This window comes from Vigna umbellata, chromosome 11, assembly GCF_029865625.1.
Source record: "Vigna umbellata cultivar VRB3 chromosome 11, Vumbellata_1.0, whole genome shotgun sequence".
Classification (NCBI taxonomy): Eukaryota; Viridiplantae; Streptophyta; class Magnoliopsida; order Fabales; family Fabaceae; genus Vigna; species Vigna umbellata.
Window position 1 is genome coordinate 3,349,677 of NC_142175.1, and position 72,089 is coordinate 3,421,765.

Consider the following 72,089-nt stretch of genomic DNA (forward strand, 5'->3'; position numbering starts at 1 on the left):
AACTTTGAGATTACATCCACAAATGTTGCTCAGCTATGCTGTGTTTCTGATTACCTTGAAATGACTGAAGACTTTTCAAAAGACAACCTTGGCTCGCGTGCTGAGGAATACCTTGAGAGTATAGTTTGCAAGAATCTCGAAATGTGTGTTGAAGTCTTGCAACAATGTGAGAACCTGCTGCCTCTTGCTGATGAGCTAAAAGTAGTTAGCCGCTGCATTGATGCAATAGCTTCAAAAGCATGTGCAGAACAAATAGCGTCTAGTTTCTCAAGATTAGAGTATAGCAGCTCAGGAAGGTTACACATGAGTAGGCAAGCCAAATGCGATGGTGACTGGTGGATTGAAGATCTTTCTGTTCTGAGAATTGATATGTATCAAAGAGTCATAACGGCCATGAAATGCCGTGGGGTTCGGCCAGAGAGTATTGGTGCTTCCCTTGTGAATTATGCACAGAAAGAACTGACAAAGAAATCCAGCCTGTGGAATCCATCTAGCCAGACTAAGATTGATTCAAATTCCACATTACATGAAAAGCTTGTGGTTGAGACCATTGTTAGCCTTTTGCCTGTGGAGAAACTTGCTGTTCCAATCAATTTCCTTTTCGGGCTTCTGCGAAGTGCAGTGATGCTGGATTGTACAATTGCTTCTAGACTTGACTTGGAAAGAAGGATTGGATCACAGATAGATGTTGCCACACTTGATGATATCTTGATTCCATCTTTCAGGCATGCAGGTGATACCTTGTTTGATGTTGACACGGTTCATAGAATTTTGGTAAATTTCTTTCAGCAGGATGATAGTGAAGAAGATCCAGAAGATGCATTTGTTTTTGAATCTGACAGCCCTCGTTCACCCTCCCAAACTGCATTAGTCAAAGTGTCAAAACTAGTGGATAACTACCTCGCTGAAATAGCCCCCGATGCAAACCTGAAACTTTCCAAGTTTTTGGTCATTGCAGAAACCTTGCCTGCACATGCCCGCACAGTTCATGATGGTTTATATCGCGCAATTGATATTTACTTAAAAGTATGTTTTATTGTTTCTGCTTCATTATATGTGTACAACAGTTTTCTACTTGCAGTGAACAAGTTTAACCTGGAAACGGAGTAACATGTTATTCCTGAATATAATCTAAAGAATATTCACCTTAATGTCTCTTATTCTTAAGTATTCTCTAAGGCATGAAGGGGAATTTTCTTATATATATATATCACTTGTAAAATTGACATTTTTGTTCTAAGCTGATACCTTATGAAATTTCAGGCACACCAAGGTTTGTCAGATTTGGACAAGAAAAAGTTATGCAGATTGATTGACTTTCAAAAGCTTTCTCAAGAAGCTGGAGCACACGCTGCTCAAAATGAGCGTCTTCCTCTTCAATCAATAGTGCAAGTTCTGTATTTTGAACAGCTAAGACTTAGAAATTCTTTGTCCTGCTCCTACGGGGAAGATGACCCCAAGCCAATACACCAGTCATGGCGCATAAGCAGTGGTGCACTAAGTGCCGCAATGTCTCCACGAGACAACTATGCATCACTGAGACGCGAAAACCGTGAGCTTAAACTTGAATTGGCTCGTCTAAGAATGAGACTAAACGATCTGGAGAGGGAGCATGCGTGCATGAAGAGGGACATGGCTAAGTCCGGATCGCGTAAATTTATGAGTTCTTTCTCCAAAAAAATTGGTAAGCTCAGTCTTTTTGGGCATAGTTCTTCTAGAGGATCAACTTCTCCATCCAGGAATTCTCATAGAACAGATTCAAAGGTGATTGAGAGAACCTGTGCCAGCACAGAGTAGGCAAAAAACTGTGTAGCTATCATTTTCTTAAGCATGCGGCAATTGTAAGTTATGCTCATGGTCACATATTCACCACTTTTTGTTTACTTTTCTTCCTTTTTTGCTCACCTTTATGTCAGTACAACCAGAAGTTACTCTTGCTTGCAGGTTCACTTTTACGGGGATTGCGCCACTAGCTTTGCTTTCTTGTTTGACTAGATATATTATGTATATATAAAGTGCTCACGCTTACTGAAGTATATGTGAGCAAATTTTCGGAATAAAGAAAAAAAGAAACTAGATTAAAAGAAAAGAACTATTTTGAGAGAATATACGGTAATAATTTTTTTAACATGACACACTTATACACATATATAAAGCTTCCACATACAAATATATATATACTAATTTTATTTATTTATGGAAAAGGACAGGTTATTTAGATTTTTATTTGTTTATTATTATAATTATAATATAATAAATAAAGTTTTATTTATATAAGGAATAAATGTAATGTGCAAGTATCATCAGTAAATCAATAAATATATAATAAGTATAATCAATAAGCATATATTAATATAGTACATTAATATATGATTATTAATTGTGCAAACATTGTATTAAAATTGAACACTTGAACTTTCTTATTGAACATGCCCTGAAAGAATATATTCATGTAGTTTTGAAATTATTAGATTTCAAAATTCTAAAAACAATAAATCATATAGAATTGCCAATATGAGTGAGGTCAATGGACCAACCTATAACATGAGTTCAATCTTTATTATAGTTTTCATTAACCTTTGAACATTTATGATTGTCATTCTTGTGTCATTGAACTACTAAACAACTCAAAAACTTAACTTTGATAAATGTTCTCGATGTTTATTTTCAAAGACGTTCGAAGATTTTTTTGTACACAATATATATTTTTGGTTGTGGTACTAATATTTTCTCTATTGTTTAGAATGAGGATTTTTAATTTTCTTTTTTAACTCTAGAAACAACTATAACAAGTTATATATGTGTGAAAATTGGATGTTGGAGATAAAGTTCAACTCTGGCAAGAGATTGCTGATTGCTGTTATTGATTTTCGTTACAAAACAAATCGATACTGAGAATTGTCCTCTTTAAAATTTAAAAGGCAATCCGGAATCATAAATCACTAAATTCATTATTAGCATAAATATTTTTTGACCAATGTTTTTTTTTTCTGTGATCACATTAGTAAAAGTATCATTTTTCTTAACTCATTAACTTATAACTTTGTTTGTAAGACTTGAAAAAATTAGATATATAAAAATTTAAAATAATTAAAAAAATATACAAATGTTGCTAACTATTTAAACAAAAAGATAAAATAATTTGTTCTTTTTATGATTTATTTTATTTTAAAAGATGTTTTAAAATTATCTACACTGGTAAAATATTCGTTTTTTAACTCGCCCAATAGGCTTCGGTTTATAGAAAATCGAAGCCTATCAAAACGTGGTGGCATTGTTGTAATTAAGCCGAACTTATACGCATCGGTTCCCATTGACCCAAGACATAAATGTGTTATGATCTTGGTTAACAAGACACCCGAAGCCTAAAATGTACACATGTCCACTTGCAGCAGAAGCTTTTTGGTTGTCAACATCATCAAAGGGAGATACTACCTCGGTTTCTCCTTTAACCGGTGCCATATTGGGATATTGCCTCGGGTTTTAAATAACCGAGTTAGTATCTCTTCTTAAGTTTCTAAACTTAACCTACTGACTGTTCATTTGCGTCGCCCAACAGCTTCTTCTTCCTCGCGCTCTCCCCTTCTTCCTCTGCAGCTTCGTCCATCACTTTCTATTTCTTGCAGGTTGTCATGGATAGCGGTGTGATTCTGGAGAATGTCGTTGGAGAAGAAGACTTCGCGGGGTGGTCTGTGGTGGTCCGGTAAAGGTGGCACGGTTGTTGGGTGGTGGTCCGATGTAAGAATGAAGTGTTGAAGATTGGTGGGGACCTTTCTTGAGAGTGAAGATGCCAAAGTGCTACCTTGCTTACTAATCCACTAGGAGAACTCGAACAACTTGAGAAACAACTTTTCACAAACAAAAGCAAAAAAAAAAACCACTCTACTACTTCGGTTCTACTGCTTCGGTTACCTGTGAACCGAGGCAAAATCCTACCCCGAGGCCAAAAGCCTACCTCTTTTTACCTCGTATGTATATGCCTCGGTTCAAGAACCGCTATGGACAAAAATAACTGCTGTCATTTCCCTGGACTGCACTAGTGCTAGGAAGATGATCGATTATCCTTTCATCGTTGTACATGTTGAATATAATGAAAATGATATATAGAAAATATACACATAAGGTCCTCTATTTATAATAAAAAAAATTGGCTAAGCCCAAAATACAAATAATAACAAACTAACTAAAGATAAAAGATAAATATAAAATAAATATAATATATCTAACATTCCCCCTTAAGTTGATGCATACAAATCGTATGTACCAAGCTTATTACTAATATAATCCATAAAGACTTAGTGAAAATATCTACTTCAGCTCTCGAGTGAGACCAAATTGCTAATGATTTGCAAGACGACATAAAGACGAAATACCAACCCAAAAGATTTTCCTAAGCAACAAATTTTGGAGGTTGCTCTATGCAAATCTCTTCTTGCAAATCGCCATTGAGGAATGCCATCAGTGGATAAAGAGGTAATTGTTGAAGAGCCACCATGGCTATAAATAAACTAACAAAAAATATTATTTCCATGAGAAAAAATCATATATGGACGGATCAAACGCAATGATGACAAAAAATGAGGTCAGAAGAGACACCAACGGAAGAAGGCATGGATGAACAAGAGAGAGAAACCATAAAAAATCCAAACTTCTCCAATCAAGGCACCTGAAAAAGAAAAAGAGCAACCTCGATGCTTTGAATAACCGCTTGAGATGAGACATGCGCAGTAGAAGTGTGGTGGGCCTATAACCCACAGGTCCCTGGATCGGAATCAGGCTTTGATCCCATGTTGAATATAATGAAAATTATATATGGGATTAATCTTTTTTATGTTAAATATACACATATGGTCCTCTATTTATAATAGAAAAAATATGGGCTAAGCCCAAAATATAAATAATAACAAACTAACTAAAGATAAAAGATAAAGATAAAAGATAAATATAAAATAAAGATAATATATCTAACAATACATATGGGAAATTAGTGTGTTGAACCTCTTTAGAATAATTGATTATCGTTAGTGATAATCGATATCCCAATACATTTTTACTAGAAAAGTGCAAATGAGGGCTAAGCTTCAAAAGCTACAAAACATGATGTTGAGTTGGGAATGAAGCTAGTTGGTATGTTTAGGGTTAAGTTGGACTCTTTATTGACGATGATGCATAAATGTGGGATGGAATGCACAAAGGTGTGTGATTGATAAATCAGCATGAGACGTGAAAGACGTGTTTGCTTGTTGTACCTAGTAAATCCTGATATGGGATAAAGGCTCTCTTTAGCCTTGTGTGCGAAAAGGAAGTGGTGTTCGAGTGTTGAACCTTCTTTGTATGGGGGAATGTTGTTTTTCCTAGTCTTCGGCTAGTTGCTGAGTATAGTGCCCGATGCGCGATGTGCCAATGTTTTTACTCGTAAGTCCTTGCAGAGTAGGGAAACAAGTCTTCTAATCGCGAAGGCGGGACGAATCTTCTAATCGCGAAGGCGGGACGAATCCAGCGGGCTTGTTTAGTATAATAATGTATATGTGAGGTTGGGTAGAAGAGTGTGATTGAGTCTTTCATGGTGAGGTTCATGGTGATGTGGATGCTCATGGAGATGATTGTGATGAGGATATTTATGAGGGCGAACATGCTAATGGTTATCATGTGGTGTACTTAGCATAAGTACCAAGGATGGGATAGACCGAGGGTCTACATTCATGATAATCGTGATGCCATCGAGGTTCAAGGAATTGTTATTGATTTGCATTGACGATGGAATTAATTATTAATTGTCTTGATAGTGATAAAGATGGAGTTGCTTATTAATGTTATGTCATATTATTATTAATCATATATTGTATGATTATGGTTTGTTTTTAATGGTAACTTAATTATCACATATTTGTTTGTGTTCGTGTTTGTGATTGATATTATCAACGATGATTGTATAATGGATTATACGTGAACATATGATGTTGCAGATGTTCTAAAAGTATGATAGATTCACGAGATGATGGGGAAAGATTTGTTGATCATTCAAGCCTTATATTTGTATAAGTTAAGAGTGACTTGTCAGTAGAATGCCTAGTTAACCTAGAAGTGGCTTATTGAAAAAATACTTGAACGAAGTAGTTAGGACTGGCTTGGAGCCAAAAGAATACTCATGTTAAGACAATATTTACTTAGTAAAAAATACTTCATTGATCCAAAAGTGATTTGAGAAAGAATACTTGTTTGAGGAAGAAGTCACTTGAAAAATAATATTATTTGTTCTTTTGAAGCATGAGTTTGCCTAGTGGAACTTGATTGGTTGGTCAAGAATTCACTAAGGCAAAAAGGCTTATAATGTTGTTAGTTTCACGTCACATAACCAAAAGTTTGACATTAAGGTTGTCGACAATTGCGTGATGGCATCTTTGTAAATATTTCGTCGAAATTGTCAACAAACCTCATCACAACAAAAGTCAAATTGGAAACTGACGTCAGCCTTAGGCCAATAGACGTTAAATAATGTTCGACTATCCTTGTTTTGACACCAATTTCCAATTTTACGTTTATTGTGAGGGAGTCCAACATTAATTTGTGTTTTAAAATTTTAGAAACAGTACTACCAGTGCCCTCACCTTTCTCTTTCTCGTTAACCTACCACGAAGTTCAGCAACGATGATGTCAAACTCCTATGAGGAAGTTCTTCAACCCATTTCACTTCATTTTGACATTGTGGTGCTTGTTTGGGCTCAAGTTTTCATGCTCCCTGATTACATTTCACATTAAGGTTGATGTTTAGCCATTGTTGTGTGCCCTAAAGGTTTTTCTTCTACATTTTTTAGGTTAACTCTCATTTTGTAAATTCACTAAAAATAGCTAGAAAATTGTTTTTGACTCAAATTGTTTTGTTGGAACTTCTATTAGATCGTATCTAAATATAAAGTTTTCAAATATGAGATTTTGGTTACTGGTTCAATGTTGTGAAGATTTGGTGGTGAAAAACTTCAAATGATCATAACTTTTGCTACAAATGTCGAATGAGGATGCTCTTAAAACAAAAGTTGTTGGAAATGGAGCGACGCTCATGTTGGCCAATTCTCGAAGGGGATTAAGGTTCCGGAATTTTCAACAATTCATCGTTTAAGGTATGTTTTCTATTTTCTTAGTATTTTTCACCAATTTTTCAGTACTTTACCGCTGTGCTTGAAATACTCATACCTACATAGAAAATTCTAGAAATTGTTATGATATATTCTTGATTTGTATATTGATTTTTTATGATTTCAGTAGACGAAAATATTGATTATTTTTTTAAAATACGTTACAAATTTACGTCTGTTGTCCTTGCAACATATGTTAATTAATGTTTGTTATAAATGTAATAGACGTTAATTGACGTATGTTGAAAGACAACAAATGTTAATTTGATGTCTCTCACTATAATGTTGAATTTTCAACCGATGTTAAATATCCAAAATAATAACAAAAGTTAAATATTTTTTTTTATTAGTAATTTAACATAATTTATGTGATAAGACAAATAAGTATAAAAGTATGAATATCCCTTCTTTCCTTTAACCTTTCATATTTCATGTTACAATTGCTTAGCTAATTGAAGAGGAAAGGATAAATCAAACAACTAAACTTGGAAAAATCTCTTTTGTTAAACAAGTAACATACTCTTATATAATTTGATTACTCTCACACAAATGGTTAAAAGCAGAAAACAAATAAAATTTTTAAAACCCAATTCAACCATTTTTCTTCTTGTTGTTTCCTTTTTGCTTTTTCCTATTTTCCACCAGGTGACCAGAGAGGTCAACATTGACCCAAGCCTTCAATAATGCACCATTTTTTTTAAGTGTTTTAAATGACACCAATTTGACGGAGCCGAGTTACAGTTCTGTCTGGTCTAAAAGGTACCTTCCTTATCGAAAAATTTGGGTAAGTTACAGAAAATCGAAATGATGCAAAAAAACTCATGAGAAATGGGTAATTCCATACAGGACCCTGCACCACATACGTGATTAATTACATGGAATGATATATGACACCTCCACCACAGTTTACTATGGATGATATAAACCACAATCATTTGCGTTTTCATAATTTCATATCAAATTTATATGCAGCAAATATTAGAACACATGTACCTATATGTAATTACCTTACTATGAGAATTTTCATAACCAAGCTAACACTTCCTCAACCACCTATCCAAATAACAATGCATACAATTATATGCATAATTGAAATCTATGATACTTTTTTATGTAGGTGTCCAACAACCCATAAAAACAACCAAAATGAAAAAAAAAAAAAACATCAAATACATAACAAATGTCATTCTTGTTGTAGTACTAAACACCACACTATAACTAATATAAATTATATCTATCACAATTAAATTTATTACCCGTTGTATTGCTTAAAAATTATTTTAAATATGACGATATTAGTTTCATAACACCTAAATATTTATTTAGTAGATAATCCAATATATATAAATATATAATTATATTATCTAAAATTTGTTTAATTATATTATTCTTTCTTATAAAAGTTCCATTTTGGTGTAGTATATTTATTTTCATATTCTATTAATTAGTTTCATACATGCAATGATTTTATTAATTATTTAAATTTTTTTAATTAATTTCATTATTTAAAACTCTCTACAATATTTCATCATGAATTATTATTTAATAGATTTTAAATTATTTTATTTTAACGTTATTATTTCAATGAATTAAAAATGTAATGTATCATTTAAATATCAAACTATCCATACACATCAATAAAGTTTTCAAATTATTTAATAAAAACATACACCGTAATTCATAATGTAACATGATTTCTCTTTCCCTATCTTTTGTCTATTTTACTAAATATTTATAGATTTTTTTTATTAAATAATCATAAACAATTTATTATTCAAAACCAAAAACAATAATATTTTGTTTATTTTAAATAATTTTAATGTTTGTTTATATTATTTTTATTTATTATATTATTTAAAAACTCTAAAAGAAAATCGTATTACATGTACGTCATTATTTTTTCTAATTTTTACTATATTTTTTTTCTTATCTAATCTTGTCCTTAAATTTTGAAAAAGAATGAAAAATGTGTTTGAATACTACTTTCTAACAACCGAGTTCCAACCTATCTTTCTATATCGGGACATTATTCATGGTTCAGAATTTTTGCTGTAAACATTAAACGAGTTTATTTGAGTAAATAAAATATTGGAGTTGTTTTTAGTTTTTTTAATGAGTTTGTTTGGAAAAACAATTTCGAAGACATACTATGAATTTGAAGGATTAAAAATAAGTGCTTAAAAGACCGTTTTTTATTTGCTTTAAAGATCACTGTGAAAATAGAAAATAAAATTCTAATGTAAAATTCACAATTTTTATAAGCAAATTTGACCCAAATTGACTTAGAATGTTTTTATAATTCAACAAAGTTTACCTAATTTTTTTTCGACCACAGTATTGAAAAGTGTCTGGGTTTGGTTGGTTTGAAGAAACCTTCCACCCTCACCAACCCATTACTATAGTGTGCCAACCAACCAACAACATTTTACAATTCATTTCTCACCAACCACGTTTTTCAATTCACTTCTCACCAACTACCTCTTATTCAAATCCTCTCAACTCTACCTTTAGGATTTGCTGAGAGAATTAACATCGAGAGCTGCTATTTTCTGCTCAACAATGGGAGGGGAGAGCAACAAGGTCTTCACTTTGGCTGAGGTTTCTCAGCACAATAATGCCAAAGATTGTTGGCTTGTCATTCATGGCAAGGTATTTTGCCTTCTGCTTTGTGGGTTTCGATTTTAGATTCTGTTGGGTTGGTTGATGCTGTTTTCAAACATTTACTTTTCCAGCTATCTTTTATTTGTCCAATCTAACTGGAGGAATAGGATCTGTTAGATCTGTCAAAGGGCTGAGATTTGTTTCGATTTGAAGCATGTAAAGTGTTTCGTGTAATTTTTTTTAATAAAGAAACCTTTAAATTGTATCTGACTCTGGTAGTGATTGACGAGATTAACTGTCTTTTAAGGATATACTTGTGTTTTTGAAGTTCAGCTTCTGAAATTCTGTTGGTATTTCACTATATAAATTGTATCTGACTCTGATAAGAAACCTATAAATTCTCTCTGACTCTGGTAGTGATTGATGACATTAATTTTCTTAAGGATATACTTGTGTTCTTGAAGTTCAGTTTCTGAAATTCTGTTGGTATTTCACTATATATTCAGGTTGTGCATTTCTTGTTCTGGATCACGATTGGATGATGGATTGTTGGGAGTTTTTTGTTATGATTAATGGTGCTTTTAGTCCAATCTCTAAATTTTGGTTTTAGTTCCCTAATTTTTGAAACATTGGTTGTACAGGGAAAAAAGTGATAGCTCTAGTGACTGTAGTTTGTAGTTTTAAAAAAATACAAGGACAAAAACTATTGGTTTTAAAGTAAGGGAGTAAACGTAAAACCAAGATCCGGTAATTTTCGAGGATCTAAAATTACCATTAACCATTATACTGAAAATGAACTGAATTTGGATGGAATATCTGGCAAATGGAGTGTCATTCGTAATTAGGTAGTAGGTTACTTATGCCATGTTGTGTTTCTTTAAGGCTATGTTTGTGAGTATAAAGTTGTTTTGAAATAGTATGAAAGTTCATCTCGGCTTTTATTCCTTCGTGGTTGACTTGTAAACTCTGGAAATAAGAAAGTTCCTTCATGTTTTTTGTAAGTTTTGCATTCTGTCCATCCTACACCGAGAAAAAGCTTTGGAATTTTTATTGAGTTCTACTGACATTGTCTTTGTGCATGTCTCCCTATATCCATTTTTACTGTCTTTGTCCATTGAAATACACAGTAATAATATCTAGGAATGATTTGGATTCAATTCCACATTCTCGTAGATCATAAAAATTTCTAATAATTTTGTGATGCTAGGGAGTACTGAGTCATGTGCCTGTTAGGTTTAAGAAAATAGTCAGAATGAAATTGCGTCATTTGTAAACTTGTTAGGGTAGAGATTTAAGTTCAGATTATATCAAGTTCTCTACAAGTACTTGGAAGAAGAAAAGAGAGGTCAAATAAATCACACTTTTCATATGTTAAAACCAAGTTTAATCTAAAAGAATACTAAAGTTTGAGTATCGGACAAGTAGCTTATCTTGTATATAAGACTCCTACCTAACATTTTAAGATTCCTTTTAAGGGCTGATATCCAGGGAAGTTTTCCACTCCGTAGTCACTCTCAACAAAAATATCAATTGTTAGCACTTAAGTACAAAAGGAGAGCTTAACCCGCTAATCCATTAGGTGCGAGAACTTCACAGTTGAAGTATCTCATCACATCAAGTAGCTTATATCCTACTCAAAATGGGATTCCTAACATAGTATTTGAAAGTTAAGGTGCTCAAATTATTGTAACTTCTACTTGAGATAAATTCTATTCATTTTATGATTTAATATAAGGTTATAAGGTTGACTTAATGATAAAAGTGGAAGGGAGGGTAGGAGAGCTATGGGTTCAACTCTTTCACTAACACTTAGGAATTACAAGGTTGGTTTTGGTGGGTTTGGAAAGAAAGGTGAGAGAGGTTCTGGGTTCAACTCTCCTGATAGGCAAAGACTAACAACTAGCATTACCGATCTAAAAAGAAAAATTATGATTTACTATACTTTTTTTCTAACTCAAAGTGTTTATTAAAAAGCTTATCCAACTGGGCATTGGTGGATGGAATTAGATCTAAAAGCTTTCCATGTAATATGTGCTAGTTGATTAGGAATCTTATGTTTTAGTGGCCATTGTTGCTCTCCCTCACCATATCTTTGTGAAACAGGTTTATAATGTGACGAAGTTCTTGGAGGACCACCCTGGTGGTGATGATGTCCTCTTGTCTTCCACAGGTATCAAACCTTGTCTCTTAATGCATTTAATTATTCATCATTCCTCATGATCGCAGTGAGGGGAGATTTCTGCAAATGGCTTATATCCAAATGACACTTGTTTTGCAGGGAAGGATGCAAGTAATGATTTTGATGATATTGGTCACAGCACCAGTGCCGTAGCCATGATGGATGAGTTCTATGTTGGAGACATTGATACATCATCCATCCCCAGCAAGGTGGCACTCCTCCAAAAAAAACCAAACTATAACCAGGACAAGACACCAGAGTTCATCATCAGGATCCTCCAGTTTCTAGTTCCCTTGCTTATCTTGGGTTTGGCAGTTGGTATTCATTTCTACACCAAATCAAAATAATCATCCATCAATGCCTTTGCAATAATGTGTTTCTGCAGCAATGACGAGGGGATGTGGGATATCAATTGTGCTGGTTTCCCTTTTCAATGTAATCCGTTGTTAAATACCCACCGTCTTTCTGTCATTAGTTTTCTAAAGGAGTATTGTATGTTCAGCCATTCAAACTTCTAAATTTTTTGGTGATTCTCAAACTTGCTTTTTGAAGAAAAAAAATGTTATAATTAAGTTCCATTTTCATCATAAACTAGTGGCCGTAATGAAAGTACGAATCTTCTTTTCTATGTCATTTTAGTGAACAATTCCATTGGCATGCTCTATGCATGCATTTGCTAATACTGATGGCTAGTTATATTAAGAATCACCTAAAAAAGGTTTCGATCCTATTTCAATCTCGATACTCTCGCAGAGATATTGTTTAACCATCCTTTCGCTAGGTCTTTAGAAAGAGCAAAAATGAAACAAAGTTAAGCACATGTATTTTGTTTACCAAGAAAAGCCAAATGATGTGTGTAATATCCTACCCATAATTATCCTTATTACATACTCTATATCTTTTAAATCATAGGATTTTCAATATATCCCCTCGTGTCAATAGTTTTAGTGTCAATAGTTTTAGTGAAGTCTTAGTAAATGTAAGTGGTCCAATAGATTGATATTATGATATGGCGATCAAACCTTATTACAATATATTGTATTTTTGTTATATATTTCTATAAATATGGAATCTCTAACTTTCGGTGTCTTACATCTAATAGTCTCACATCATTTATATTTCTACCATTTTCAATAGTTTCACATCGCTTAAAAATTGATTTCTAAAGCAATTTAATTTTTTTTTCTTCTACCCTCTAAAGTACTTTTTAAAGAAAAAATCGTGACGAAATTTCAAATATTTAAAACAAGTGAAAATAACATAACAACATCAAGAAAGGAAAATCAAAACGAACTACGGAAACTTACAAACTGTGCTTTTTCGTTTTCAATGGTGGTTTTCACCAACGAACAGCGGAAAGCTTCAAAATCCACGTCAATGGTGGTTCCAGCGCTCAACGGTGCTTCAAAACAGCGATACGTTTGGTCCGAACAGCGACGAAGACAGGTTCGGTGAAGGGAGGTTTGTAGGTGGTAGGAGGCTCTCTCTTGCAATTGAGAAATCAAATTTTTGAATCCCAAAAAAGAACCCCGCGAAGATGAAAACTATCTGAATCTCAAATGCTTCCTATTTCCACGTCATTTTCATTTTCTTAACTTGTCTAGATCGATCAATGAGATACCGACACGTGTCAAAGTAAAAAATTTGAAAAATTTTGAAATTGAAATATCATTATCCTTTGTTTATTTCATCTTTGCATGGTTCACGAGAATTGCGACAGAGAGTGTTTAAGGCTTTTTGTTATTGTGGGCTTATAACCAATCGATCAAGTATGGTGACGACTGCCTTGAAAGGAGCGAGCAGTCGACGGACAGAAAAGAGCTCACAGTCGCTCGATCCTGACAACAGTTAAGTGGAGTTAAAGCGCAATTAATGGTGCAACAAATACTGTTGAGTGATTAAGGTTTGCATTAATGATTATTAAGAGGTAAATTAATTAGTCAGATTCTTATAAACTCTATAAATAGAGGTTTAATGTCGAGGTAAACTCACCTTATTTATCATTGAATTACTTTAAACCTCTAGAGAAAAATTCTGACTTGAATGCCGGAGTGTATTCTGTAAGTCACCCTCACACACCATCGATCACACATAGCAAGGAGTGGAGCAAATGTTCGACGGAGACAGGAACATCACACAGGCGTCATCCTTGTCCCATTACACTAGAAACACTTTCCAAAGTTTTAGTTCATTTGTCTTTGCATGGTTTAGAGAAAAAAAATAGTTCGTAAGTTCTTTGGGGAATTATTATAGCCTTGACCGTGACTTTTGAGACTCTTGTACCTTTGTTGTTGTCATGTTCTGGATAACCACCGTTATAGGCACCTTTAATACTCTTTAAAAACACATTTACACCCATTAAAGTTTGGTTTTATTGGAGAGAATAGGGAGTTAAGAAAAATGAGACCCAAGGTTAGTTTTACCATGGGATTTTCGGGTAAAGTAAGTGGATGAGGTAAGCTTGGATAGATAGTAGGGTTAGTTAATATTTAAGTTGTGTTAAGAAGACCTAGGGAGGGGTATACACTAAAGAAAAGAAACCGTGAGAGAAGGAGACAAAACCATACTCTATTTTTCACCAACTAAAGCATTTTGTGAGAGTGTTGAGCCACCACACTGCCTTGTGCACTTGAACCGTGGGTGGGAGTGAAGCAAAGTGGGGTAAAGGACTTTGAAGGGAGCTCTTTTGGTCATTGCTTGGCATTGAACCCTTTGGAAACTTTCTGTAAATTAGAGGTAAGGGGGTAACCTGGTAATATAATATGGTGTATGATAGGTAGGATATTACTGTTAAAATAATGTTCCAACCATGTTCANATCCCATTAAAATAAGATGATGAATTGATGAATAACTCCTTCAAATTTGAGTTAAATAACATATATTTTTTATATTTTTCTGTATATTTTCCATATTTAAGTTCATTGTATTTACCTCCATTTCTTGATATTATTGTGATTAGGTAAATTTCAATATTCAAATATTATCATATTATTAGAATATATTTTTTGGAAACTAAATTTGGGATTAACATATAGTTTTTTTTGGAAACTGAATTTGGTGGTAACAGTTACATATTTGTAACTGATTTTGTTATGTTTTGTTTTTTTGTTTTTTCTTTTTTTAAAGGTTATTTATATACATGCTTGTAGTACATTTAATCAAATTTTTTAATGTGATAATAATATCACACGTATTTTATTATTAAGATGATATCAGAGGTTATTTTTTATCTTTTCTCATACTATGATGTTAGAATAATATAGTAACTTTCACACTAATCTCTCAAATATTTTTTTTCTTCCCTTTAAGGAAAACCTTACTCCAAATTTGTCGTCCAATAAAGATGGTGTTTCTAATTCACATATTTTCCATGAAGGTCATATGACAAATGTCATTATGTTGCACAACGACGTGGTAATAATTATGGAGGAAGAAATTTTCATGGTAATAAATTTAGCACTTGAAAGCACCAATCACAATGTGGATAATGTTATTTTAAGCATGGTTTTCCATGAGAATTCTAAGAGAAGTTTACCTACATGCCTAACAATGTTGCACCTGATCTTCTTTCTAACTCTTTTACAATTAATGCCTCTAACCTTCTTAAGATCACACGACCAACGTCTAGTTTTACTAAAAAGCACTATCATGACATATCTCTTTTGCAACAATACAAATCTCCTGACCATACAACAAATTTGGTTTTCACTCCTTCGATTAATTCTTCTTCCAGACCTTCTTGTGTTATTCCAAGTAAATTATCTTCTCAATGGCTTCTAGATATAGGTTTCAGTGATCATATCACTTTTGATTTTCATAGTTTTGTTACTCATAAAACTATTCCACCTATTTTGATGACTTTGCCAAATGTTGTACAAGTTTATACTTTTGTATCTAGTATAGTTAAGTTAACAAATTCCTTGATTCTTCATGATGTTCTTTATATACCTAATTTTCATGTTAACCTGGTTTTCGTTCAAAAGTTAATCCAAACCTTGCACAACCATCTTTTAAGTTTAATTTTTGTGTTATTTTGCAACAAACCTCTGTAGAGGATAATGGATTCATATAGCTTGCATCACAAATTGTATGGGCTAAATCTGCTCTGTTTCTCATCTCAATCGTCGTCTTGTTTGTGCTCTTACCTATAATACCAAATCTACCGTTGCTTCTCTTTGGCATCTTAGATTAGGTCATGTTTTTACTCTATCTTTCGTATTATTTCTCAACAATATCCTTTCATTCCTTATTATGTTACTACTTTTCCTTGTGACATTTGTATTTTGCCAAACAACATAAATTGTCTCATCATAGTAATGCGACATAATCACATAAACGTTTTTATATTCTTCATGACGACATATGGGGATCATTTTCTATTCCTTCTAATTGTGGTTATAAATATTTTCTTACTTTAGTTGACTATTACTCACAGTTTACTTAAGTTTATGAAATCCAAATATGCAACTCCCATGCATTTAATTAATTTCATTTCATTAATTGAAACTCAATTTCATACTAACCTCAAATGTTTTCAAAAAGATAATGGAGTAGAATTTTTATTAATTGATTCTTTTTTATCCAAAGGTATTCTTTATCTCAACATAATAGTGTTATTGAATATAAACACCAACATATTTTAAATGTCGCTCGTGCCTTTACCAAGATAAACTACCTCAAATATTTTGACCTTATGTTGTTCAACAAGTTGTTCATATCATTACTCTATTAATGCATTTTAAATGCTATTATGCATTGTTATATGATAAACCACCTAGCATAATTCATTTAAAATTTTTTGGCCATCTTGCTTATGTAACTACTTTTCAAAATCACAAAACTAAATTTCAGCCCCTTACAAGCAAAACGTTTTTGCGATATAAGGAAGGTACTAAATCATATATTTTATATGATCTCCATACTCATCAAATTTTCCTTTCAAATGTTATTCTTTATGAATTCGTGTTTCCATTTCATACATCCACCACTCCTTCCTCAAATTGTTGGAAGTCCCACATCGACTATAGAAAAGGTCAATTTATAATATATAAGTGAGGTGCAAACATCACCTTATAAGCCAATTTTGTAGGGTTGAGTTAGGCTTATAACCCACTTTCTAATACAGTGAATAGAAGTCTTGATGCCTTGAAGAGTCTCCTGAAGTTCTCCAGAATTTTTCGTACTTTTGTTGTGTCAGAAGATACTTTCTGTCACGTCGAATTTTGGCTTGCGCTTAGCGAGAATTGGCTAACAACAGTCCAAATAATACAACCTCTCCTGTACAATGTTTTACATAACATCTACTTCCTATTACAACTTTCACTAAGTAACAACATGAATAATTACCAGATTGAGTTCATTTATAAGTGTAAAAACAACTCTTTTTTACACTTATCAACTCCCCCAAACTTGAACTATTTCATGCCCTCATGAAATCACAAAAGAAAATGAACAACACAACAAACATTTGACATTTTGGTAAAATGACTTTACACATCAGAAAAAATCACATGCATTCCCAAAGAATCAAACAAATATGACATGGTGCATCACTTACAAAATCACTTGTGCATAGAATATGAACAACCCAAATCGTTATAAAATTTCTAGTTTTAACTCACTCATTTTAAATTCAATATTCAAATATGTGATAAGTCAATATTTGTGAGTCAGGTCAGCTTATTTTGACACTCCAATCATGAAGAGGTATGCGTAGAAAAAGGATAATAAACCTATGGTCATAATTACAAACCTAATAATAGAAAATTATAATGAAAATTATTCTTCACAAATACAAAAGTAAAGAAAATAATTCATATCCAATTATTTGAGAGTATCCTTAACCCTCCTATAAATTTACTAAATAATTAATTTACACTGAAACAATAATAGTCTTTAAAAAATGAACTTAATTACTTCATTACAGTAATTGCAAATATTTTCGAACATGTATGCAATAATAAAAACTCTTTTAGAGGTTGATAGGAAATTCTCAATTTGTAGGCGAATAAAAGGTTGGTTGGTTAGTTTCATATACTGAAAACAATTAACATACTTTCTATTAGTTGTCCAAAATAACTAATATTGACTAAAACTTTTAATAATTAAACTAAATTAACTTCAAAATAACGAAATTGCTAATAAAATTGAATCTAAACCGTCTTCCGAAATCAGTTTTAATACTATAAAAAAAGTTCAATGCACTTGGAATGAAGCTAAAGTATTTGCTGTAGAAAAACAACTTTATATTTTATATTATTTAGTAGATTTTTTGCTGATTTTTATACAACACAAACTACAGGTGACGACACCTACATTATGGATGGGGCAACTTCTTCCATTCTCTCCATAATTTTAACATGTAATTTTATAAATTTTTATATTCTAAAATATGTAATAATAAAATTGCATTTCAAACTATAGAACTTAAAATATAAACATATTTTAAAATATATCATTTAAAATATAAAATTTATATTCTAAATTATGTATTTTAAAATATATTTCAAATTTTATATTCTAAAATATAAAATAAAAGTATATACTAAATTATACAATTTAAAATACAAACATTTGAAGAATATAAACTGAAACTATAAAGGTACAGACAGAAGTTGTCTAAGTTAAATATGTCTAGGAAAATTTTTATAGTTGTCTATTTTTGACATTATCGGATATGACAAATTCTATAATCGGATTTTTTAAATTCCCAATTATTCTAGTTATTTCTCCATATCGCATAAGAATTTCTACAATGTACAATAAAATAGTAATAAGCATTGTATAGGTATATGTTTTTTTTTTAATGAATGAAATATATATTACATAACTTTGCATAACCATCGTGAAAAATAATTAATATTACGAAAACGTATATACATTGTTGATCTATCTTTGATTTTATTTTTCAAAATCAGTATGTTGTAATTCAAAACAGTTTAGTCCAAAGTAGTAGATAGAAGGAACCATTTCAATTTAGTTTTCATTGTCTATTTTACAGTTGTATTCAAATTGGATAATTGTTTTACAATTTATTTCAATTATTAAAATTCAGTTATCTTTTTTAACAATCCTATTTTCTACATTACTATTTTAATAATTTATTTAAATAGTTATACCAAAAATATAGGGTGTTACATTTGGAGTTGAACACTATCTCTAATTTTGATAATGTTTCCAAAGTATTATGGGTAGGGGTCTATTTGAGTGATCTACATCAATGTTTGGTCATTTGTCATCATCTCCATAATTTGAGTGTGATGCATAATTAAGGTGATCATTTAACTTTTCAAAATAATCAAAATTCAATTTTGACTCACTACAACAATATAAATCTATAATCTAAATATATTTTAATTAGATCATTTTGATTTTGATTTTTTTTAATTTAATTACAGATTAGGATTGACCTACTTCAAGATAGACATCTCACAAAAACTTTAGTAAAAAATTGAAAGATATTCTTAGTTTAATTTATCTATAACAAAAAGTTTTATGCTTTTGTTAGGAATCTTCAAAATAAAGTATTTTTTTATCAATAATGTTATATTGTTAATTTTTGTTAGTAAAAAAAATAAACACAATTTTTTTCATGTTTTCTTTTTAAAATTCATCAAATCATAATCTTATTTTTTCAAATTGTTAATAAGAAAAGTTGAACTATCAACCTTTTTCACCTTTCTTCTAATTTTATCAAAGTAGCACTTACACTGACGTTGTTTAATGAACAATTTGTCAGAGTTGTACAAGTACTTTATCTTCCATGTCCTAAAAGGTGGTTACGTTTCATGGTACTTCACATGGAGGGGTTCATTGCAAAGAGAAGTTTGTTCATTGCAATAAGGGATCGTGTAGAGGAGCAAAGAGTGAAAACGAAATTGCGAAGAGATACTTTTCTTTTAAATAATAAAAACTTAGTGTAAACATTATTTATCAGTCATTAATATTCTGTTAACTAAATTGTGGTTTTATTATAATATTTTATTTTCTTAATAAAAGTACATAATATTTGTACAGTAGGGGTCGGACGACCTGTGAGATAATGCATATCAAGACCGGACGGCGCTGGAGAATTGGGAACAGCTAAACAATGGATAGATGCTGTTGGACTCCGACACACAAGACTGAATGACCCTATCAAGGTCGTTTGGCCTTATTTGACAGATAAGTTTTCTCTACATGAATTAAGATAAATGGTAATTGGAGATAATGGGTTGAGATTGGGTCGAGATTAAGGTTTCACTAATCTCAAACCCATATAAAAAAACTATAAATACAGGTCAAAAGTAAGAGGTATAGGTGATCGCATTTACTGTACATTTAATACCATTGTTCTGAACACCGTACAAACCGTTCACTGACTTAAGCATCAGATAACCTTTGACAGGTACCTCTCTAGACGGCTGAAGTGAAGACGAAGATAAGAATGTAATATCCCGAACGACTTTGAAGGAGAAATTGTGAAGGTGTTAAAAGTTATTTGACTCTATACCCGAAACAATATTAATAATAGTTGTACAATTTTTTGTGTTATCTTATATATATATATATATATATATATATATATATATATATATATATATATATATATAAATTTTTGTGCTCTTTAATACCCTAGAAAGTTTCCTACTTCAACCGTGCTCTGGACCACCACTATTAACAGATTATACTCTTGAGCACTTTGACTTGCAACCTAAACTTGTTTTGTTTTCATGTACAAAAAATAATAGATGTGAGTATAGTGGAAGATATTATATCATATCTTATCAAAACCATTATGTGATGTAGGAACATTTGAGACCCTACTTCATTAACTCTACTAGTGTCCCACAATATAGGTGGTGGGCAATCATAAATTTTAATATTATGATGAAAGTTGCCATGCCCATCTCTATCCAAAATTTTGAGTCTTCTTTCTCTTTTCTTCACCTTTATCTGTTGCTTTCTTAACGTGGAAAGGAAAATCATTTGCAGAAGCACAAAACCAACATAAATTTCTTATATTCCTTTACAAAAGTTACTACTCGAGTTTCTCTTCTCTAAATCTCAAGCCATCTAAATTTTAAATATTTTCCCTCCCTCTTTACCTTTTCTTGCTTTTCCTTGTTTTATATAGCTCTCTCGTGCTGAAACCAGACCATCCTTCGATTTTACTTTGGAAAAGTTTTGCAATAAATTTTGTTGTGGAATCTCTTCAAAGCGAGAAATATTAGGGAAGTCTAGTTAAGTTAGCCCTAGAATGTTAATTAGTCATAGAGTTATCAAGAAATATGAATATTAAAAGGATTAATTATGTTTTCTTCGAACTATTTAGTTTACTTTGAATTTTTACAAAAGTTACGTATTTATTAAATTATTTTTCATGTAACAAATGAAATTTTAAAATTCTATAATGAATTATAATATAATATTCACATGTCACTTCTTAAAATGAATATTTTATATAACTTTTATAAAATGAAAAGATAAAATATTTTATAATTGATTCAATTTTTTATATTAATTAAGACAAAAAAAAACATACTTATCTGGCACGTTAAAATATAAAATAGTTATTTTTTCTTAAAAATAAAACTCTAAATAATAGTTAACCAGTTTGTTTTTACTTCGTTTCAAACATGAGTTTTCTTTCATGAAATATTCTTGCAAATATTGGTTCCTTACATGAATTGCTCATAACGCATGAGCGAAAAATGTGTAGTCACTGTTACACCAATCGAGTAGGTTTCTCATCAAAGTATTTTCAGGCAATTTTTCTAGTCTTGTATTTCTTTCATTTTAATTTTAAATAAAACTGAAAATTTTGTTACGAAATCATTAACAGTTTGAAATCTTTTTACATAACAATAAAAGTTATCATGACCTAAATAAAATTTATTTCTTAAGAATTTTAATTATAATACAATTTTAATTTTAATTTTTTTAGAAATATACAGAATAAAATCAAGAAGACGAATCGAACATACTAACATACTAAATACAAATAACTATTTAACAAAGTTTATGTTGCTAAATTAGAAGAAAGATCTGTCAAATAAATAAATACACATTGTTCCAAAGATTATCGTGGGTGGCAACAATAAAGACTACACTGAAGATGTAAGCTAAGACATTATTGCCCATGGAAACGATCGTAATCAAGGATGTCTATTGTGAAATCGATTCCTGATCATGCTTACTAGTGATGGACAATTATTAGAACTCAGAACATGAACATGTGACAAATATAATACAATAAATATAGTATTATTTTAATGGCAAAGTCATGTTCATGGAGACTCTTGAACGGTATACGTTAAGTACAGAAAAGAGCCATGGATAGATGTTAAATGTCGATTTCCGTTAGTTAGTACTTTGTTTCAAAACAACCCAAAGGGGTTCCAAACACTTCCGTCAAAACTACTCTCAAAAAGTCTAATACTATTTTTACCGGATTTGGAGGGAGGTGCTTCTCCGGTGGAAGTATAAAGATTTTAAGAGTCAAAATTTCTTATTTTGTAGTGAGAGTTTCGTGAAATACACTGGATTCTTCCTGCCTCATGTATGAGTATCAAGCTTATTGTGGAGGCGAAGTTACATTATGAGTGTAGAATGTGGTCGAGGACAAGAACGAAATATTCATTTTTATTTGTTGCAACGTCGTCTCGCAATGGTCATTCCATTTGAACGACTTAGCTCCTTTCCATAACTTTAGGAAAGGCTTGGCCTTCTCCGCAAGGCGAGCTCAAGTTTCTCGTTAAGGCGTTGGACTTCTTTCTTGTTGGGTTTTCCTTGATGTCTAGCTGAGTTGTCATGAAATCGAGGAACTTTTCTCTACCTATCATGAAAAAACATTTCTTTGGATTGAGACATGTGGTGCATTCTTTATTGAAGACCATTTCTAAGTGGGAAGGATCATCTATTGTTGTAGTCACCTTTACGATCATATTATCGATATAAACCTTCATATTGTTGTCAATGAGTTCTGAAAGCACCTTATCCAATAAAAACTATAGTATGTGCCGATAACATTTTCTAGGCCAAACGGTATAACCTTATAACATATATTAGTTCCTTTATTTGTGAACGTTGTTTCATCATTGTCTAGAGGGTATCACTTAATTTTTTTTACCTTGAATATGCTTCCAAAAAGTTGAGTAATTAAAAGCCTATCGTGTTATCAACAAGTCGATCTATGCTTGACAAGGGATACATGTCTTTGGGGCATGTTTTATTTAGGTTAGTGTAGTTGGTGCATGTTCTTCATTTGTCATTTGATTTCTGGACCATGACTATGTTTTCAAGTCATGTGTTGTATGTGATCTATTAATGAAGTTGGCTTCTAATTGCTTTCTAACTTCTTGGTCAGCTGATGCACGTCTTTCCTCCTTGACCTTGCATTTTCTAGGCTATCAACTTGGCATGTAGAAGAATGGAAAGCTTATGGTGAATAAACTCTCGATCAATATTTAACATATCAATGAGGCACCATGTAAAATGACTAGCATTCTTTGTTGATATTCTCTTTATCTTGTATTGTCGTCTTTTGTACACTAAGTTCGTTGGTGACCTAGTTGTTATTGAAAATCTAAGTGTGAGTCTAAGTATCACACATTACATAAAAATGAGAAAGTGGAGCATCACATAAGGATGAAGACTCATAAACTTATTGTTTTAAAGTTTTGGGTTGAGAGTAATATATCAATTCTTAATGAGGTTGAAGTCAAGTCTTATTGGTGTTGTGCCTCCCAAGTAAACCTCCTCCCTCGAAAACATATTTTTAAGGAATAACATTATATTTTTAACACAACTTTCATGTAAACCTCCTCCCTCGAAAACATATTTTTAAGAAATAACATTATATTTTTAACACAACTTTCATGTTTGTCATGAACGTTTTCATATAAAAGTATGATATTTTTATTGTAATAAAACTTAACTTAGAAAAGTCAATATTTTATCTTTATTATTATTATATAATATATATATATATTTAAATTTAATTATTTTTAATAGTACATGTTAAATTTAGAAAAATAACATTTCGAAGTTTATGATATTGAAAGACTATTTGTAACACCCAGATTTTTGAGATGTCATGGGTTATTAAAACTCGATAAAATTCAAAATTTATCATAGCGCAAAAATGTAGTTAAAGAAAACCTTATCCAATTACATTAAGGTTATTCCTCATCCTCTCTCGAGTCAATCACGCATCTGGAACATCTAGAACATTATCTGCTCATGTTTAACATAATATACGATTATCATCGAAATTTCATTCACAAACATGTATGGGGTAAGTTGCTAATAAAACAATCATAACAACAAGATACATACATACTGATTATATTAATCATAATCAAACACACAACAAGATACATATTTTCTGATTATACCAACCATAATCAAACACACAACAAGATACATATTTTCTGATTATACCAACCATAATCAAACACACAACAAGATACATACCTTCTGATTATATCAACCATAATCAAACACATAATAAGATACATATCTTCTTATTGTACCAACCATAATCAAACACACAAGATACATACCTTCTGATTATATCAAACATAATCAAACACCACATACATAGTAGTAATAACAATAGAATTTCTAATCCTCTAACATAAACAATTTGATCATACTGAATTACTCAATCCTCGATCTCCGATCCTTGAACTTCGATCCTTGAACTTCGACCATCGATCCTTGATCTCTAACCCTTGATGTATCACTAACATCTCACACATAGACCATTAGTCTATCCACTCATCAGCATCCATGCTAACTACTTTCTATAACCATTACAATAACACCACTATCAACATAACATAACCCAGATCATCTCAAGTACCATGATCATCATCATAGATACACCATCATCATGACTATCTCATTCATGAACAACACCATGAGTATCATTGTACCATAACACCATAATGGAAAGAGTCCATCAAACTCCTGTACCCACCATACCGAGTCTAGCCGATCCTACAACCCATCTGTATCCTTCCCTATAGGACATTTGTAGCCTCCCTTATAGAAATCTCCTTCCAATGCACACAAGACAAAAGGAAGCACCTATCTGTAGATAGAACCAGGATTTACGAGGTACAACAAGTAGACTTATCCTTCACTCTCATGCTCATCAATCATATACTCAGGTACATCCCAACGCTAATTCATGCTCCACTCTCAACCATAAGTCAAATTGACCCTTAACATAATCACTAACCTTAATCTCTTATTATCATCATGCTCCACAACTCTTCAAGCTTGGTTCACGTCCATTCTTCATCAAATTCACCATTTTCACCAAAACGCACTGTGATAATGGATTAGCACTTAAGATAATCGATTATCCCAATGAAATTTACCCGGAAACATAATGCAGGAAAGGATAATCGATTATCTTCTTAGATAATCGATTACTCCTGAAACCACACTCAAAACCAACACATACATAATTGATTATAACTAATGATAATCAATTATCTTCGACATGATTCAAGCATTCAAACATACATACATCAACCCTAAATCACGTGAAAACATAGTTAATACATAATACATTAATTCGAGCATCACAAACCTATGTAAACATACTCAAACACATATAATACATCACTTAATCATCCAGATCCAATCATTGACATGTTATACCCCAATAATAGGGTGCAAAAGAGGGTGAAAATGCTTACAAATGAGAACCAATCCAATCAGCCAAACCAACTAAACGTAATGCTTACAAATGAGAATCAAGAAGATGAAAATTCTCCAAAATAGAGTTGCTGATGCGAGGCTATTTTCTCCTAAACTATACTCCTAATTGACTATCCGAACGGTCCGACAAAAGAACCATACGTCTGAAACCCAATGTCCAAAAATCAGTCCGATCCAACAGTGAACGAATTCACAACGATGAAAACACTAGTGCAAATTTTATGAAATTCTCCAAAACAGAACTGTTGATGCGAGGTTGTTTTCTCCCAAACTAGACCTTCGATTGACGATTCGAATGGTCAAAATGAAGAACCATACGTTTAGAACCCAAATTAAAAAAACCAACCCGATCCAATAGTGAATGACTTCTAAACGACGAAAACACCAGTGCATGTTTTATGTTATGCGGAAATGACTTCTTCTCTTCCTTTATCTTTCACTTGGCTTTTCACTCTCTTCAAATGACTCTAATTTGTCCTACTAATCTGACCCATCTCCACTAAAACAAAGTGAGACATAATGGTCCACATTATTTTTCCTGTTCCCCACATAGAAAGGAAGCCCAATAACCTAACACTTATAACATATAATTGCATGGAAATCATCAAACCCTTTGTTGGGATAACCCAACAAAACATACATAAAACATTCATAAGGAAAACACATCACAAATATTACATAAACACTATGTCTGTTCATACACAAAGTCTTACCCAACAATAACCAGAAATAATCATAATCATATACACATGTATCAAAACAAGGATTACCAATCAAGATAATCAAGAACACATATAACATACAACCATAAACAAACAAAGGTAAGCTTTCCTATACATTGGGCCAATCATAAGGATTTATCTACAATCCTAAAACATCACTAATCTTTCTTTACATTAAGAGTTTTTGGTCACTCTCTTTTTTCTTTTTCCAAAACGTCAATCTTCTCTCTTCTTCTGTTTTCTCTTTTCTTTTGTTTTCTCTCTTTGATTTTGAGTTTTTTGAGTTTTTGTTTACACCAATTAAATAAAAGTAAAAGACCACTTTTACCCCTAGACAAAAATATAAAAATAAAGAAATAACATAACAATTATGTTCTAACAAAAATATACACTCAATAACACTAATTTCCAAACAAAAACTCAAAGTCTCAAAACTACTTTATTTTTAAAACTCTTATTTTTCCGGATCTTAAACTATTTTTTTTATATTAAATGTTTTAAAAAATAAATTTTAAATCTAATTTAATTTAATAAAACTAATTAAAAAAATATGTTTGCATTAACTTGAATATTATAATTGAGTAACATCTAAATGAAATAGTACATTCATTATCTGAAACATAAATAAATATAATATATACTAGAAACTAGAACCTGAACTTTATACTTTAGGTTAATTTCATAAAATTAATTTATATAACAAAATTTGAATATATATATATATATATATATATATATATATATATATATATATATATATATATATATAAATTAACTATCACACAAACCAAAACTATTACCTAAACTAAAATCTTTGTGATGGGAAATCTCTCGTGGAGTTAGTCCAAAAAAATATTTTTCTTTTATATAAGTATATATTAAACATTTTTATTATTATTTAATTTATATAAATAAAGACTATATTTTGCCAATTTACAAAATAAGTTAAAAAAAAAAGAAACTAAAAAAATAAACATTTGATTCCATGGCAACGGTTTCTCAACGTGTTCTTTAAAGAAAACTTGTATAAACAAAATATTATAGTCTGCATTGAAAAATAAAATAAGACAAAGTTTTGTATAACTCAGTATTATGACAGGAATCCATAAAATCTGCGCAAAAGTCATGTCCATTATTTAGTTACATGGCACTGCCATAAGATTGAAATGAAGAAATATTCAAACACAAGCGTAATTTGTTCAGAGAAAGAAATGATGAAATTTGGAGTAAAGGAGACAAAAAGAGTGACATGACAAAATTGTCAAAACCTGTTTAACAACTTTTGTTCCCACCTTCATTTCTGCTACTCAGAGCAGCACTTTTAACTTTTCTCCAAAAACCTCTTTCTTAAAGAACACCTACTAACACCTCTATTACCTTTTCGCGCGTCTTTAACCTCTTAAAAAAGCCTATAAAAATGAAAAAGCACCGAACAAATAAAAAACTCCTCGTGTCTCACTCACACACAATCACTGACTTTCTCTTCCACCAAACTTGAAAATTTTGTAACTAATTGGGGTCATATCAATAGCGAATAAAATGGTAAATAGTTGTCTCAATTATTTTTGTGGTGATGATTTAATTGATTTAACTAAAATGTTATACCATGATTAAAGTAATAAATACAGTAAACTCTAGACAATGCTAATTTTAGATTTAGAAGGTTCGTTCGATTTAAAATTAAAGCATTGATGTATATATAGTGTATTCTGCACACTATACCTGATGAAACATGTCTATTTTAAATTCATTGGATCATTGTGTACACTGTATGTATGTTTTTAGTTTTGTTAATTTATATATTATATAAAAGGAGTAAAGAGCAATGAGTTACGTAAAGCAAGGTGTGACCCACATCACAGGCCCATTACTTTGGACAATTGCAATCTATGCAATGAGCACCACCTGTTCAACGAAAATGGCCAAAGAATTCCCCCAACAGCAACATCTCCAACTGGGTCTCTGTCTCTTTCCACACTTCGCTGCTTACTACCTTAAACTCACTGCTACTATACTTTTATCTTTCCTTTCACATTCGGTTCTGTTTTACTATCTTGTTTTTTCTCACTTCCTATGGATCGTACTGACAAGGAGCAGCTATCCTTGGTCAAGGGTACAAGGCAAAGATACAATGAATGGTTCGTTTCATCCCTTCTCAGAGTCCTTCCTGTCTATGATTTTAATTTTCCATGCTTGCCTTTTGTTTTCCTCCTAGACAAGTTTTTGCTTGAAGGGAGAGTTTCTGATTATCCATGTTATGTCATTCTTGTTATTATCATGTGCACTGGTAGTTTATTTCCTGTGTTAAAAATTTTCTTGTATTATCAGTAGGTGATCTGTTGGACAAGTGGTCTATGCCTTGTCATGTATTCTTGTAATTGTGTTTATTAACTTGGATTCTGATAGAGACTGTTGCAACCGAACTTGATTTTTCTATGATTCTTCTGAACTTGCTGCTGGAAAAAAATGATCAAAGATCTATTCTAATGTTGTTTATGAGATGATGTAATGTATCTCATGTTCAGCAGATTATGTTCTAAGTGAATGACTTCTTGGTTACTTGGATGATCTGAATTATTTTTGTAAAAAGTTCTTTCTGTTTGAATTGATTTTGTTTTGGCTAGCATAATTTTGTCTTTAGCAATTGTTATTATTCTAAACCTAGTAAATCAATTTGATTTTTTACATTTTTCACTTTACTTATTATTCATGAATTACAGACATTTGGACGAGCCTTCTTTTCTAAGATTTTTTGGTAATGCAGGGTTGTTGCAAGGATCATATAAACAAAGATTGTTGAGAATTTAACCAACCAAATTTTGTCGGGGGATTCTGTTATCTTAATTAATCCAACATGTTCATGGGACTCTCATTTTAAAATTTGAGTTTTTTTTTCATCTTTTGGGTCGGTCGGTCCTTTGGAGTTAATGCAACTTACTGAAAAAAAAAACATATGATCCACCTTAAAACTGTTACATTGTTTGTTCTAGAATGCAAATGTAAGTGAAGGAATATAAGAGTTTGTTTATATGTATCTAATTTCGAAGTGATTTTTATTCCTTTTTTTTTTATAATTCTACATGCTTTTGAGTGTTTATATCCTTCCAAGCAAAGTAAGGATCAATTATCTTCCTTGCTTTTTGAAATCATTATGATGAGTGAATGGGGTGCATGAGTTGTTATGATACAAAGTCAACAAAGAGGAGTTATCAAATTTATGTGTTGAATGATTCAACGCAATGACCTTTTGCAGGATTTTTCGTGATGTTCCAAGTGATATAACAATAGAAGTGAATGGCGGATCATTTTCATTGCACAAGGTTAGTACCTTCTCATATATTTTTGTTGTGAGGATTATCAATATGATATGAAAAGGAATATGCAGAATTTCCTCCATGATTGTTCTAATTTTTATTACTTTTGCATGAAGTTTCCTCTTGTCTCCAGAAGTGGCAGAATAAGGAGAATAGTTGCAGAACACAGGGGTGATGATATCTCAAGATTTGAGCTTCTTAATCTACCAGGAGGTGCTGAATGCTTCGAGTTGGCAGCAAAATTTTGTTATGGCATTAACTTTGAGATTACATCCACAAATGTTGCTCAGCTATGCTGTGTTTCTGATTACCTTGAAATGACTGAAGACTTTTCAAAAGACAACCTTGGCTCGCGTGCTGAGGAATACCTTGAGAGTATAGTTTGCAAGAATCTCGAAATGTGTGTTGAAGTCTTGCAACAATGTGAGAACCTGCTGCCTCTTGCTGATGAGCTAAAAGTAGTTAGCCGCTGCATTGATGCAATAGCTTCAAAAGCATGTGCAGAACAAATAGCGTCTAGTTTCTCAAGATTAGAGTATAGCAGCTCAGGAAGGTTACACATGAGTAGGCAAGCCAAATGCGATGGTGACTGGTGGATTGAAGATCTTTCTGTTCTGAGAATTGATATGTATCAAAGAGTCATAACGGCCATGAAATGCCGTGGGGTTCGGCCAGAGAGTATTGGTGCTTCCCTTGTGAATTATGCACAGAAAGAACTGACAAAGAAATCCAGCCTGTGGAATCCATCTAGCCAGACTAAGATTGATTCAAATTCCACATTACATGAAAAGCTTGTGGTTGAGACCATTGTTAGCCTTTTGCCTGTGGAGAAACTTGCTGTTCCAATCAATTTCCTTTTCGGGCTTCTGCGAAGTGCAGTGATGCTGGATTGTACAATTGCTTCTAGACTTGACTTGGAAAGAAGGATTGGATCACAGATAGATGTTGCCACACTTGATGATATCTTGATTCCATCTTTCAGGCATGCAGGTGATACCTTGTTTGATGTTGACACGGTTCATAGAATTTTGGTAAATTTCTTTCAGCAGGATGATAGTGAAGAAGATCCAGAAGATGCATTTGTTTTTGAATCTGACAGCCCTCGTTCACCCTCCCAAACTGCATTAGTCAAAGTGTCAAAACTAGTGGATAACTACCTCGCTGAAATAGCCCCCGATGCAAACCTGAAACTTTCCAAGTTTTTGGTCATTGCAGAAACCTTGCCTGCACATGCCCGCACAGTTCATGATGGTTTATATCGCGCAATTGATATTTACTTAAAAGTATGTTTTATTGTTTCTGCTTCATTATATGTGTACAACAGTTTTCTACTTGCAGTGAACAAGTTTAACCTGGAAACGGAGTAACATGTTATTCCTGAATATAATCTAAAGAATATTCACCTTAATGTCTCTTATTCTTAAGTATTCTCTAAGGCATGAAGGGGAATTTTCTTATATATATATATCACTTGTAAAATTGACATTTTTGTTCTAAGCTGATACCTTATGAAATTTCAGGCACACCAAGGTTTGTCAGATTTGGACAAGAAAAAGTTATGCAGATTGATTGACTTTCAAAAGCTTTCTCAAGAAGCTGGAGCACACGCTGCTCAAAATGAGCGTCTTCCTCTTCAATCAATAGTGCAAGTTCTGTATTTTGAACAGCTAAGACTTAGAAATTCTTTGTCCTGCTCCTACGGGGAAGATGACCCCAAGCCAATACACCAGTCATGGCGCATAAGCAGTGGTGCACTAAGTGCCGCAATGTCTCCACGAGACAACTATGCATCACTGAGACGCGAAAACCGTGAGCTTAAACTTGAATTGGCTCGTCTAAGAATGAGACTAAACGATCTGGAGAGGGAGCATGCGTGCATGAAGAGGGACATGGCTAAGTCCGGATCGCGTAAATTTATGAGTTCTTTCTCCAAAAAAATTGGTAAGCTCAGTCTTTTTGGGCATAGTTCTTCTAGAGGATCAACTTCTCCATCCAGGAATTCTCATAGAACAGATTCAAAGGTGATTGAGAGAACCTGTGCCAGCACAGAGTAGGCAAAAAACTGTGTAGCTATCATTTTCTTAAGCATGCGGCAATTGTAAGTTATGCTCATGGTCACATATTCACCACTTTTTGTTTACTTTTCTTCCTTTTTTGCTCACCTTTATGTCAGTACAACCAGAAGTTACTCTTGCTTGCAGGTTCACTTTTACGGGGATTGCGCCACTAGCTTTGCTTTCTTGTTTGACTAGATATATTATGTATATATAAAGTGCTCACGCTTACTGAAGTATATGTGAGCAAATTTTCGGAATAAAGAAAAAAAGAAACTAGATTAAAAGAAAAGAACTATTTTGAGAGAATATACGGTAATAATTTTTTTAACATGACACACTTATACACATATATAAAGCTTCCACATACAAATATATATATACTAATTTTATTTATTTATGGAAAAGGACAGGTTATTTAGATTTTTATTTGTTTATTATTATAATTATAATATAATAAATAAAGTTTTATTTATATAAGGAATAAATGTAATGTGCAAGTATCATCAGTAAATCAATAAATATATAATAAGTATAATCAATAAGCATATATTAATATAGTACATTAATATATGATTATTAATTGTGCAAACATTGTATTAAAATTGAACACTTGAACTTTCTTATTGAACATGCCCTGAAAGAATATATTCATGTAGTTTTGAAATTATTAGATTTCAAAATTCTAAAAACAATAAATCATATAGAATTGCCAATATGAGTGAGGTCAATGGACCAACCTATAACATGAGTTCAATCTTTATTATAGTTTTCATTAACCTTTGAACATTTATGATTGTCATTCTTGTGTCATTGAACTACTAAACAACTCAAAAACTTAACTTTGATAAATGTTCTCGATGTTTATTTTCAAAGACGTTCGAAGATTTTTTTGTACACAATATATATTTTTGGTTGTGGTACTAATATTTTCTCTATTGTTTAGAATGAGGATTTTTAATTTTCTTTTTTAACTCTAGAAACAACTATAACAAGTTATATATGTGTGAAAATTGGATGTTGGAGATAAAGTTCAACTCTGGCAAGAGATTGCTGATTGCTGTTATTGATTTTCGTTACAAAACAAATCGATACTGAGAATTGTCCTCTTTAAAATTTAAAAGGCAATCCGGAATCATAAATCACTAAATTCATTATTAGCATAAATATTTTTTGACCAATGTTTTTTTTTTCTGTGATCACATTAGTAAAAGTATCATTTTTCTTAACTCATTAACTTATAACTTTGTTTGTAAGACTTGAAAAAATTAGATATATAAAAATTTAAAATAATTAAAAAAATATACAAATGTTGCTAACTATTTAAACAAAAAGATAAAATAATTTGTTCTTTTTATGATTTATTTTATTTTAAAAGATGTTTTAAAATTATCTACACTGGTAAAATATTCGTTTTTTAACTCGCCCAATAGGCTTCGGTTTATAGAAAATCGAAGCCTATCAAAACGTGGTGGCATTGTTGTAATTAAGCCGAACTTATACGCATCGGTTCCCATTGACCCAAGACATAAATGTGTTATGATCTTGGTTAACAAGACACCCGAAGCCTAAAATGTACACATGTCCACTTGCAGCAGAAGCTTTTTGGTTGTCAACATCATCAAAGGGAGATACTACCTCGGTTTCTCCTTTAACCGGTGCCATATTGGGATATTGCCTCGGGTTTTAAATAACCGAGTTAGTATCTCTTCTTAAGTTTCTAAACTTAACCTACTGACTGTTCATTTGCGTCGCCCAACAGCTTCTTCTTCCTCGCGCTCTCCCCTTCTTCCTCTGCAGCTTCGTCCATCACTTTCTATTTCTTGCAGGTTGTCATGGATAGCGGTGTGATTCTGGAGAATGTCGTTGGAGAAGAAGACTTCGCGGGGTGGTCTGTGGTGGTCCGGTAAAGGTGGCACGGTTGTTGGGTGGTGGTCCGATGTAAGAATGAAGTGTTGAAGATTGGTGGGGACCTTTCTTGAGAGTGAAGATGCCAAAGTGCTACCTTGCTTACTAATCCACTAGGAGAACTCGAACAACTTGAGAAACAACTTTTCACAAACAAAAGCAAAAAAAAAAACCACTCTACTACTTCGGTTCTACTGCTTCGGTTACCTGTGAACCGAGGCAAAATCCTACCCCGAGGCCAAAAGCCTACCTCTTTTTACCTCGTATGTATATGCCTCGGTTCAAGAACCGCTATGGACAAAAATAACTGCTGTCATTTCCCTGGACTGCACTAGTGCTAGGAAGATGATCGATTATCCTTTCATCGTTGTACATGTTGAATATAATGAAAATGATATATAGAAAATATACACATAAGGTCCTCTATTTATAATAAAAAAAATTGGCTAAGCCCAAAATACAAATAATAACAAACTAACTAAAGATAAAAGATAAATATAAAATAAATATAATATATCTAACATTCCCCCTTAAGTTGATGCATACAAATCGTATGTACCAAGCTTATTACTAATATAATCCATAAAGACTTAGTGAAAATATCTACTTCAGCTCTCGAGTGAGACCAAATTGCTAATGATTTGCAAGACGACATAAAGACGAAATACCAACCCAAAAGATTTTCCTAAGCAACAAATTTTGGAGGTTGCTCTATGCAAATCTCTTCTTGCAAATCGCCATTGAGGAATGCCATCAGTGGATAAAGAGGTAATTGTTGAAGAGCCACCATGGCTATAAATAAACTAACAAAAAATATTATTTCCATGAGAAAAAATCATATATGGACGGATCAAACGCAATGATGACAAAAAATGAGGTCAGAAGAGACACCAACGGAAGAAGGCATGGATGAACAAGAGAGAGAAACCATAAAAAATCCAAACTTCTCCAATCAAGGCACCTGAAAAAGAAAAAGAGCAACCTCGATGCTTTGAATAACCGCTTGAGATGAGACATGCGCAGTAGAAGTGTGGTGGGCCTATAACCCACAGGTCCCTGGATCGGAATCAGGCTTTGATCCCATGTTGAATATAATGAAAATTATATATGGGATTAATCTTTTTTATGTTAAATATACACATATGGTCCTCTATTTATAATAGAAAAAATATGGGCTAAGCCCAAAATATAAATAATAACAAACTAACTAAAGATAAAAGATAAAGATAAAAGATAAATATAAAATAAAGATAATATATCTAACAATACATATGGGAAATTAGTGTGTTGAACCTCTTTAGAATAATTGATTATCGTTAGTGATAATCGATATCCCAATACATTTTTACTAGAAAAGTGCAAATGAGGGCTAAGCTTCAAAAGCTACAAAACATGATGTTGAGTTGGGAATGAAGCTAGTTGGTATGTTTAGGGTTAAGTTGGACTCTTTATTGACGATGATGCATAAATGTGGGATGGAATGCACAAAGGTGTGTGATTGATAAATCAGCATGAGACGTGAAAGACGTGTTTGCTTGTTGTACCTAGTAAATCCTGATATGGGATAAAGGCTCTCTTTAGCCTTGTGTGCGAAAAGGAAGTGGTGTTCGAGTGTTGAACCTTCTTTGTATGGGGGAATGTTGTTTTTCCTAGTCTTCGGCTAGTTGCTGAGTATAGTGCCCGATGCGCGATGTGCCAATGTTTTTACTCGTAAGTCCTTGCAGAGTAGGGAAACAAGTCTTCTAATCGCGAAGGCGGGACGAATCTTCTAATCGCGAAGGCGGGACGAATCCAGCGGGCTTGTTTAGTATAATAATGTATATGTGAGGTTGGGTAGAAGAGTGTGATTGAGTCTTTCATGGTGAGGTTCATGGTGATGTGGATGCTCATGGAGATGATTGTGATGAGGATATTTATGAGGGCGAACATGCTAATGGTTATCATGTGGTGTACTTAGCATAAGTACCAAGGATGGGATAGACCGAGGGTCTACATTCATGATAATCGTGATGCCATCGAGGTTCAAGGAATTGTTATTGATTTGCATTGACGATGGAATTAATTATTAATTGTCTTGATAGTGATAAAGATGGAGTTGCTTATTAATGTTATGTCATATTATTATTAATCATATATTGTATGATTATGGTTTGTTTTTAATGGTAACTTAATTATCACATATTTGTTTGTGTTCGTGTTTGTGATTGATATTATCAACGATGATTGTATAATGGATTATACGTGAACATATGATGTTGCAGATGTTCTAAAAGTATGATAGATTCACGAGATGATGGGGAAAGATTTGTTGATCATTCAAGCCTTATATTTGTATAAGTTAAGAGTGACTTGTCAGTAGAATGCCTAGTTAACCTAGAAGTGGCTTATTGAAAAAATACTTGAACGAAGTAGTTAGGACTGGCTTGGAGCCAAAAGAATACTCATGTTAAGACAATATTTACTTAGTAAAAAATACTTCATTGATCCAAAAGTGATTTGAGAAAGAATACTTGTTTGAGGAAGAAGTCACTTGAAAAATAATATTATTTGTTCTTTTGAAGCATGAGTTTGCCTAGTGGAACTTGATTGGTTGGTCAAGAATTCACTAAGGCAAAAAGGCTTATAATGTTGTTAGTTTCACGTCACATAACCAAAAGTTTGACATTAAGGTTGTCGACAATTGCGTGATGGCATCTTTGTAAATATTTCGTCGAAATTGTCAACAAACCTCATCACAACAAAAGTCAAATTGGAAACTGACGTCAGCCTTAGGCCAATAGACGTTAAATAATGTTCGACTATCCTTGTTTTGACACCAATTTCCAATTTTACGTTTATTGTGAGGGAGTCCAACATTAATTTGTGTTTTAAAATTTTAGAAACAGTACTACCAGTGCCCTCACCTTTCTCTTTCTCGTTAACCTACCACGAAGTTCAGCAACGATGATGTCAAACTCCTATGAGGAAGTTCTTCAACCCATTTCACTTCATTTTGACATTGTGGTGCTTGTTTGGGCTCAAGTTTTCATGCTCCCTGATTACATTTCACATTAAGGTTGATGTTTAGCCATTGTTGTGTGCCCTAAAGGTTTTTCTTCTACATTTTTTAGGTTAACTCTCATTTTGTAAATTCACTAAAAATAGCTAGAAAATTGTTTTTGACTCAAATTGTTTTGTTGGAACTTCTATTAGATCGTATCTAAATATAAAGTTTTCAAATATGAGATTTTGGTTACTGGTTCAATGTTGTGAAGATTTGGTGGTGAAAAACTTCAAATGATCATAACTTTTGCTACAAATGTCGAATGAGGATGCTCTTAAAACAAAAGTTGTTGGAAATGGAGCGACGCTCATGTTGGCCAATTCTCGAAGGGGATTAAGGTTCCGGAATTTTCAACAATTCATCGTTTAAGGTATGTTTTCTATTTTCTTAGTATTTTTCACCAATTTTTCAGTACTTTACCGCTGTGCTTGAAATACTCATACCTACATAGAAAATTCTAGAAATTGTTATGATATATTCTTGATTTGTATATTGATTTTTTATGATTTCAGTAGACGAAAATATTGATTATTTTTTTAAAATACGTTACAAATTTACGTCTGTTGTCCTTGCAACATATGTTAATTAATGTTTGTTATAAATGTAATAGACGTTAATTGACGTATGTTGAAAGACAACAAATGTTAATTTGATGTCTCTCACTATAATGTTGAATTTTCAACCGATGTTAAATATCCAAAATAATAACAAAAGTTAAATATTTTTTTTATTAGTAATTTAACATAATTTATGTGATAAGACAAATAAGTATAAAAGTATGAATATCCCTTCTTTCCTTTAACCTTTCATATTTCATGTTACAATTGCTTAGCTAATTGAAGAGGAAAGGATAAATCAAACAACTAAACTTGGAAAAATCTCTTTTGTTAAACAAGTAACATACTCTTATATAATTTGATTACTCTCACACAAATGGTTAAAAGCAGAAAACAAATAAAATTTTTAAAACCCAATTCAACCATTTTTCTTCTTGTTGTTTCCTTTTTGCTTTTTCCTATTTTCCACCAGGTGACCAGAGAGGTCAACATTGACCCAAGCCTTCAATAATGCACCATTTTTTTTAAGTGTTTTAAATGACACCAATTTGACGGAGCCGAGTTACAGTTCTGTCTGGTCTAAAAGGTACCTTCCTTATCGAAAAATTTGGGTAAGTTACAGAAAATCGAAATGATGCAAAAAAACTCATGAGAAATGGGTAATTCCATACAGGACCCTGCACCACATACGTGATTAATTACATGGAATGATATATGACACCTCCACCACAGTTTACTATGGATGATATAAACCACAATCATTTGCGTTTTCATAATTTCATATCAAATTTATATGCAGCAAATATTAGAACACATGTACCTATATGTAATTACCTTACTATGAGAATTTTCATAACCAAGCTAACACTTCCTCAACCACCTATCCAAATAACAATGCATACAATTATATGCATAATTGAAATCTATGATACTTTTTTATGTAGGTGTCCAACAACCCATAAAAACAACCAAAATGAAAAAAAAAAAAAACATCAAATACATAACAAATGTCATTCTTGTTGTAGTACTAAACACCACACTATAACTAATATAAATTATATCTATCACAATTAAATTTATTACCCGTTGTATTGCTTAAAAATTATTTTAAATATGACGATATTAGTTTCATAACACCTAAATATTTATTTAGTAGATAATCCAATATATATAAATATATAATTATATTATCTAAAATTTGTTTAATTATATTATTCTTTCTTATAAAAGTTCCATTTTGGTGTAGTATATTTATTTTCATATTCTATTAATTAGTTTCATACATGCAATGATTTTATTAATTATTTAAATTTTTTTAATTAATTTCATTATTTAAAACTCTCTACAATATTTCATCATGAATTATTATTTAATAGATTTTAAATTATTTTATTTTAACGTTATTATTTCAATGAATTAAAAATGTAATGTATCATTTAAATATCAAACTATCCATACACATCAATAAAGTTTTCAAATTATTTAATAAAAACATACACCGTAATTCATAATGTAACATGATTTCTCTTTCCCTATCTTTTGTCTATTTTACTAAATATTTATAGATTTTTTTTATTAAATAATCATAAACAATTTATTATTCAAAACCAAAAACAATAATATTTTGTTTATTTTAAATAATTTTAATGTTTGTTTATATTATTTTTATTTATTATATTATTTAAAAACTCTAAAAGAAAATCGTATTACATGTACGTCATTATTTTTTCTAATTTTTACTATATTTTTTTTCTTATCTAATCTTGTCCTTAAATTTTGAAAAAGAATGAAAAATGTGTTTGAATACTACTTTCTAACAACCGAGTTCCAACCTATCTTTCTATATCGGGACATTATTCATGGTTCAGAATTTTTGCTGTAAACATTAAACGAGTTTATTTGAGTAAATAAAATATTGGAGTTGTTTTTAGTTTTTTTAATGAGTTTGTTTGGAAAAACAATTTCGAAGACATACTATGAATTTGAAGGATTAAAAATAAGTGCTTAAAAGACCGTTTTTTATTTGCTTTAAAGATCACTGTGAAAATAGAAAATAAAATTCTAATGTAAAATTCACAATTTTTATAAGCAAATTTGACCCAAATTGACTTAGAATGTTTTTATAATTCAACAAAGTTTACCTAATTTTTTTTCGACCACAGTATTGAAAAGTGTCTGGGTTTGGTTGGTTTGAAGAAACCTTCCACCCTCACCAACCCATTACTATAGTGTGCCAACCAACCAACAACATTTTACAATTCATTTCTCACCAACCACGTTTTTCAATTCACTTCTCACCAACTACCTCTTATTCAAATCCTCTCAACTCTACCTTTAGGATTTGCTGAGAGAATTAACATCGAGAGCTGCTATTTTCTGCTCAACAATGGGAGGGGAGAGCAACAAGGTCTTCACTTTGGCTGAGGTTTCTCAGCACAATAATGCCAAAGATTGTTGGCTTGTCATTCATGGCAAGGTATTTTGCCTTCTGCTTTGTGGGTTTCGATTTTAGATTCTGTTGGGTTGGTTGATGCTGTTTTCAAACATTTACTTTTCCAGCTATCTTTTATTTGTCCAATCTAACTGGAGGAATAGGATCTGTTAGATCTGTCAAAGGGCTGAGATTTGTTTCGATTTGAAGCATGTAAAGTGTTTCGTGTAATTTTTTTTAATAAAGAAACCTTTAAATTGTATCTGACTCTGGTAGTGATTGACGAGATTAACTGTCTTTTAAGGATATACTTGTGTTTTTGAAGTTCAGCTTCTGAAATTCTGTTGGTATTTCACTATATAAATTGTATCTGACTCTGATAAGAAACCTATAAATTCTCTCTGACTCTGGTAGTGATTGATGACATTAATTTTCTTAAGGATATACTTGTGTTCTTGAAGTTCAGTTTCTGAAATTCTGTTGGTATTTCACTATATATTCAGGTTGTGCATTTCTTGTTCTGGATCACGATTGGATGATGGATTGTTGGGAGTTTTTTGTTATGATTAATGGTGCTTTTAGTCCAATCTCTAAATTTTGGTTTTAGTTCCCTAATTTTTGAAACATTGGTTGTACAGGGAAAAAAGTGATAGCTCTAGTGACTGTAGTTTGTAGTTTTAAAAAAATACAAGGACAAAAACTATTGGTTTTAAAGTAAGGGAGTAAACGTAAAACCAAGATCCGGTAATTTTCGAGGATCTAAAATTACCATTAACCATTATACTGAAAATGAACTGAATTTGGATGGAATATCTGGCAAATGGAGTGTCATTCGTAATTAGGTAGTAGGTTACTTATGCCATGTTGTGTTTCTTTAAGGCTATGTTTGTGAGTATAAAGTTGTTTTGAAATAGTATGAAAGTTCATCTCGGCTTTTATTCCTTCGTGGTTGACTTGTAAACTCTGGAAATAAGAAAGTTCCTTCATGTTTTTTGTAAGTTTTGCATTCTGTCCATCCTACACCGAGAAAAAGCTTTGGAATTTTTATTGAGTTCTACTGACATTGTCTTTGTGCATGTCTCCCTATATCCATTTTTACTGTCTTTGTCCATTGAAATACACAGTAATAATATCTAGGAATGATTTGGATTCAATTCCACATTCTCGTAGATCATAAAAATTTCTAATAATTTTGTGATGCTAGGGAGTACTGAGTCATGTGCCTGTTAGGTTTAAGAAAATAGTCAGAATGAAATTGCGTCATTTGTAAACTTGTTAGGGTAGAGATTTAAGTTCAGATTATATCAAGTTCTCTACAAGTACTTGGAAGAAGAAAAGAGAGGTCAAATAAATCACACTTTTCATATGTTAAAACCAAGTTTAATCTAAAAGAATACTAAAGTTTGAGTATCGGACAAGTAGCTTATCTTGTATATAAGACTCCTACCTAACATTTTAAGATTCCTTTTAAGGGCTGATATCCAGGGAAGTTTTCCACTCCGTAGTCACTCTCAACAAAAATATCAATTGTTAGCACTTAAGTACAAAAGGAGAGCTTAACCCGCTAATCCATTAGGTGCGAGAACTTCACAGTTGAAGTATCTCATCACATCAAGTAGCTTATATCCTACTCAAAATGGGATTCCTAACATAGTATTTGAAAGTTAAGGTGCTCAAATTATTGTAACTTCTACTTGAGATAAATTCTATTCATTTTATGATTTAATATAAGGTTATAAGGTTGACTTAATGATAAAAGTGGAAGGGAGGGTAGGAGAGCTATGGGTTCAACTCTTTCACTAACACTTAGGAATTACAAGGTTGGTTTTGGTGGGTTTGGAAAGAAAGGTGAGAGAGGTTCTGGGTTCAACTCTCCTGATAGGCAAAGACTAACAACTAGCATTACCGATCTAAAAAGAAAAATTATGATTTACTATACTTTTTTTCTAACTCAAAGTGTTTATTAAAAAGCTTATCCAACTGGGCATTGGTGGATGGAATTAGATCTAAAAGCTTTCCATGTAATATGTGCTAGTTGATTAGGAATCTTATGTTTTAGTGGCCATTGTTGCTCTCCCTCACCATATCTTTGTGAAACAGGTTTATAATGTGACGAAGTTCTTGGAGGACCACCCTGGTGGTGATGATGTCCTCTTGTCTTCCACAGGTATCAAACCTTGTCTCTTAATGCATTTAATTATTCATCATTCCTCATGATCGCAGTGAGGGGAGATTTCTGCAAATGGCTTATATCCAAATGACACTTGTTTTGCAGGGAAGGATGCAAGTAATGATTTTGATGATATTGGTCACAGCACCAGTGCCGTAGCCATGATGGATGAGTTCTATGTTGGAGACATTGATACATCATCCATCCCCAGCAAGGTGGCGTACACTCCTCCCAACCAACCTAAGTATAACCAGGACAAGACACCAGAGTTCATCATCAGGATCCTCCAGTTTCTAGTTCCCTTGCTTATCTTGGGTTTGGCAGTTGGTATTCATTTCTACACCAAATCAAAATAATCATCCATCAATGCCTTTGCAATAATGTGTTTCTGCAGCAATGACGAGGGGATGTGGGATATCAATTGTGCTGGTTTCCCTTTTCAATGTAATCCGTTGTTAAATACCCACCGTCTTTCTGTCATTAGTTTTCTAAAGGAGTATTGTATGTTCAGCCATTCAAACTTCTAAATTTTTTGGTGATTCTCAAACTTGCTTTTTGAAGAAAAAAAATGTTATAATTAAGTTCCATTTTCATCATAAACTAGTGGCCGTAATGAAAGTACGAATCTTCTTTTCTATGTCATTTTAGTGAACAATTCCATTGGCATGCTCTATGCATGCATTTGCTAATACTGATGGCTAGTTATATTAAGAATCACCTAAAAAAGGTTTCGATCCTATTTCAATCTCGATACTCTCGCAGAGATATTGTTTAACCATCCTTTCGCTAGGTCTTTAGAAAGAGCAAAAATGAAACAAAGTTAAGCACATGTATTTTGTTTACCAAGAAAAGCCAAATGATGTGTGTAATATCCTACCCATAATTATCCTTATTACATACTCTATATCTTTTAAATCATAGGATTTTCAATATATCCCCTCGTGTCAATAGTTTTAGTGTCAATAGTTTTAGTGAAGTCTTAGTAAATGTAAGTGGTCCAATAGATTGATATTATGATATGGCGATCAAACCTTATTACAATATATTGTATTTTTGTTATATATTTCTATAAATATGGAATCTCTAACTTTCGGTGTCTTACATCTAATAGTCTCACATCATTTATATTTCTACCATTTTCAATAGTTTCACATCGCTTAAAAATTGATTTCTAAAGCAATTTAATTTTTTTTTCTTCTACCCTCTAAAGTACTTTTTAAAGAAAAAATCGTGACGAAATTTCAAATATTTAAAACAAGTGAAAATAACATAACAACATCAAGAAAGGAAAATCAAAACGAACTACGGAAACTTACAAACTGTGCTTTTTCGTTTTCAATGGTGGTTTTCACCAACGAACAGCGGAAAGCTTCAAAATCCACGTCAATGGTGGTTCCAGCGCTCAACGGTGCTTCAAAACAGCGATACGTTTGGTCCGAACAGCGACGAAGACAGGTTCGGTGAAGGGAGGTTTGTAGGTGGTAGGAGGCTCTCTCTTGCAATTGAGAAATCAAATTTTTGAATCCCAAAAAAGAACCCCGCGAAGATGAAAACTATCTGAATCTCAAATGCTTCCTATTTCCACGTCATTTTCATTTTCTTAACTTGTCTAGATCGATCAATGAGATACCGACACGTGTCAAAGTAAAAAATTTGAAAAATTTTGAAATTGAAATATCATTATCCTTTGTTTATTTCATCTTTGCATGGTTCACGAGAATTGCGACAGAGAGTGTTTAAGGCTTTTTGTTATTGTGGGCTTATAACCAATCGATCAAGTATGGTGACGACTGCCTTGAAAGGAGCGAGCAGTCGACGGACAGAAAAGAGCTCACAGTCGCTCGATCCTGACAACAGTTAAGTGGAGTTAAAGCGCAATTAATGGTGCAACAAATACTGTTGAGTGATTAAGGTTTGCATTAATGATTATTAAGAGGTAAATTAATTAGTCAGATTCTTATAAACTCTATAAATAGAGGTTTAATGTCGAGGTAAACTCACCTTATTTATCATTGAATTACTTTAAACCTCTAGAGAAAAATTCTGACTTGAATGCCGGAGTGTATTCTGTAAGTCACCCTCACACACCATCGATCACACATAGCAAGGAGTGGAGCAAATGTTCGACGGAGACAGGAACATCACACAGGCGTCATCCTTGTCCCATTACACTAGAAACACTTTCCAAAGTTTTAGTTCATTTGTCTTTGCATGGTTTAGAGAAAAAAAATAGTTCGTAAGTTCTTTGGGGAATTATTATAGCCTTGACCGTGACTTTTGAGACTCTTGTACCTTTGTTGTTGTCATGTTCTGGATAACCACCGTTATAGGCACCTTTAATACTCTTTAAAAACACATTTACACCCATTAAAGTTTGGTTTTATTGGAGAGAATAGGGAGTTAAGAAAAATGAGACCCAAGGTTAGTTTTACCATGGGATTTTCGGGTAAAGTAAGTGGATGAGGTAAGCTTGGATAGATAGTAGGGTTAGTTAATATTTAAGTTGTGTTAAGAAGACCTAGGGAGGGGTATACACTAAAGAAAAGAAACCGTGAGAGAAGGAGACAAAACCATACTCTATTTTTCACCAACTAAAGCATTTTGTGAGAGTGTTGAGCCACCACACTGCCTTGTGCACTTGAACCGTGGGTGGGAGTGAAGCAAAGTGGGGTAAAGGACTTTGAAGGGAGCTCTTTTGGTCATTGCTTGGCATTGAACCCTTTGGAAACTTTCTGTAAATTAGAGGTAAGGGGGTAACCTGGTAATATAATATGGTGTATGATAGGTAGGATATTACTGTTAAAATAATGTTCCAACCATGTTCATCTTGTGCTATGTTGGAAGAGATTAATAGAAAAATTTAATGCATGAAGGAATATCTCTATAGCTTACTACATTTAATTTGAAAAACCATACTGAAACCTTCCAAACAATGGAGGAGCATGGAGGAGCATTTGGTTGACGTAAAACTCATAGTAAACCTTTAGGATAGATAGAGTACATAGGGTATTAATTCTCTAGACAGAAGATTCTAGGAATTAATTTGGGTCAGGAAATCCCTATTGCACGCATTTAATGCGTAATGATTTCCTTCCAATTCTGAAGGTTGAAATTCGAGTAATGCGTAATGATTTCCTTCCAATTCTGATGGTTGAAATTCGAGTAAACCGTCGAACCCTTAAGGGTTTGAAATTCCAAAAAGGTCTTTCTTCCCCATTAAGAAACCCTTTAAATACTCCTCCCTCTCGACAAGTTGATCACTCACATCCTGTCTAACCAAACTTCCAAATCTCTTCACCCTTATCCTTCTAAAAAATCTCCTTAAACCAAAATGGACGCTCTTGCTCTAGTCGACATTCTGGAAACAACAATCACAACAGCTAGCTACAATGCCTCCAGAAATGAGACTCTCCTTTTAGAGGACGTGACCACCTTGATCGAGCTCCAAGGGATAGAATCCAAGCTGACAGGGATAAGGTTTCTTCTTCTTGGATGAGCCCATCCTAGTTGAACTGGTAAGAGAGTTCTGGAAAAACTCTCTACTTGAACATGGTCGCATTGTGTCAACAGTCGTTGGAAGACCAGTAGTAATCACTTTTGGCATCATTGCGAATGCAATAAACTGCTTACAGCTCTTCGACTGCTTCACGGAATACTAGGATGAAGAATATGCCTTCAACTAGAACGTAGAAAAAGTTCTCTATGGTGAGAACTTTGAATGGACATTCATCAGCGATGACATTGTCATCGATATGATGATTGAAGAAGCCAAGAATCTGCTTCGCATGTGTAGGAGAACCACTCTGCACTCTAACCCCTCCAGGAAGGTAACGGAGCTAGAGAAGTTTGCCCTCTTCAATCTGCTGACCAACAACCCCTTCAACCTTCCTCACCTCCTCCTCCTACACCTAAACCAAACCCTAGCCAACTACAATCCAAACATAGAAGAATGCTATTGCTCCCTTCTCATCTTCAAGATTCTTACTCAGATGATAATCCTAAACCGCATCTCTCTGACCCATCCTTTCCAAACCCAAATCTAGAAATCATTCTCTCAAGCAGAGCCGCAAGAGGAGAAAGACTTCTACTTGATGCTCCAGAAGAGAATCCTAAGAAACGTACACTTACATTAGGAGAATCTTCTAGTGGAAGGAAGAAGCCAAAGAGCAATCAGATTGAAAGTCTTGCTGAGACAAGTTCCTCACAAGAATCATCCGACAATGATGGAGAGACGATCAATGAGATTAGGAAATTGATCGTGTAGCAAAATGAGTGTCAAACTCAAATGATTGAAAGGCTGTTGGGGGAGCACAAAAGGGCTTTAGAAGATCATCTTATTAATCTTCTGAAGTCTGTGCATAACTCTCCAAGATCATCTTATTATGTCTGCTTACTATTAGATCTTCTATTATTCCTTCTAATTGCTGTGAATAGTCAATCCTCGCTAAATTTTGCTTGAATGATGTGTAAAGAATTAATGTTAGTAAAAACTCAAAACTGATTAAAAAAGTAAAAAGAAATAGAAAAACTAAAACATAAAATCTTAACAACATAGGGAAATTTAAGATGCAACAAAACAGGGGAGAGAAATACATACTTAGAGTCTTCCTAAACTAGAAAAATATATAAAACAACTAGTGTAAGAACATCTAGGTTAGAGAAACAAAACACTCTAATAGAAAACCCCAACGTAAATTAGGAAACCTTTAGATAGAAAGCTCAACGTAAGTTAGGAAACCAACCTTAGAAAACCCAACCTAAATTAGGAAACTAGCCTATAGTCTAACACTAGGATAGAAAAGCCCCAGGCTAGAAGATAAGCCCTATGATAAAAAACAATCATCAATCATTAGTAAAGAACATCTAGGCTAGAGAAACCAACTCTGAACTGGAAAAATTATAAGATTAAGAAACCCTAAACTAGGATAGAAAAACACCAAGCCATGAACTAAGAAGGGTCAATGAAATCACAATTTCAAAAAGACAAAGATCTTAAACAAAAGATTTAAATAACAGAAAAACTATACTAAGAAACTTAACATCAGAAAATAACCTAGGATGAAAACACAAGACCTAAAGCCAAAATTCCAAACACACACAACCTAGAACCTAAACTCCAAACATAGAAAAACATCTAGGAAAACACACTTAGGTCGTAGGAATAGAAAAAAAATCTAGGAAAACACTTAGGAATAGAAAAACATATAGGCTAAAACACTCAAATACTTGACTAAATGATGTCTTGTCTAAAAGCGTCTAAGAGAGATTGAGTTAAACGCTCAATGCTAATAATACCTTGAGTAGGTATTCAACATCCCTAAAAAACAAAATGGGTCGAGACGATGTCTCTTACAAAACCTTATTAAAATACTTAATTATTAAAAACACATAAGAAAGCCTAAGCAAGTTAAATATTTTCTATCTAAAAAGAGACAAAAGCCAAATAAGCGTTTACTTGATCAAATGATACCATGAGCTACACAAACACCTCATCTTTTGATGAAGTATTTATCTTCAATTAAAGAACTTAATTATAAAATTATACCTAAGGGTAGGAAATAAAAAAAATACTTTGTTGTTCTGAACAAGCAGAAAATGACATTAAATGTTCAACGTTGAAAAGTAACAAAAGTGATATTTGATAAATTGATTGCATATCAAGTCTAATCAGAAGCAAGTAACAGGAAAGACATTCACATAATGTTTTCTCCTAAGAAATAAAGATTATAAAACCACATCTAAACAAAACACCAAAGAAGTAAAACACCTAAATACACTCAAACACTAACAAGACACAAGAAAACATATAAGTCTAAACAGAAGATAAATAGAACTGTCATACATGTTTTTACCTTATTCAGGTCAATCACTACGAACACTCATTTTATAGATATCAAAATGAATGTTGGAGAAAAAGACAAAAATGAACGTTAATCAAACTATCAAAAGTTGTGTCAAAAATCAAGTCAAAATCACTTTTGATAAATGTTCTGAAAAGCATGTCAACTTTGATAAAAGACAACATCCTATGACTAACACCTAAACAAATAGCTAAAAAGGAACAAATTTCAAGATAAGTTTCGTCAAATGGTCACATTGTCAAATTCCAAAGACAAGCATCATGACAATGACTATATTTACAAGGTGTAAATAGAAGAGCATAAGAAAGAAGAAGATGGTGATGAAGATGAAAGAAGATGTGAAGATATCTCATCATCCGTTGAGTGAGAGAATCTCTTTAAGCTATCAATGCTAAATCACTCCTATTAAGAAAAAGGAGAAAGAGAAGAGCTCAAGAAAAAAAAAAGAACACTCACAAGTTTCATCAGAATATCCACTTGAAGATAGAGTGAAATAGTGAAAAATAAAAGAGTCTCTCAAGCTTCATTGTAATATCAACTTGTGCTTGTCACATAAGAGAAAGAGAGAAAAGAGCAAAGTAAAGCATTCCTCTTGCACTTCATTGTATTGTATGCTTACTTTTGTAAGGAGAGAAAAAGAGAGATGAGAGAAACACCTGCGAGTGTTTAGACTGCTTTCTATTGTATTCAAATCCTCCCGTAGAAATATATAGTCTGAACAACTTGTAAGCAATCTATGATTTCAATTCTAAAGAGAATCAAAACTCTTACAGCTTAACTTTGACCAGTTAAGGAAATCTAGGCGAGATTGTCTAGTACCAAGTGTCGTGCGAATACTCATTTGATCTAGGGTAACTGAAGGTTATTCGTTGATCAGGGATACTAGGAGTGATGAAGAATAATGCACAACCAGGAGCGGATGAAACTCAAGGAAGTCTCGACAGGTAGCTAAGTACCAAGAGTGGTGTAAATACTCAAGGAAATCTCGGTAGGTAGTTGAGTACCAGGAGTGATACGAATACTCAAGGAAATCTCGATAGGTAGCTGAGTGTTAGGAGTGGTGCGAATACTCAAGAAAATCTCGACAAGTAGCTGACTATCAAGAGTGGTGCGAATACTCAAGGAAATCTTGATAGGTAGCTGAGTACCAGGAGTGGTCGAATACTCAACTGATATAGGGTAACTGGAGGTTATTCGCTGATCAAGGATACCAAGAGTGGTAAATTATTCTACATAGCTAGAAGTGGGGTAAACTAAACTAGATGAGTCTCAAAGGCATTGAGAGGGATACCAGGAGTGGTGAATAATACTACGAAATCAGGAGTGAGTTAAACTCAACTGTACTTCATTGAATATCTAATGGAACCCTCTAAGTTAATTTAGAGGAGAACTGGAGGTAGCCCTAATAGGTGAACCAATATAAAACATCTTGTGTGTTTTTATCTATTGATAGACGATGTAGTTTGTTAAACTTTCCCAAGCTCACTCTTGTATAATGTGCTTTACACAAGACTTTTGTCTACACTCTAACTTGGATACATAAAGTAGGTTAAGTAAACGATTTCACTATGATAGCGTTTACAAACAAGTATTATGTCCATCATGATCAGATCATAAGTTGCGAAAAAGTTTGGAAACACTATTCAACCCCCCCCCCCCTCTTTTACTGTTTTCCCACACCTTGACCACGATCTTTTATCTAGCCATAACAAACCCCTACGCTTCTCTTAAAAGAACTGATCGGTTGAACGATAAACAAGATTAACAAATAAGAATGATTATGTTTCCCCTAAGTCAATTGATAGTGTATGAGCCGCAATTGAGCCAACACTAATTATAAGCTCATGCCAAAAGTCTATAAATGCAAGTTTGATATTCAGATAGTTGGTTACTTTTTACTACACATTTATTATCAAAGTGTTCGGACAAACGCTGACTTTAACATCAGATTGCGTTTTGCAAATAACACTTGACGCGCCTGATTATACCAAATAGGAAAGAGAAAGAGAGATAATATGGGACTGAAACATCAACCTAAGCGAGGAGCTTAAAAATTATTAGTATAAAAAGATTTAACCTCTATCCATAAACCAAAATACTTACAAAATAATTCAATAAAAATATAATTATAGTTACTCAATAAAATCACACTTCTTTCCATAATAATAACAAATGGATTATATTTAGACAAATAAAAAGATTCTAATAAACAATGAATAGATAATTATCACGTTTGACTTTTACAATATTTATTATCATAAAAAAATCACTAACTAAAATAATCATCGGGCAAAATGGCAAATGGCCAAGGAATAATAATAATCAAGAACATTCTTAGTGAAAAAAAATAAATGATCACGAGTATTTGGTCTTGATAATAATTATAATTATTCTTTTACGATTTTTACCTTTGTAAATATAATTAAAAATATTACTCACAATAAAAAAGTTAAAATTATTATAAAATTAATAAAATATAACTATAATATGTATTTAATGTAAAACCCCATAAAATGGTGTTTTAGAAGTGGTGGTAGTCTAAAAATAGTGAAACTTGATTATTTTAATATTAAACAGTTTTATTATAAATAGTTTTAATATAAACGAGTTTCATTATTTTAAAACGTACCATCTCTCTAGGAACCACTTTTCTAGAGTTCTCTACCTTCTCTCTAAGAGTTCTTGATCTCAAGTCGTCTGTTCGACAATCAGGAAGTGTCTAGGCGATCTTACCGAAGGCCAAAAGCCCTCTGAAACAGCCCGAAACCGTCGGTACAAGGTAATTACAGAAGGCTTATCGACGGTCAAAGTACCCTCGGTAAATCCCTTGTCGCTAACATTTACCGAGGGCTTCCGCCCTTCGATAATTACCGAAGGACAAAAACCTTCGGTAAGAACCAGGCAGAATTAAGTAATATTTGTATTTGTTATCCAACCACACAAACCTGCATAACATGTTCACATCACAGATAGACCTGTATAACATTTTCAAACCACAGACAAACCTCCATAATATACATTCCAAAGTCATCCAATCATTAATGGAGTAAACAATAATATAATAACATCATTTGTATTGTTGAAATTTAAGAACTTGTATTTGTAAATGAAACATTAAACATAAAACATAAAACAATTGTTCATCTAGAAAATGTAATGTAAGAGAATCATAATGTAACATTAAAAATGTTCTAACAACTATGTTCAATAACAAAATAAAACTAAAAATCTACATAGTCATCGTCAGAATGATCTTCATCATCTTGTTGCTTTGTAGATGGCTGGATTGGTGTGGGCTAGACCGATGTGGGCTGGACTGATGTGGGCTGTTGAGGGACAACGGGTGACGGGGAGGGTCGTGGCTGAGTCGGAGGGACAGTGGAATGAATGTCTGAAGCTTCAGGCAACGCTCTCATGACCAGGGACTTGAAGTTTGTAAACTCGGTTCTCAAGTCACTGTAATGTTCCTTTTGGTAATAAAAAAGAAGAATGATGTTCTTAATCTGCCAGTTTTATCGCATATGTGTCAATATTAAAATTGGTCAGTAATGAAAGTGAAGATAACCTAGTAACTCAATATACATTTCCTATTCAAGCATAACCAAAGTTGAATGAAGAAGTAAATGTGTGTAGCATTTACACAAAAAGTTGAGGTGTGGAATTGTGGTAAGTTAGTAAGTTGATCAAACATATTATGAAAAACAAACATAAGAGAACCTTTTTCAGGTTTCCTCTTTTATTTCCACTATTGCACTATTGTTTTAACCTTTTGGTACCCTAAGCAAAGAGTCGATTTAGGAAAACACACTCTTCTGTTAACCAATACAGGAAAAGGGAGTTTCCAAAGCGAGAAAGAGTGTGTGTTTTTAAGAGACGTACACAGAGAAAAGAGAGATTGGAAGAGGGAGGGTTAAACTGAAGAGGATAGACAAAAAAATCAACAGGCAAGTCACATTTGCCAAGAGAAGAAATGGCTTGCTCAAGAAGGCCTATATGAGCTCTCAGTCCTTTGTGATGCTGAGGTTGCCCTAATCATTTTTCCCAACCATGGCAAGCTCTATGAGTTCAGCAGCACTTCACGGTATATGTACATTCATAAATAAACTCTTTATGATTATGGTTGTCTCATGTTTGATTGTTTGAATGAGAACACAATAACTAACCTAGATTCTTATTTACAACTAGAAACCAGAAACAAGATCAGGCGAATCAAATGAAAGAAGAAAAATGGAAAAAATTCTCATGTTTCTCATTATACAATTACAAATTGATCAATTCAATAATCAAAACAATACAAAATCACACACCACACCATATTTCCAACACATGTATATCATATCTATGGGGTTTCAGGTGGGGAACGAAGGGATGTTACCTCGAGAGTGAAGTGTCCCCAACAGGAGTCCTCAAACCAGAAGTGAAGTTCAGGCCAATACAGGTTTGCGGAGGCACGATTGAATTGCAATGGCAGCTCACGAGCTCACGTCGCAGTTGAAGCACAATGGAGGGAGGCGAACTCCAGCACCCCGCGCCTACAACCCTTGGACAAAATAACGGTGATGGTTCTCAGATTGGGGAAATCAGAGAAGGGAGGGAAAATGTGTTTCAGTGCAAAATGAAAATGTGAGAGGGAATACCTGATTTTCGCCCTGGTGATAATGTGAGCGGTGAACTCCGGCAGCTAACGCAGGCGAACACCGGTAGCCAACAACCAAGACCCTTCGAGAAGATGACTCTAAGGACGTTCTTGGAATGGTCGACCGAATGACGAAGACGACTTCCTTGATTGAACGACGAGGCTAGAGCGCAATGATGGTGGAGGGAACACTGTGCAAAAGCGGCAGAGGGAGTTGGACGAAGGAGTTAGGGGAAGAAAGAGTTGGGAGATTCTGAATATTGGGGGAAGAAGAGCTTTTGCAAAATGAGGGGGGGGGGGGGTTTCTTATACACCAACCACTTACCGAAGGTCAAGTTCCTTCCCAAGTCAATTACCGAAGGCCTAAATCCTCCAATTATGTACTACTTTACAGACCGTTGGAAAATCTTTCGGTAAACAAAATTTACCAAAGGCTTAAGGGTCGTCGGGAATAGCCAGCCAGAAATCTATGAATTTCCTGTAGTGTCTTTCTTCGTGAGTTCTTAAATCTTGATCATGCAATGGTTTCTGTTTGCATGTATCAAGTAGCCTTTCCCTTCAATTCTTGACTTCAATTAAGTCTTGAGGTTGGTTTACCATCACCAATCGGTGAGTTGTAGGTTTTTGTAGATTTTCCTTGCAGTGCAAGTCTCGGTAGGAGTATTTTCTAGAGTGGTGCGGTATTGCTAGAGGTAAGGGAAGCTAGTTAATTACTTTTAATAGAAATATGTGGTGTGAGATAGATGGTTATTATAATTAAACTGTTATATTGGATAACATGATTTTGTGTTAGTAGTATTTGGTGGAATTGCATGCTTTGTACATGGATGGATTGTTCTTCATGTGTGAAATCTATTTTAGGTATGTTGGTGATGTTGTAATTGATGTTGATGAGTTGAATTGTACAAATTGGACTGTTATAGGAAAAGAGTAATCTTTGTTATTAGTTGTGTGGTATAAAATGGAGGTTTAAGGTAGTGAAATAGTGAGAAAGGCTTATTGGACTGATTTGGTGTAGTTGAGGTGCTTTATGAACTGGTTTGGGTTTGTTTAACACTTGATGATGTTAGATATTGAAGTTAGGAAAGTGTAGTGGTAATGAGGTAGAGCTCTACTTGGTTTAGAACTCATTTTGGAGGAAGTGAACTAGTGAAAACTTGAGTTTGTGGTTCTGTGTGCATATGGTCAGTTTGGAGAGTCTTGGTAAGTCATTTGGGACTTGTTAGAGTCCTTAAGTTGCTTGGAATTTTGCCATAAATGGTAGAATTCAATTTGGGTCTATAAGTTGAGTTTTTGTGAGTTTTTGAGTGAGATCTTGAGTCTAATTGTTTAGATAGAGGTTAGAAGCATTTAGACAACATTGGTTAAGTATAATTAGGTATATAGCACAATCTAGGAAGGTTAAAAGTTGGAAAAATTATATCAAATTGGTCTAGGGCAATGTGGGGTGATAATTTTGCAGTTTTCGTGCTGCAGAATTATGCAGACTCGCTGAGCGAATGGATTCGCTCAACGAAAGGTCAAAAGTTTGGTTTGTTGTCAAAGGACATTCGCTGAGCGAATGGTGTGCGCTGAGCGAATTGTTGGGGTCTGGGAGCACTGTCAGTTTTATTCGCTGAGTGAATGGTGTATGCTGAGCGAATTGTTGGGGTATGGGAGCACTGCAAGTTTTATTCGCTAAGCGAATGGTGTGCGCTGAGCGAGTGAGTTGAGGGTCTAATCCACTGTTTGGTGGGTTTCGCTTAGCTAGGGTATGCGCTTAGCGATTGGTCCAGGTTTTATTTTACACTTTTCTTATTTGTTCTTGTTTGATTTAAATGATGTGGTGAATTACTTGGGACTATGTATGAATATGTAATGGATTTCATAATTATCAAAGACTTGAAGTATGGTTTCAAAGTGAAAGTAAGTTCCAAAGTGAGATCTCTTGGTGAGACTCAAGTAAGTTTAGAATGATTGCAGGGAGCTCAGTCTTGGGGGTTATCTTGAAATTCCAATGGACTTTCATTCTCACATAGAGAGGATTGATCCATGTCGTGAAGAGTAGCAGTAGGTCTTAGTCTTGGTGGCTTCCAGTATGCCTCAAGGCTCGAAACAGACTAACCTCATGAGTGTGGTAGGTGAAACCCATTGACAATGGCTTTGCAAAGCAGTAAAGACAACCACGAGTGCACAACCCGCCATAGCTCGACAATCATTCTAAGTCCAAACGGTCAAAGTCAGTATAGTGTCATGCATCAAGTATTTTGTGTTGGAAATTGTTAAACTGATTTTTGTCACCTAAAATCAGAACAAACTAGATTTCCCCACTAATGAAGTATAGGGACAACCTAGGTATGAATCCTCGGACTCAGGTACAGTTAAGCTCAAAGTGTAGAATTAAATCTTGTATTATTTACTAACTAACTACTAACTACTAATGCAAGGTGGGGAAATTAAAAATGAAACAATGAAATTAAAAAGAAAAGAGTAAAGAAATCAAATCTGTTTAAAAGAAAAAGAAGAAAATAAAATGCAAGGAAGAAATTAAAAACTAAAACCTAAGGTATGGAAAAGATAAAATCTAACTAAGCATCCAGTAACTAAAACTAATCTATACATGCTATGATTTAATGAAGCAAGAAAACTAAAAGTAAAACTGAATAAGAAAACTAAAGATGCATAAAAGAAGTGGTATATACATGTATCAGAACCAAAAGAGTGGACATCCAACATCTAATCTACTGAACCTAATCTATATTCACAGGAAAACCAAAATCAAAGAATCAAAACAAAAGGTATTATCAACTAAGACTGAAATCAACAACTAAATGAAATATGAAGATTTAAAACAATACCAAGTCAAACTATCATATGTGCAAATCAACTACCAGAGATATTACAATCAAAAGAAATATGCAAAATCAAAGAATCAGCAAAGAGAATTGGTTAGAATCAAAAACTATAATTAAATTCATGTAGATTCAGTGTACAGAGTAATTGATCATATATCAAGAATATTAAGATAAGCCCATCACAGGGTCTTAAAGTTCATTTTCAGAACTTAACAGTCAATAATCATCACTCAGTTCATCCAGACCACAATGAATCTAAATCCAATTCATGCTTCTAATCAATAACAAAGATGGAATATACTCTAATGGCAAATAAAACCTACAATACATTCTAAAACATACAAAATCCTAATTGAAATGGACTGACAGAAACATAATATGAATTACAATATTTTTTTCTTCAATAGACTCATCTCCAAACTTGAGAAGACATCTCGGTAAAATGCACATTTTTTTCTTCAACTATGTGGAGTCACAGAGTCCAAATCAGATTTTTCAAAGCAAATAAATTACAGAAATCAAAAGCAGAATTGAAGTCATAGGTGAAATGCACATTGGATTGAATATAAGAGTGTTACGAATTCTCAAGAAGACATCTTGTTAATGTGAATCCCACTACGGGGTATTCTAGGTCATATTTCAGAACCTAATTTGATTCTTTTCCACTCATTTGTCCAATCAATATTCATTAGCCTAATCAAATGCAAGGAAACATAGAACATAATTGAATTCAAAATAGAACTGAAATCGTAAACCAGAAACAGAATAAAAGCATTGAAATTGAAATTTTATTGAAAGTAAAATGAAAGATACAAAAATCTGCACCAGAAACTGCCAAAGGAGAACCGCGGATTGTCACTGATCCTTGATCCTCTTCAACAAAATTCAGAATAATAGAATTCTAAACTAAGAAAGCGATAAACCTAGGCTACTCTCTATTCTACTTTGTCTCTATCCAAAACTGTAAAAGAATCTCTATGAAAGTAAAGTTTGTGTGTGTATGTACATGGTAGAAGCCCCTTTATATAGGGTTGGAGAATAAAATGAAAGAGGGAAAAGGAAAAAGAAACTTGCTCGTGATGCTTTGAGCTTCCCAATCGGACGGTCAGCTGCTGCTCCCTTGTGCTCCATACATCAGAACCCTCCGATCATTTCATTTCTTTGCAGAACAAACTCCGGTCACAGTGCACGCTTTGGGTCTCCTCTTCTCATGCAAGGAGCCCTAGCTTTTGTCTTACTCTCTTGGCTCGTGTGTGCTACTGCCTCCAAATGAAGTGATGGAGTGAAGACCCCCAAAGGAACAGAACACCAAAACGATGACGTTCAACTAAAGGGCAAAGCCCACTGCAGCATCGCCAATCCACTCAGCCCAATTCTCCAAGCCTGCACCGTCAAACCAAACACAATGTTTTACGAATGGCCTAATAATCCAAATGTGGCAGCAACATTTTCAGCCCAAGGCTTGCTTCTCAGCGGCCCAATTCATTTTCTACAGCACAAAGCTTCCAATCAGCAGCTAAATTCAATGCAATGGCCCAATTTGACTTCTAGCGTCCTAATTTCCAGCCAAAACCATTCAATCAAGATAAGCCCAGATGACCAAAGGCTTTCCTGCAATTTAACTCAGAACCCATCAGCAAATAAAAGCAAGGCATTTCAACGATTAAAACTAAAGGAAAAGATTTTTATTAACAGATTTTCTAAAGAAAAAAAATATTAATTTCCTAATTATTAACAAAGACTAAAAATTACCTCTAAAAACCTAATTTTAACTACAATTTTATAAAACTACTAATTTAAAGAAAAATCCTAAAGCTAACCTATTTCTAAACAATTAAGAAGAAAAACAAGCTAACCTAGACTCCTAAACATAGAAAAAGATGTAAAATTGGAGAGTTATCAGAGATAATTGTGTATGATTTGTATAAAAATATAGTTGATAGATATAATAGTTTTCTTTTATTTAAACTAGTTTACCCTTGTATTTTTGTGGTCTGTATTTGTTTGTTGTTTCTCTTTTGCGATGATCACCTTAATGGTGTGAGCTTAGGGATACAATCTTTCAGTTGTCTCAGTGGGAGGTTGGGAGTGAAGCTTGCAATGTAGATGGTACTTTTGTTCTTCAGGTGAAGAATTTTATTCTTCGCAAAACTGTAATTCTTGTTATATCATTGTGTATGTAATGTTCATTTTAGTAGTTTTATATTACTAAACGGGGATGTTACATATAATATTTTAAATTTGTAATATAATTTTAATAATATTTTTATTTTAATAATTACTATAAAAAGTAATCTCATAATTTAATATATTTTATTATAGTAAAAAAAATTAATGCCCATCCCATTCCATTAGTGTAGTTCATCCAAACAAAAAAACCTAATGATATCGAATGAATTTATTTGAAAATTGGCTGACTCAATCCTTTACTGAATAGCTTGACTATTGCAGTGGACCTTTGACCAGCGATGATGCATCGGCAGTCAGAAAAAACATGCTGCGGGAATAACAAGAAGAATTAGCAACAGGGACTTGGACCGTCATTACATCTATTTCTCTTTTTTTTTAACAAATAATCATAACTAATTGTTCACTTGTATTTTTTTAATTTTTTTTTTATGTTTATCCATTTATTTTCCTCCCTGAAGTGGAGATGAAGATAAGTGTCACCTATATATTGAAGGAAAGATGTACAACTTCTGTATTTCCTATTTCTTCTGTCCAGAAAAGTTCTCACTTTACTTTCATTCTTTTGAAGTTTTCCTTTTGGATTTTCAATTTAAAAGCTTTTTATACTAAACAATTTGAAAGTCAAAACTATTATTTATATTATATAATTCAGAAGTCATTTCTTTATAAACGTTAATTTATGAATTGTATAATTTAAAAGGTATTTTGATTTTTGGATTATATAATCTATAAGTCATTTTTACATTAATTCATTTTAAGATTATATAATTTAGAAGTTACTTTAATAAAAAGTGGATTGTATAATATGAGAATGTTGCAGTACTTAAAAATAATTTTTTATAAAAAAAAGCTTTTAAATTGTAGAATTTGGAAATTATTCTAAATTATATAATCTGAACATTATTATTAAATATTAATAGGATTTTCATGAGAATGTAATATTTTATTTTGACCAATTTTAAATGAAAAAAATGAGAGATAAAAAAGATATAAGATAAAAAAAAACAGAAATAGAGTGCTGGTAACAAAAGGAAAAACGATGAAGAAATAGTCTGAAATCATTTTTGCCTTTTATACCTCTGAAAAGGATAAAGGAAGAAATCATGAGGTTTAAGAATAAATAATGACGTCATGTGAAAAGTAAAGCAAGCATTCTTCATGCATGAAAGTAATTGAAAATTTTATGACTCTTTCTTGTTTTTTCTTCTTGTCTTTTTGGTAGGTTTCAATTTCTCGTTTGACATGGTTTGACGCGCTTCCAAATGAACACTATCACATTTCAATTAATTTTCTTTTTTATTTTTAAAATTAACTTTATTTGCAATAAATAATGATGAGAAATTTAACTTGTTATCAAGATCTATTAAAAATGTTAGCAAGTTGAATATATCATTATATTTCTATACTTCTAGACCTATTGATTAAGATAATCTATGTGAAAAACTCTCAAATCATTTAAAACTCAAAGTCAATACTAATTTATATACAATTCATTAACTTTAATGAAATTAAATTAAAACATATATAATTTATTGGGATAAATAGTAAATTAAAGTCACTCTTGCTCTATTGATATAATTTATTGGGATAAAAAGTAGAGTTTAATGTCAATCTTGCTCTTTATTAATTGTTTCACTAAAAAAATCAAATTTTTAGGAATTAAAGTGAAAAGTAATTTATATTTATCATATTTTCCATGAATTAATATGTCTTTCGGAGGAAAATTAAAAGCGGATAAAAGATTAAAATCCAAAACTGAAAAACATTTTGAATGTAAAAATTGACCTAAAATTGTTATCCTACCCTAGAACATATATTAATACTAATATCATACTTATATGTATTTATATTGTAAAATTAAATTTATCATTATAATTAAGATATATTTGATAATATATTTCAATATATGCAAGAGCAATATATATACGATAAAGGAATTTTACATTTTTTTGTCTACATACATTAATTCTTGCCAAATTTATTACTGAAATGATCGTTTTTTAAACTTGATTACTTTTATTTATTTTGACCATTTTTTAAACTAAAATAACTATTTATAAAGAAGAGCTACAAAATGAAAAGAAAATTATATATAACAAAATTAAAAAATAATTTTATTAACTTGTTCATAATTATAGATAATAGTTCTATATATATTATAGCATTTGTTCCACTAGTTATTTTGAACCTGAGTTAGGAAAAACATGATTGGAACGTGTTCTTAACATTCATAGGATATAATCTCTGTCCCTAGCCAAACCAAGTTAACTTATCGTTGTAACATGTGAATAGATTGAATCAGATAATGAACACCCATTTGTTCTACCATTTTAATTCAGAAAAAACTAATCGTAGATGACTTAAAAGTTGTATTATTAGTGATGCCAGATGCTTAAGCTCATGGCCCTATCAAATGAATGGACAGATTATCATGCATGACAGCTTGGTAACTTGAAAGAGCATGACCATAGACCATAACACGGCATCAATCAAAAATAACGAAGTGGATTATCACTGGATTGGCTTTAATAATAAGATCAAACAAAGCTGTCACCGATCAATAAAACCAGTAGATAGGTTTTGATATCCGCATTTATTTTTCACCTACCCCTTCTTTTTAAAATGTGAGAGGAATAAATTAGCTAATAAATTCTCATGTTCGTATGCGTTTGGTAGTTAGTATAGACAAAGTTGATGGAAAAAGTAAAGTCAACCAACTAATTCTCTGAATAGTCAAGTGGCTCCATTTACAAAGTCTAACTTTTTATCCTTGTACTTTTTGCTTTATCATTCTTCTATTCTTAACCAAAATCATTTCATCTTGAAAAGTTTATGAAATCTCAGCTACTCAGTGAGCAATCACTAGCATCACCCAAAAGGCCTAGTGTCTTATCTTTCTCCTGTTTTGGGTATTTCCTTTTGCTTTTTCATTTGGGGTTGCAACTTTTGTACACTCCTAGATTTTGGAGTTGTTTGTTTGCATGCTTGTCTGGTTGTGTTTGAAAGATATAACAGAAGCCTTTTAGTATTGGGGTGATTTTAGTTGATGGGTGCTTGTTGGAGCAGTGGGACGAAGGCTGTGAGCCCTTCCAGTGCAGGTAAGCTGCTTATTGAATTGCATGTTACATCATTTTGTTTCCTCTTGATATCTGAATACGCTAAATTACTGGTCAAGATTTAGTTTTTGGAGTTGGGGTTTGATTCTCTTAATCTTGAAGTTGTCAAGTTGATGAAGATTTGGACTGCCATAGACATGCATGCTATACTTCAGATCCGTGCAATATAAGACTGCTATGTCTTATCTTATGGGGTGATCCTTGTTTCTTCATAGTTGAGGAATCTCACTGAATGCCTAAATTCTAGATTTGTGCCTTAGTCTAAATTTTCGATGTTTTTACCCCGTGTGGTGATCACTGTGGTGAATCCTGTTGGAAAAAACTGTGATTTGAGGTTGAGAGAAAATTTAGTCAGCAACATAGGGATAATCTGTGGCCGTAGCTGGAATCCATGTAAATTTGGTTGTAAAGAGTGATGATAACCTTGTTTATTTTGTTTGTTACAAGGTACTGTGGTTACTGAATTTTTGATCATTTGTTTTGGTACGTTGACAGGGTTCACTTCTAGAAGTGTGAGCAGAGAGGGCTATGACATCCATTCAAGTAGCAGGAACTCATCAGCCTCCATACCCATGACCCCTCGGAGTGAGGGTGAGATCTTACAATCTTCAAATTTGAAAAGCTACAGCTACAATGACCTAAGAATAGCAACAAAACATTTCAGCCCAGACAATGTCTTAGGGGAAGGTGGATTTGGTTCAGTTTTTAAGGGTTGGATTGATGAACATTCGCTTTCTGTTACCAAGCCTGGTATAGGCATGGTTGTTGCTGTGAAGAAACTTAACCAAGAGGGGTTCCAGGGTCACAAGGAATGGTTGGTAAGTATCAATTATTTTCTAAACACATTTCTGTTTCCTCATTTGATGAAGATTCTGGCTTTAAGTGGTTTTACATTAACAAGATTCTAGGCAGCTCCAAGCTTTTCTGGTCCTGTTTCACGGATTTCTGTTTAACTTAAACGGCTTCTTCTTTTTGATTTTATTGTCATTACTTTACTAAACACTTTTTTGATAACTTTCTTCTTGTTTTTACACTGTAACTTGCAGGCTGAAATCAACTATCTCGGGCAACTGCAGCATCCTAATCTTGTCAAGTTGATAGGCTACTGCTTAGAGGATCAGCACAGGCTTCTAGTTTATGAATATATGCCAAAGGGCAGTGTGGAGAATCATCTATTCAGGAGTCAGTACCATGTAGTTTATACGAATACATTTAGGGTATCCTAGAATATCTCAGCATATTGTTGAATCAATTAATTGTGTAATTTCGAAGCAATCTTAGGAGTTGTTTGCTATATTGCCATATTTCTTTCCATATAGGCTTTGTACTAGCTGTGCTATTCCTCTTTCAAAAGAGATTGTAATTTTTGCTTAATCTCCCAATGTTTCAGTACTAACGTTGAAGATATCATCATTAATGCAGGGGGGTCTCATTTTCAGCAGCTTTCTTGGACATTAAGATTGAAAATATCCCTTGGGGCTGCTAGGGGTCTTGCTTTTCTCCATAACTCAGAAACCAAAGTCATATACAGAGACTTTAAGACTTCTAATATCCTGCTTGATACGGTATGTACTGAAAAATTGGTATTGTCTTTGTATGGTTTAATATGATGGATTTTATGATTCCATAACTAAGCTAGTTAATTGACGAATGTTTTGCAGAACTATAATGCCAGACTTTCTGATTTTGGGCTGGCCAGAGATGGACCCACTGGTGATAAGAGCCATGTTTCTACAAGGGTCATGGGAACACATGGATATGCAGCACCAGAGTATCTAGCAACAGGTACAAGAACCATGTTTCCGTACTAGCTTTTTTACCTTTCCATGCCACAATTTTCCCTAAAATAGTATACTTTGTTGATGGACCATATAGATCAAAGTCAGGTCATTTTCTCTGTTTAGACTATTCTCATTAGTGGCTCCACACATTATTGCTTACATAGCAATGGTTACAGACCGGCACCATTTTCTTGAGATGTAATATAATATCCTATACACTACTATGCATGGATTATTGGAACCACATGTATATGTTGTATGCTTATTTTTAAAATATAAAATATGATTAGATATTTATCGGAACCTTTATATGTAACTATTTTATTTTATTTTTCCATGTTTACTAGGTCACCTCACTGCCAAGAGTGATGTGTATAGTTTTGGAGTAGTACTTTTGGAAATGTTATCAGGAAGACGTGCCATAGACAAGAATAGGCCATCTGGGGAACAGTGCTTAGTTGAATGGGCAAAACCTTACCTTGCTAACAAAAGAAGGGTTTTTCGTGTAATGGATAGTCGTCTAGAAGGTCAGTATTCCCTTAACCAAGCTCAAAGAGCAGCCACTCTTTCTTTTCAGTGTCTTTCTGTAGAGCCCAAATACAGGCCAAACATGGATGAGGTGGTGAGAGTATTGGAGCAAATACGTGACTCAAATGATCAAGTGAAAAATGGTGATCATAATAAAAAGCGTCGACTAAGTGGCTCTGCCTCTGGCCATGGCCACCCAAATGGACTCCCTGCATCTGCTAGCACAGGAAGTTCTGATGCTCCAAAAAAGTTGGCTTATCCAAGGCCTTCTGCTTCTTTTCTGTATGCTTAGTCAAGGAATTTTCTGGTGAGAAAGGAGTAGCTGTTCTTAGATGTGACATGAACCATACCTGTTAAGTAATGTATAGTTCCCTTTAAAATCTTGTATTTTGGCCTACATTTTGTCATTGTAACACTGATTGTTAACATAGTTCCATCTGTTTCCGTAAAGTTTTTATTTTTTGTTACTCTTGAATCCTTTATGAAAGTGCAATGGAACCAACAAAGTTGATCACTATGATCCTTTAAATCTAACACCATTTAATTAATTTTCGTTAGAGATTTCATCATTAAGCAGTTTACTCTAATGATATATTCCTTCAAGTGCAAAACTTCTACTGTTAACTTAGGCCAATCCTTTTATGACGGCTTTTAGGAATCCAAACCTAAAAAGAACTTAATTAGTAAAGTCTAGTACCAAAAAACTTAAAATAGTTGAGGAAAGTTGAGATTTAAACCAGGATTAAGTGGATTAGTAACCAACTAAACTAAATTATTTTGTTCAAACATAGATTTATATTTTCCTAAGTCAACTACTCATCATTTTACACTGTAAGACAAAAAAAACATGATTGTTTCTTTCTGCACCCCATCAAATTTATCTTGCATCTCATCCTTCCGGATTTTAGTTTCCGGAACTCAGTAAATCAATTTTGGAAGCATTTTTCAGGAACACACTAAATCAATTTTGGAAACATCTTTTCGAAAGATACTCAACCAATTTTCCAGAATAAACTCACCTATTTCTATTTTGGAAAAACTTATGGAGTTTAGGAAGAAAATTGATAGGTACAGGAGCAACAGAAAATTTTAAGACAATAATTTGTCTTCTCTCATTCTTATCATACACTGAAATTTCCCCACACTTCTTCCTTCTCTCTCGTGATGCTTTCTTCTCTCACTTTTTTATTGCTAAAACAGCGGACAACAAAGCCAAAGGAGGAGTCCAACTGCTTCAACCTTTCATCTTCCACTTCTTTTTTGTTACTTTCCATCTCTTCTCAAAGGCCAAAGGTGTGGAGGAGTCTTTTCTCATTTTCTTGTAGTTACCCTCTTGTAGTTTCAAACTGAAAATAAAGTTCAGTTGAATTGAACTGAATTACTTTTACAATTAAAAAAACAAAAATTGGATTACTTTTATATACATTGAATTTATTTTAACTATTTAAAACTAATTGTTATTTGAATTCGTAAAACTTGGAATGATTTATTAAATTAACCCATTATAGAGTTTGGATGCATTCAATTTTAGGCACATAACTAATAACTTAAAAATGTTAAGAATAGAATGCTAGAGAGAAAAAGATTCGTACAAAGTTGTTTTGTATACTAATTCATTAATTCTATTAATGAGTCACATTCAATTGTCCAACCACTCTAGTCAAGTTTACATTAAATAAGAGTTTATACACATACATAGTCAATGAGGAAGATCCACCCTACTCTCTCTAGAAGGGTGTTCTCTTTCATGCTCTCTTCTCATTCTATTTGATGGAGATTGATAGTATTGGTTAAGAATCCTACTATATACCTCATGATGTGAGGTAGTGTGTGTAATTTGAGTTGAAGTTCTTGAACTCCTTCTAGTGTGATTTCTACTTCTACTCTTACTCTTTCTTATTTCTTCATGTTTTCTCTTGTTTAGCATTGAGAACTCTAAGCTCCCTACCAATTTAGCAAAATATTCTTCTCTTTCCATTTTTTCTTTTTCTTTCAAAATAGCCTATTGTTCAGCTCTTTGACCAAGTTTTTCAAAGTGAGTTTGACCTCTCACTACCAATTTTTTAGGTTACAATTTTAGACATTCTCAAGGTTTTTTTGAAAATATGCAATGCAACAAACAAACATGAATTCCAAATAAGTTTCCTTAAGAGATTTAAGGAAGCAAAAAATACTTAAGTTCACTTATAGGAAAAGACATTTCTATTTCTCTCGAGCACATTAATGACCCTCACTCTCGCTCACTGCACCATGCCCTTAAGCTCTAGGGTTTTCAAGTCTCGAAGAATCAAGGAAAAGACAAGGAGAGGGACGAGAGTTGACTCTCGAAGGAAGAAGAGAATGACTTCTCTCCCTCGCGGGTTTCGACCCAAAAGCAGGTTAGTAAAAAGAATAAAACAAAACGAAGGCAATAACTAAAATGAAACAAATTTTGTTTTCAGCAAGGTTCGAGCCTCGATCCTAAACGCCACATTCAGCAACACACAAATATCACTAATCCAAACTCAATTCACTAATAAAATAATCATTTAGTAGTTATTTAAATGTTACTCTAAGGCTTATCACAATTAAACAATTATAAAACACAACATTCCCATAATTAATAAATTGCTTCCATTAAAATTGTGTAATTTCCCTGGTCTTACATGTGGAGGTTATATGGTTACACTATTTCATTTTTATGCAAATTTTTTGTGTTGTTTGAATTTTGAATATTTGGTGATTTGTTGCATGTTGAATAATAAAAAGTCAAAACAATCCAATTTAATCAAATTAGTTCGAGTTTTTGTTATTTTAAAATAAAATATTTCTTGTTAGGAATAAGAATTAAAGAGAAAGCTTAATTTGAACCATTTTTGTCACTTAATATATTTTATAGATTTATTTAAATTATTTATGCAAAATTTAATTAATTGAAATATTGGGAAGTTTATCCTTAGTTAAGAAAAACCTCACTAGATATGAGCTTTTAAATAAAGCTCCCATTTGTTGGGTCGTTGGATGAACCAAATCTTGTTGAGTTAAATTCATTTAATTAAAAATTTAAGTGTTTTGTTGTTGGGGAGTAAATTCTTGACCAACGTTGTTTTAATAAAAACTCCTAGTAATGTAGTTGTTGGCAAATATCTTGATCACTAAGTAAGCAAAACTTTTTCTGGGTGACTAAAATTCACTACGCATATGACATCGACTAGATAAGTAGAATAGTAGATACATAAATTTGAACATGTGCTTAATTTGTCGAGTGGGTCAACCAATGGTTGAACGAGAGTATTTTTTTAACTTTGAAAAAATAAGCTTTTAAAATGTTTCTAAATGCTACAACTTGTTTGGTTTATCATAATATTATTATATTTTGATCAACACTTGGGTTGAATGTTGTTAAATATGATAAATGGATGATAATATTAGTAATTGAGTTTAGGTGAAATGTATATTAATAAGAGTGTATAATGTTTTGGTTGTGATATAACATGTGATGTGTTATGAGTATAGAAGGAATACTACATTGAGATACCTAGGTTATGTATTCAAACTGGGACTCTAAAGGAGATGATCTCGACTCAATTAATATTGGACTCATATAGAAGAAAATATCAGGTGATGATAGTTGAAGGAGGTTCCTATAACCTAGTTTATGGTGAAAAGTAGAACTATGTTTGATAGGTCATAGGGATTTACCCTATCATAGGAATACATTGAGTTCCTATTCATGTAGCTTTTGTTATGGTGATAATTGAGTGAAGATAATATGACAGATGCAAATCTTTGAGTTTAATTTAATGCACGAGTCATCCAAAAATAGAATTAAGTGTTTATGATGTGTGATATAAAAATCTTATGACATGAGAGATAACTGATTGGGACGAGAGTTACACACTTAATGATGAATCTTTAATGAATAAATTGGAATTATATTCATTAGATTAGATTAAATAGATGAGATATGAATATAATGTGTATAAAATTGATATAAGGATGATAAGAAAGTTTTAACTTATTCCGGTTTGTATATATGTGTTGTTTATGAACTATGATGATCAATTGTTACATATGAACATATAAATTTGCAAAAAAATAACCTCAAAGTGATAAGTTGAAGATAGAAAAAATAATTTATAAATAAATATATATATATATATATATATATATATATATAATAATAATAATAGAGATATGTTTTTAGTATATTAACGTAGTTATCATAATGAATGTTCCGTTAATCAAAATAAAACATAAATAATTGATCATTTGACTATTGTATTTTATTTTTAATATAAATTTCATTTTTTCATGTTTTCATAACTTTCATATTAAACATGAAAATAGTTATTTATGTTATTACTATTTTCTATATAAATTCTAGAAATTGAATTAACACATTTACAATTTTTTTTTCCAAACCAAACTATTTGTTAGTCTGAGTTGAGCTTAATAAATTTACAACAATCTCCTTTCTTTTATGTAAATATTTTTTATTTCATTAACTACTCACTTGATTTGTGATTATTCTCATTTTAGTTTTATCATTACCACAAAAGATTTGTAGCTATTTTATATAATAAGAAAGTCTTTACTTATATTAGCATTAAAAAAACTAGCATCTACACTATTATATAAAGAGAAATCAATATTTTTTTGTCCATATTTTGTTTTTCCATTTTATTCTTTAGTAATCATCTTTTCAAATTCAAATAATTATTCATAACAAAACAATATATTTTTTAATATTATTTTTTTAATAACTACTTTTTAAATTTAAATAATTTATAATAAAAATATTTTTATAATAAAAAAATATTAATATAATGAAAAGTTATACAAATGATTTGTTTTATAATTATTTTTACTAAAATATTTATTTATTCCATAAGTTGAAATATAAAGAAAGTTTTGAAACAATAATACTAATATAAAAAATTATAAAATATTTAAAAATAATAATTACTAATAAATTTATAAATTTATGGTGAAAGATAAGAAAAATTTATTAAAAAAGATTATAAAGATAGAAAGAAATTTATTTCCTAAGATTACTATGACTTAGTCAAATAACATAAAATACATAATATTCTTGTACTTTCCAATATCAAAGAAACATTTAATAAAAAATGTAAAATTAAAAAATATCTTTTATTTTCGGATCTTCATGGGTCCGTATATTACTAGAATATAGTAATATCTAAATAAACAATATAATAATATGTAATTAAATAATATAATGTTAACGAAATTTGATAGAATTATATAATTACTCACATATATATATATATATATATGATAATAGTAAATTAAATAATAAATATTTTGTAAAGCATCACATTGTTTTCATTTATTTTTTACTTGTTTTTGCACACATTTTAGTTCAAGTCCAAAAAAGTTTACAAATATAATAAAAATTTTCAAGAAAAAAATATTCAATCAATTCTTTTATGTTCTTACTAAATTTACATCACATATTCTTGTATGATACTTTTTTATTAGTTATTTTTAACAACCACAACCTATTCTGAGTTCGGTTTACTTAGGGAAAGACCTACGCTCTTTTTCAGAATAAGTACAATCTCAACTTTTATTAAATAGAGTTTAATCAACGGAAAATCCAATGGTTCTTTTCATATTGTCAATTGAATTGAATTTATTCAAGCTTTGATTGAAGAACATAAGAAGGTGATCAAACTAGTACTATAACATAAAGTGCAAAGGAAGAAAGAAACATATAAATGCAACATAATTGAAGGCAAGTTAAAGAAAGAGACATGCATTATAACTGAAACATATTACATAAAGGAGCTGCGGGCTACATGAACTTTGCAGCCTCTTCAGCCCCATTAAGTCAGAAAGCATTCCTGGATAATAAATATGCCAGCAACACCCAATTACACTTCACTACTAATTAATAATATCACACACAAATTCACCTTCCAAAAACCATACCATTACCACCATCACTTTAACTTATCAACACACCTTCAAAAATTCCAGGGAAAATAAAGGAAATTTGAAGTGGAAAAAACTAAACCATAGTCAAAATAAAACTTAGTTATATTTTTAGACCACAAATTCAAGATAATTCTAATTTTAGTTTTCTTTTGAAAAAAAAAACACTTTTTAATCCCTTAAAATTAGAAAAATATATTTTTAATTTCTAAATTTAAAAAGAGAGAAATGTTATTCTCTAACTTTTAGCATGTAAAAATTAGAATTATATTTTTTAATTTCAAGGGATTAAAACACATTTTTAAAATCAAAAGATCAAAACTAAAATCATCTCAAATTTTAGATATAAAAAATATAATTAAAGAAAAGACTGAAACTACTAAAAGAAACATTTATGTTTAAATTTTCTTTCAGACGCGGAAATTCTTGCCCGTGAAGGTCTGCCCGAACTGCCAATGAGAAGGTGCCACGTTCCACGAGGTTGACGTGCGTCTGTCACTGCCCGTGACTCTAAAGGAAAGGGCCTGGCCCACTAAATTGGCGTTGGATTGCCAATTTTGGCCCCAGTTTCGGCTCATGCTGTTCCACGCACTTTTGCTTCCCTTCACACTCACGCGCACGATATCCCCTGCACCCGCCACGTTGGAGATCAAAACCAGGTTGAAGTAACGAAAGCCGTTGATAGTGAATCTAATTCCACCAGCCTTTCTGCATGCCACCCTGTACCAAACAAAATATTATTATTATTATTATTTATGTGCTCATTTTATTAACTCTTTATTCTAGTAATCAAATCAAAACACTTTTTATGTTTAAATTGGTTGGAACGTGAGAAAACAAAAAGATAAATTATTAAAAAGTGGTCATGGTCATGGTTAAAACTTCAAGGTTTGACTGGGATATTTTGGTAATTTAATATTTTACAGAGTCCCAAAATGCAGTTTTTTTGAAGAAGGTGTTGTGGGTGATGTGTATGACTGTGACCCAACAAAATCACTGCAGAACCAGGTCTTGTGCTTTTAATAATACACTAATATTTATTGTATAAAAAGTTTGATTAAAAATTTATCAAAAAATTATAAAGTCAAATATGAGACCATTATTGGTGCGTAATGCAAACAAGACTGGATGAAGCTGCAGATTATATTGATAGGGTTTTTGTATATTTGTGAAGAAAATCATAATGGAACAACAATCAAACATAGAAAAGCAGTCATCCTCATCCTCATCCTCTGAGGTTTGTTTTGGTACAGGCCAAAGCACATGATTCCTCGGTTTTCATACTGGAACAAGCATGAAATTACGACAATACCCTCTAATAATAAGAACAATGAACAAAACAAATATTTACCCCATCTTCTGTATAGTTTTGCAGGAAAATTAATTCTTTGTTTCTTAAATTTCGTTTCATGAAAAAAAACTTCCAAAATGGTTTTGTGAAAATTAAAAATTTCAAAATAAATTAAACACTTAGACAAATAAAAACACTGTTTTTACCGTTTTACATGTTTCATGGTAATAATAACATTAAAAATATGTGATAAAACCTTTTACAAAGATTTATCGTGATATGGTTAAACATCTAATAGTCTAAAAAAACACATAATTTTTTTAAAAAAATAATCTTAAAAGGAAAAACTTACAAAATGATGATGGTTGAATTGTAAATTACTTAGTTATACCTTTTAGTGTTTTATGAACTTTCCCATTTTCCATCAATGCTATAATTTTTTAATAAATCCGAAAAAAAAAGTTAAACAAAAGTTAACAAGACATATATACAAAGTGGTAAATATCTCACCGGCGGTAGCTGACGGGGACAATTCCGGCGCGGTACTGGGCGATCTTGAGGAACATGGGCATGGCTAGGTCGAAGTGGGGGTGCGGAGGGTTGCACCAGCCGCCATTGTCGCTGGGAAGGGCGAAGTTGGGAGGGCAGAAGTTGGTGGCTGTGATGATGATGGAAGGCCTCCCAGGGTTGCACCACCGTGGGTCCTGGTCGCACTTTATCTCAAAACACGCGCCGCAACTCAACCCATTGTTGAACAGTGCCGTGCTCAAAGCTGCAGTGTTCACTCCATACCCTTGACTGTATAGGTTCCCGTACCCACATGCCCCACCTAAAAAACATAAACAAATTAAAAACATAAATAATCTGCAGTGGTAGAACAAGAAGCAGTGTTTTACACTTTTTTGGCTCAGGGTGAATTTACCTATTGTCATAAAATAAAATCTGTATTTTAATCATGGTAGAATTACTAGTTATGCATAATCTTTGGAAGAAGATACCAACATCAGTTTCCAATGCATGCATACCTAACTAACTTTTCCACTGGGGTTAGAATAAGGAAGGGTAAAGATAAAGAGAAAAAAAATAGTAAAAAAATGTTATAAAATAAAAACAAAATGAACAAAAAACACAAAATAGACGAAAAAAATGAAAGGGTGTCTGTATTTGAGGTAATTTAAGAGGTTTCAGACACCAAAAATTTTGCTTACCCACTTTTAATGTGAGATTATACAACAAAATCCACAATGCATGAAATAGTGTTCCAAAGTAAAACAACTCAATGTGAGTTTAAAGAAAACAGAGCACTGTATGGAGGAGAAAGGTGAGATTTTGAAGGTTGCAGTGGTGGAAAAAGGAACGGCAATGGTGTACATTTTGAAGAGCAGGGGAACCGGACATCATGGGTTGAAAGAATTGGGCAGTTTAAGGTTTTAAAAGAGTGAGGGTTTATTTGTGTACATACCCATTGTTCCAGAGGCATCGCTTCCACCGTAGAAAGTAGCGTGGGCACCCTGCCATGCACCACCGGTGTAGACACCGGGAATTCTGGCACTGGTGGCAACGAAAAGGGTAACCAACGATGCAATGCATAGTGAAACCGTTCCAGCCATGGCTGACAGAGAGAGAGAGAGAGAGAGTGATAAGGTGTTTTGGTTGTGTTGAGTTTGTAGGGAATGCGCGGTGGCAGAGGTAAGGGGTACTTATTGACGGAGGGAAAGGAGTGGGGAATCTCCAACAGTCCAAAATACTTACCATCCAATTAATGCATTCTCTTTCTAACCATGTGATGATGTGATGTAATTATTTTTGGCAATGGGATAGAATGGATCTTTTTATTTCAATAAGTGTAAATGGAATTACTAATAAATTGGTTTCATTTTCTCTGGTTGGGTTTTTACAATTTAGTGCGAAAAAAAAAATATTTTGACATACGTAATATTTTTTATATTTATTTGATATTATTCTGTCTTATTTTTTATTTTTATTTTTTGAAAAATTAGGAAAGTTTATTTTTTTAAAATTATTTTATTTTTATTAGGTGTCTCAAATAAATATCAATGTGTCAGGTTATCTTATTCTAGTT

General features: G+C 32.5%; 6 protein-coding genes across 8 annotated transcripts in view; 5 read left to right on the forward strand and 1 right to left on the reverse strand.

Annotated features, from left to right (window-relative positions):
- The window catches only part of LOC124825762 (BTB/POZ domain-containing protein At5g48800), a 3,943-nt gene extending 1,751 nt beyond the window's left edge, over positions 1 to 2,192 (forward strand). Inside the window, exons 3-5 of one of the 2 annotated variants that reach the window (XM_047298463.2) lie at positions 1 to 1,026; positions 1,264 to 1,841; positions 1,945 to 2,192. The exon at positions 1 to 1,026 is cut by the window's left edge and continues 141 nt beyond it. In XM_047298463.2, the coding sequence (XP_047154419.1) occupies positions 1 to 1,026; positions 1,264 to 1,797 (1,560 nt within the window). In that variant the 3' untranslated portion in view covers positions 1,798 to 1,841; positions 1,945 to 2,192. Of the gene's footprint in view, positions 1,027 to 1,263; positions 1,884 to 1,944 lie in introns of those variants that run through there. The other variant, XM_047298462.2, reaches the window with a different exon arrangement.
- A 7,264-nt stretch (positions 2,193 to 9,456) lies between these two features.
- On the forward strand, positions 9,457 to 12,541 carry LOC148190782 (cytochrome b5, seed isoform-like). Its single transcript, XM_088102430.1, has 3 exons — positions 9,457 to 9,782; positions 11,838 to 11,904; positions 12,013 to 12,541. Exons 1-3 carry the CDS (start codon positions 9,693 to 9,695, stop codon positions 12,258 to 12,260), a joined length of 405 nt encoding a protein of 134 aa, XP_087958556.1. The 5' UTR covers positions 9,457 to 9,692; the 3' UTR covers positions 12,261 to 12,541.
- Positions 12,542 to 28,172: 15,631 nt separating this feature from the next.
- LOC148190783 (BTB/POZ domain-containing protein At5g48800-like) lies at positions 28,173 to 32,115 on the forward strand. Of its 2 annotated transcripts, XM_088101586.1 has the most exons (5): positions 28,173 to 28,490; positions 29,606 to 29,672; positions 29,783 to 30,949; positions 31,187 to 31,764; positions 31,868 to 32,115. In XM_088101586.1, exons 1-4 carry the CDS (start codon positions 28,426 to 28,428, stop codon positions 31,718 to 31,720), a joined length of 1,833 nt encoding a protein of 610 aa, XP_087957712.1. In that variant the 5' UTR covers positions 28,173 to 28,425; the 3' UTR covers positions 31,721 to 31,764; positions 31,868 to 32,115. The 2 variants fall into 2 exon arrangements, with proteins under 2 accessions (XP_087957712.1, XP_087957711.1); XM_088101585.1 differs by lacking the exon at positions 31,868 to 32,115 and having other exon boundaries at positions 28,176 to 28,490; positions 31,187 to 31,806.
- Positions 32,116 to 39,389: 7,274 nt separating this feature from the next.
- LOC124825763 (cytochrome b5, seed isoform-like) lies at positions 39,390 to 42,466 on the forward strand. The gene is made up of 3 exons (XM_047298464.2): positions 39,390 to 39,704; positions 41,760 to 41,826; positions 41,935 to 42,466. Exons 1-3 carry the CDS (start codon positions 39,615 to 39,617, stop codon positions 42,183 to 42,185), a joined length of 408 nt encoding a protein of 135 aa, XP_047154420.1. The 5' UTR covers positions 39,390 to 39,614; the 3' UTR covers positions 42,186 to 42,466.
- A 17,571-nt stretch (positions 42,467 to 60,037) lies between these two features.
- Positions 60,038 to 63,242, forward strand: LOC124825765 (receptor-like cytoplasmic kinase 176). Its single transcript, XM_047298465.2, has 6 exons — positions 60,038 to 60,448; positions 60,962 to 61,284; positions 61,513 to 61,648; positions 61,889 to 62,031; positions 62,128 to 62,251; positions 62,595 to 63,242. Exons 1-6 carry the CDS (start codon positions 60,397 to 60,399, stop codon positions 63,065 to 63,067), a joined length of 1,251 nt encoding a protein of 416 aa, XP_047154421.1. The 5' UTR covers positions 60,038 to 60,396; the 3' UTR covers positions 63,068 to 63,242.
- A 5,278-nt stretch (positions 63,243 to 68,520) lies between these two features.
- On the reverse strand, positions 68,521 to 71,748 carry LOC124825766 (expansin-A4-like). Its single transcript, XM_047298466.2, has 3 exons — positions 71,469 to 71,748; positions 70,517 to 70,835; positions 68,521 to 69,435 (listed from the first exon to the last, which is right to left on the reverse strand). The coding sequence occupies exons 1-3, from the start codon at positions 71,614 to 71,616 to the stop codon at positions 69,126 to 69,128; spliced, it is 777 nt and encodes a 258-aa protein (XP_047154422.1). The 5' UTR covers positions 71,617 to 71,748; the 3' UTR covers positions 68,521 to 69,125.
- Between the last annotated feature and the right edge of the window lie 341 nt (positions 71,749 to 72,089).

Bases quoted from the DNA above. Each gene is read 5' to 3' on its own strand.
- LOC148190782 (XM_088102430.1), top strand. From the start codon at position 9,693: ATGGGAGGGGAGAGCAACAAGGTCTTCACTTTGGCTGAGGTTTCTCAG. The intron at 9,783-11,837 runs GTATTTTGCCTT...TTTGTGAAACAG, and splicing joins GGCTTGTCATTCATGGCAAG to GTTTATAATGTGACGAAGTT. The intron at 11,905-12,012 runs GTATCAAACCTT...CTTGTTTTGCAG, and splicing joins TGTCCTCTTGTCTTCCACAG to GGAAGGATGCAAGTAATGAT.
- LOC148190783 (XM_088101586.1), top strand. From the start codon at position 28,426: ATGGATCGTACTGACAAGGAGCAGCTATCCTTGGTCAAGGGTACAAGG. The intron at 28,491-29,605 runs GTTCGTTTCATC...GACCTTTTGCAG, and splicing joins AGGCAAAGATACAATGAATG to GATTTTTCGTGATGTTCCAA. The intron at 29,673-29,782 runs GTTAGTACCTTC...TTTTGCATGAAG, and splicing joins GATCATTTTCATTGCACAAG to TTTCCTCTTGTCTCCAGAAG.
- LOC124825763 (XM_047298464.2), top strand. From the start codon at position 39,615: ATGGGAGGGGAGAGCAACAAGGTCTTCACTTTGGCTGAGGTTTCTCAG. The intron at 39,705-41,759 runs GTATTTTGCCTT...TTTGTGAAACAG, and splicing joins GGCTTGTCATTCATGGCAAG to GTTTATAATGTGACGAAGTT. The intron at 41,827-41,934 runs GTATCAAACCTT...CTTGTTTTGCAG, and splicing joins TGTCCTCTTGTCTTCCACAG to GGAAGGATGCAAGTAATGAT.
- LOC124825765 (XM_047298465.2), top strand. From the start codon at position 60,397: ATGGGTGCTTGTTGGAGCAGTGGGACGAAGGCTGTGAGCCCTTCCAGT. The intron at 61,649-61,888 runs GTCAGTACCATG...TCATTAATGCAG, and splicing joins GGAGAATCATCTATTCAGGA to GGGGGTCTCATTTTCAGCAG. The intron at 62,252-62,594 runs GTACAAGAACCA...CATGTTTACTAG, and splicing joins ACCAGAGTATCTAGCAACAG to GTCACCTCACTGCCAAGAGT.
- LOC124825766 (XM_047298466.2), bottom strand. From the start codon at position 71,616: ATGGCTGGAACGGTTTCACTATGCATTGCATCGTTGGTTACCCTTTTC. The intron at 70,836-71,468 runs GTATGTACACAA...TATGTTTTTTAG, and splicing joins CGATGCCTCTGGAACAATGG to GTGGGGCATGTGGGTACGGG. The intron at 69,436-70,516 runs GTGAGATATTTA...TGTTTGGTACAG, and splicing joins GTCCCCGTCAGCTACCGCCG to GGTGGCATGCAGAAAGGCTG.